Here is a 54,679-nt window from a genome sequence, read left to right on the forward strand (position 1 = left end):
ATATATAATATATATATATATATATATGTGAGAATGCACACTTATATGTACAATGGATTTTTCATATGGATAGAATATTATATATTTGGCCAAGTGCATGCAGGAGCACAATGCACCATATGTGTATGACGATGCCCACTTATCGGTGGCTACGTTCCCACAACTCTGCAGCAGCATCCATCTACGCTTGTCTGTAGCGCATGCATTGCAAATACCTGTAGCTGGAGCACTGGCTAAACGAAAATTGGCATGCTCTCTCCTTATCTGTGCTGCAATGTTTTTTCTTACTCAGCAGCTATCTATTGGGTTTTGCTTTTTACTTTGCTAATGTTTGCTTATATTTCCCAAGAACCCAGAAGAACGCACCGGCTGTATCGCGTGTCCATACACCCGAAAATTCATAGTGTTGTGGTGGTGGCAGCCGCTCCACGTACAGCTGCATACAGCCGAAAACTGAGCATTCCCCCAAGCTTTTTGTCTTGCTGCCTCGCTGTGCTTACCTGTCTTTGCTTGACACCGGAAACTGCATTTCGAGATTGTGCAGTAGTAGTTCTATCTGCAGTTATCCATTGTCGATTTAGGGTTTAGGGTTTAGGATGTGATGTTTAGGATATGGTGTTTAGGGTCTAGGGTTACTGGGTGGGAGCTGAATGTGCGGAAGACGAAGTTGTTGGGCCGAAGGCTGCTGCTGTCGGTTGGTGCATTTTGAAAGCAAACCACAAGGAGGAATTTGGTATTCTTGGCTGTTGTGGTGTTTGTCTTTGGTTTTGTGAGGAATCCGAGTCTCAAACAGCTGTCCCTCCAGGGGCCCCTGGGCTCGGGGGCCCCCACCAACACGCCGTGCATACACTTGGCCTCGGAACAACAACCTCCTTTCCACGGCTCCTCGCAAGCGGGCCGATAACCTTCAGAGACGGCCTGGGAAATTCCCAGCAGCTTTGCATCCGCTTGTGACCAAATGCGGCGGCAGTCCTGCGCAAAATCCCAAATCTAAACCCTATAGTGTAAGTATCACGCCGTCCACCACAAACCCATCGTGCCAATCACAAATTCTGAAGGTTACCAATACCCGCGTTCTAAAGACAGCCATGCTGATTGGCGAGACGTCCAGGCTGCAGTCTTGAGTGATAGCAAGGAGAACGTCCACTTGTTGCTGTTGCTGCTTCCGTTCAATGTCCTGCAGGTGTCCCTCCTTCTTCTTATGATGATGCTGTAAGTCATCAGCATCGTCGGCATTATCAGCTGCATCAGCAGCTGCAGCAGGAGAAGAACAAGAGAAGGAAGGAGTTGAAGAAGAACTAGAAGAAGTGGGGGAAGGGGGTACAGACACCAAGAACATCGGCGCGTTCACCCATGCCGTGTCGAACCCTTCGGCTTGGCGTTCGTATCGTACAAAGGCTGAGGAACGGCTAACTGCGGAGTATGTGCAGCTGCGGATAGTGCTCTTCCTCAACTGCTGTACGGATTGTATTGTTGCGGCTGCTGTTGCTGCTCCCCCAGCCCCCGCAGCAGCGGCAGTAACCGGAGCAGCTCGTCCTGCTGTTGTGCAGTCTGTGTTCTTGGTTCCTGTTTGGAAGGCAGCTGATTGAGTTGTCTCCACTTGCTGCAGTGCCCACGTGTTGCAGGGCCCCCCCGAAAATGGCCCCGTTGGTGCGTTGAAGGAGTTTGCGCTGCTGCCTGTGGCATTGGTGCTCCTCGTGCTGCTGCGGGGTGTCTGTTGGGGGGATGCTGCAGCAATGACTGAAGGGCTGCGGCTCCACTCTCGAGGCAACCCACAAAGAGACAGCCCCCTCCAACTGTCTCCCTGCACTGTCACATACACCTCAGCGCCACCAGCGTAACGCCATACTTCACTTTGCCCTGTCCGGGGAAAGGTGGCATCGCTGCAACGCCAGCACGCACTACAGCTAGTATCCCAGGTAGGCCCTACTGCCAAACCCCAAAACTAGAGCTTTGACCTAGCCGCTAAAGCCTATGGCATGCATTTTGAAATCTTAACTCTCAAATATGTACCCATTACTCTTTTTCACTGGCCTGAATGCTCAAAAACTAGGCTGGGCCATTAACGCACCGCTTGGGTTCTTGCGCCGTCCAGTTCGACGCTGGGTTTTCAGTATCTGCATACGCCTGTCTGGTAAGAGCAGCAGTTTCTGCTGGGGATGTTCGGGGCGATTGACGCGCACGGGGCTGCAGGAGGAGGGGAGCCCGCTGCTGCGGAGGTAAGCTGTGGCAGAAGTAGATGTCAGTAAACACCTCGAGAAATGTCTCAAACTTCATCCAAAAGGCTGCCGGAGTGTCTCCAAACTTGTAGTTGAGTTTGTCTTTCAGATCTGCCGCATCGCCCCAAATAATTCGCGGGGTTATATATCCATGCCGACGACTGCACCTTAGGTAGTAGCAGCGATGCGGCTGCAGCAATGCGCTACTGCGGCAGCAGCAGGGCTGCTGGTGGAGTGCTGCTCAGTTCTCAGGTATCGTTTCCAACATCAGCCCACCTGGGTACTGTGTCCAGGAACGATGATAGTCCGAAAATTCCCCTCTCCATGTCGGAACTTTCCACGGGTTGTGAAGGCGCAGCATCCTCAACTCCTCCACCTGCGACAGTCGAACCCCCCAAAGACATGCAATAGCAGATGAAAGGGATTGACCATGGCCTCTTGCTGTTGATGTACACGCCAGGATTGCCATCCCTCTACCGCCTGTGTACGCACTCTGACAACGTCGACAATTGTATAGTGTCTGTCCGGCAAAATGTTGTCTTTCTCGAGGTCTGCCCCCCGAGCAACGCAAGTTAGAAAACAGCCCCCAAGGTTGAAAGCCCTGAGCAGAACACCAACAGGGGAAGGGCCTTCAAGCTCAGTCCTCACAATCAGCAACGAAGACCTCAAATGCAGCTCTGCTAAAGACCGTAGTCCCTAACCCAGAACGTCTCGATCAACACGTGGAGGCGTTAGCACTCCAAAAGCAACAGCGCTTAAATCGTCCTAGCACAACACCTTTATATCAACGCCAGACTACTCTGCCCCTATGGCGCTTCCACAGGGGATGCATAGGGGTTGCGTTACTTTCGTAGTTTGGCCCAAAGGACCGCATCATCGAAACCCTGAATCTCCCTCTCTTCAACTGTACGAACACCCAGCAAGCGCTCCAAGCTGCCTAATATCCAATGCGCTAAATGTGAATCGTAACGTCCTCAGTCCTACACCCTTCAAATCCCCAGAAACGCACCGACGCCTCCAGTCAGGTCGACAGCAATGTCTCTGAAAGCCCTGAGTCCTCACAACGTGTTGATGAAAACTTAGTGCACATATGAGACCTTCGGAGAATATATATATGAGTAACACACCCTGAAACAATGCTCACGAAAGTTGTTGCTCTCTTCTGGGGCAGTTTCGTGGAACCCGACTTGTGAGTCATTTTCTATTGAGGTGTGCATTATCAGCGATTGCAGAACTTGGGTCCTATATTTAGTGCTGGAATGAAGCGGAAACAGTAAGATTCTTCATCCGTACCCTGAGGATTTCCACTATACATTATGTGCGACGTATTGCTGTGTAGATGTGTATTCTTCCATAAAGGCGTGCCCTGCGTATCTTCTTGTAAGCAGCTTCTGGTGGGCCTCACCTCTGTGCCACTGCCTCGTACGACCCGAGGAACTTTGCATACGCCTTTTCCAGAAGTGGAAGCCACACCTCTTCGAAAGCGTGGCAGTGTGAGAACCTGACAGAATGAAAGCAAGTCAGAAAATAGGGAGGATATGCAGCAACCTCAAGGAGCGCCGACAGCTTGCCATGGGAGTGGATGGCTGCAAAGGAGAGAGCTTTCAAATATTAACAGGCAAGCGCAAGTTGGCGGTGTGTTCCTTTGCTTCCTGTAGGCGTTTGGAGCAATGGCATGTGGCCAGAATAGAAAAAGGGAGAAAACGAAATTTCAACAACTTTGCGATGCTTGACAGAGCAGCAACTGTTCCGCTGCCATCTTGCAAGTTCGCCAGGTGGTGGGGTCAAACAGAAATAGTCCAAAAGAATCTGTGGTGAATTCAACACTGCCACGAAGGTGCGTAGCCTACGCGAAGTCTATGGCAGGTTCAGAGCAACCTGCTTGTGTTTCTGCAGGTTCTCGTTGGTTGCGGATGTTCTTTTGCTTTGCTGCATTTGAATGCACAGTAGGGGACTCTTGACCAGCTGCTGCATCCTGTTTAACGTCCGCACCTGCAGCCGCAGTATTACCAATAGAGCCCTCGTTGGCCGGTTGAGTTGCCCCTGCCCAGATGGTTCCTTTTCTGGTACTGCTTCGAATCTTGCGGTTTTCCGAGCCGCCAGATCTACTGGCACAGCGAGACCTCCGATTATGTTCTTTCGGCTGCTGCGCGAGGCGGCAAGGAAGACGGGTGTCAACGGAAACCACTTCGCGCTCCCCCGATCGAAAGAAAGCAGCGCAAAATATCCCACGCGCACTGCAGCGAGATATCGAAGCAGGAACAAGTGTGTATATACATTTGAACGCCTCTAGCGCCTCAACGTTGGAGCCTTGGAGCACGTCGACATGCGGACCTCTTTACACGAACTATGCCACTGTGCAACTCCGTTGTTGGCGCTCGTCTTTGAGCACGTTGAAGTGAGAGGCGACACCAGCAAACATGCGGCTAAGGCCTAGGGCTTCATTTACCGCCATTCTTGGGGATGTACAAGAGCTTCTCTGATGACGCGAGGGTTCGACGCCGCTAGGCCACTGGCAGCACCAGCGAATGCATGCGAAGGCAGAATGCCCTGTGCCACCGTTGACGCAATTCTGTTGTTGCTGAACAGAATAGCGGTCTTCTCTGCCTGCTCCTGTTGCATCGACTGTTCCTGTGGTTGTTGCTGCTGCTGAGGGCGCGAGGCCCGCTGGGCCTTGGACTGTTGCTTATGAATGCGCTGGACGATTTCGTCAGGCCGCACCCACAGCAGTCCCTTCACAAACTCTGAAGGTTTTTCCCCATTCTCCTAGATAGAGTACAAGTGGACAAGTGCACACACGGGTGTGGCTGATGCACACTAGACTCCGCTATTGCATTATAAGCAATGCTGACACCTCACGGTGGGGAGTTTTTACTTCAAATGCCCGCAGTGTAAACACACGGAAGGCTGCAAGGAATCATCCGACAGAACACGAGGAAACGTAGAATCTTCGTAAAGATCATCTTCTCCCCATGTCCCAGGATCCTGCAGGAGGGCCTTGCAGGCACACGCCGAAGTTGGAGAATCTTGTTCCTGCTCTAGCTGTAGCTGCTGGTCTTGTTGTTGCTTTTGCTGCTGCGGCTCGTGGTTCAGCATCGGCGTTCGGGGGATTGACGTATCCAATACTTTTTGGTTGGCCGGTACAGGCTTGGAGTCCTCCGAAAGCGTAATTTGTGACTCAATGGGAATTCGCCTCCAGAGTTGCTTGGCTATGTGATGCTCCCTGAAAAGTGAAACCTGTCCGACCCTCTATGCACTCCACCGTTTCTGAATACCAGCCGACAATATTCGCATAGTTTTGTGACTTCTGGTGCAGTGAAACATAAACAGGCCAGCGACACAGGCTTGAGTAAAGCAGTTGAAGCTAGACTGGCTTAGACAGTTGATATGGTGGCACTCATAAACAGCGTTCCCAGCAAGCATGGCTCACAGTGAAATATCTTTTGTAACTCGCACATGGGATCCCAACCATCTGGTCAGTTGGGTGTAGTCTATCAAAGTTGCCGGAAGTAATTTATTATGGGAGACGTTGAAGTTGATAGTAGAACGTTTGGCAAAGGAAATATCGCTCTCTGTAGTAACCACCTGGATATTTCTTCAAGGGTAATGAAGGCTTTTTATTATCGGTTCTATTGGGTGCTATTAAAATGCATGCACCTAATGCTAAGCCCCATGATTCAGCACCTGCATCTATGGGGAGCCCCGTGGTTCAGCTTGACAGACAGAGAAGGTTGCCTTCGACAGGAAATATTCGACGTTATAGTTCTGAAATCATCCCACCTTGACACACACACTTGTTTGCGTGCCTTCGTACTAACAGCAGTTATACTATCGCAACTACTAGGTACAAGCACAGCACGATGTCTGATGGTAATCCAGCTGAAGCCCCCTAGGATGCGACGACACGCGTTACAAACAACGCACAGTTTCAGGCCACTCCTTCCACTCAGCATCCGTGTTGTAGCATTATGAGCGATCCAAAAGTGCCGTTAATACGCAACGGCTGTGAAATACTTGCGCTGATATCGTGCTGACTCTTAGCTGTGACCCCCTTGCTAGCGGCAAACCTCGAAGCTCTACCTATTAAAATGGTTATTCCTGGTCTATGATCTACGGCTGTTCGGGGATATGTTGCATTTACAAGGTAACTTCATGCCAGTACAAGTCAATCACCACTCGCTGCTCTCGGGCCTTGCTTGAAAACGGTCTTGCAACGCCGACTAGCTGCAGCACGTATGTTCACACACACTTCTCGGCCTATCTTTGAAGTACGTACAGTGCATCCTGTTGGAGACTGTCAGGAGAGGGACATCTTAGCTTGAATGTATCTAATAAGCATGGAGAGCCGTTCAGATTCACGTTGGTGACGAAACAGCCTTATTAGTTCCTTTCACACACACCAGAAGCCACAAAACAACTCAAGTGCAAGATGACCTCTACGCCAAATAATCAAGCAAGCATTTCCCACATCTTACGGAGATTCTCCACAATATATACGCTTTTCTGGGCAGGCGTCACCGACTACTGCTTGTCTCAAACAAGCAGTCTCTTTGAGTTCAAGCAAAATATGCGTCCCGGATTCCCCCCACAGGAGAGATAATTTGCTTAAGTGACTGCAACAAGCACTGGTGGGGTGGCGTTCCCCTCTACTAGTGGAAATATTTAACTCCAGGAACTGACTGTGTAAGTGTAGTGCACGAGGTCTAAAAAGGATCCCCCGTACGGCCTCTGGAGGCCAGGAATAAACAAGAGCATCAAATTTGATAATATTAACGAGGAAGTAGACCACTTTAGGCTGAAAGTAAGTCCATATGGCCCCGACTCCCGTGCAGCCTATCCGATGTTTGGGGCTGATAGCGGCGCCGGCGGAGTGGGCTTGGCATTATTGGCACGCTAAAGGGGTCATGGCGTTCAGATCTACTTGAATCTCCTTTTCCCGCTATATATTGACAGGAGTTTGTGGTTTTCACTTATAAATATGTTCGGTTATTTTATGAGGCATTAGTTCACAACTATTTAGATGCACACCTCATCTAGATCCTTGTAACTGCGTAGTCTCAACAGAGTACGTGCTGTTGACAGCAAGCGTCGAACGTCATTGGAAGATTTGAGAAAACACACCCCACACTCGAAACAGACAAAGGCCTGAGCCAGGCATAATCAAGTAATAAGTGGAACTTTTGTAAGTAGCTGTTTTAGCCGTTTGTGTGAAGCGCTATACGCTGACAAGCAGGCCTCAAACCCACGCACCGCCCTGAAAATTCTGTCAAATGCGGACACTTTGCTGCACACTTTGCGGCACTCAATATAGTTTGGTACATAGGAGTGCGTATATCCCCACAAGTGTGAAATACAATCATGAAAGGTAGCGGACACACAAAAGGATCACGAGTGCCTGCTGGTGCAGGAGGTCACTAGGTGACCGCCGCCAGTTCCTCTTCGTCCGAGGGAAATCTGCTGTATTAATGTTAATATATCAATCCAGCATCAATACGTACCCATGAAATTAAAGCTAAGCTCCCCAGAAAAGCTCAAATCCGCAAACAAACTGGATTGCAAACCATTGTATAACGCCGTGCAACATCTCGGTTGCAACTCAGGAGCCATACGGTAGCAATACAGCCTAACCATAACCTGGAGGAGCAGAAATCGCATGTTATTTGTGTGGCCAGAACAAGAAACCCTAAAGCGAAAACGCCGATGCATGCCGAGAACCCATGTATGTGAGTCTCCTTGCACAATGGGAAAACGCTTGCGCCTGCGCACGAAACCACCGGATCCTAAAACTCTAATCCAAAACAGGGTATGCCGTGACTTACTCTACACCTGAATCAAGCTCCTCTCCTCTGGACAGTCTACAAAGCGAGCGTCAGTACAGTGACTGACGAGCTCCGAAAGCTTTTCCACAACAACTTCCATTTCGGCTGTGCGAATTTTCTGTGTGCAATGTTCGTTAGCGTTGCGAAAGCCCCTTCACTGATCAAGTAATCCCTCCTTGCAGGACATGTAAACACTGAAACTTCAACGATGGGTCAGCGTGAGCTAGCCTTTGCCCCCTCCTGGTGGTGGATGGCTGAGACCTCTTGCCCAGAAATCTAAATTCGATAGATCAAACGGTGTCATGGCACCCATTGGTCGGCGCGTTCCCTCAGGTGGCCAAGGCCCCGGAGGGGCACCCAAAGGTACCCCATGGAAGGGTCTTCCACCACTTCCCAAGAATGGTACATTAGAATTTTCCATCTTCACTCCTGGGCGGTCCTCAGAACAAGCAGCATGCTGGAAAGGGTTCGGTGGAGAGGCTGAAGACGAATGGGACTTGCTTGTCACCGCTGCAGTCTCAGACGAGGAAAGAGAGCTCGAAGAAACCAAGGCAAAAAATTGTCTAGATAATAAACGTTGCGCGGGTTCTGTCAGTGCTGAACGCGCGGTTGATGGCGGTATGTCTATTATTGTCGTGCGGTGAGGGGGCAGGGAATTGGTTGAAGAGTCTGCTGCAGTCCCAGAAGATTCACTTTGAGCTCTTTCGTCTTCTACTCCTAAACTCTCTTCGCCTAACACTCTTTTCGTAACTAGCTCGTTTACTAACCACTTTATCTCCTTTATCTGGCCTTCAGCCCCTGGTAGAGGGCCACATGCAAGAGCCTTCTTTATGCCTACTTCGCCGAAAATTGGCCGCAGTTTAGTTTCCTCTTGAAGCTCGTTAAGGCAATATAATGCTGCCGGAATCCTCAGCAATTGCATCCGACGTATGCGGAGTGTCCCAGATACTGTGAAAAGCACTAGCATGCTAGTCTGCTCCAAAGGAGGCCCGTCTGGGGTCGGACCCCACCTCTCCAGCTCTAGCATCGCCCGGTAAATTAAAGCCCATGTTTCATGCTGCACCGTTAGGAATTCTTCTAACAACTGCACAGCATCCTCAGCAGTCATCTTTGGCAGCTTCGCCTGTCTGCTTTGACTTGCTGAAAAAAACCTGCACACTCGGATTAGGCGATACACCGACTTCGAAAACGGACCCCTGCGTGGGGTACCACGGACAATGTATAACGACATATTAAGGAGATGGGATGCGGTTTGCCTCCTCTTTTCCTCCAAGTTATCAGGCAGGAATCCAGAAATGACAGTGTGTTCCATTGCTGCATATTCAGTAAGGAGGCACAGCGTCTTTAGCCTAAGAAGAGAAATCATTTTAGGAACTGATCGCCAGGCGGACAAAAACACAGAATGCTGCTTTTTTAATAGACTCCGAATACTCGACTCCAGTTGTGGGCCTATCTGGAGTGCTGCGTCGGCAGCATTATTCGGAGAAGGCTGGATACGCCTACCGCAAGCTTCGAGGTAGTCGTCCCCCTCACCCAGCACCCTTCGCGAGGTCTTTCCAGAAGTATTAACCTGGTTAAAGGCACACCTCATAATTAAAAGAACAACTGCTGTCATGGCCAATGTGAGGACGAGATGAATAGAGAGCTTACTGGGAGGCGCCCTCTGCCTGCGATAAAACGAAGCAGCCGCCACCCCTCTCCTCATCCACACCCAGCTTGAATCTCCATGGAAATCACTATCAACAGAATCACCATACGTGGGGCTTCTCACCAATGTTAACCCGACTTCACCCTGCTGTGCACCTGCAGGAAGAACGTGCACGGGACCACCTCCAGCAGCGCAACTCACTCGTGCACACAACAGCATCCACAGTCCAACCACCCACCGTACACAAATGCCCCTCCCCAGCAGAGTGCATCTACAGACTCCTCCCAAAGAGAGTGGAGGGAGCTCCATGGTAAGGAAGGGCATACCTAGGACAGCCATGTGGATTAGTGTAGGCACTGGGATGGACTCCGGTCTAGCCAGTGTCTGTGCAAAGACCTTACGAAAAAGGCTACCTTTGACAAATATCTCTGAAGCCTTCTATGTCACGGATGAATGACACAGTTCACTGAGTGTGCACATACGCTACGAGCAGCTGACGAGGAACAACCCCCGTTGAGTCGATGCTCGACTACCGAGAAGCAGGAGGCGAAGGCACTGACTCTGGAAGCACATGCCACTAATATTATTCAGTAATTTTCTATTTTTTTCATCTCTCTGTTTTCAGCTGAGGATACACATGGGGTTCCAATTATATCTGGTGTCCTCGCTGCATGCCGCGCAGACAAGACCTGGCGGGCATGCCAGCTTGTCCGGGCTAATGTAAGTGAGCAGGGGCGACATTCAGGACATCTTGCAATGATTTTAGTCATTTCTAAGGAAGGGAAAATGGTCTAAGTCTGGTTTCTGTAGCAAGCATGAGCGTCGTCTGGCGGAGCCGTTGACGCGACTGTCAGAGATACACTTAGGTGTCGTAGATTTGAGCAATCAAAATATTGGAAAAAGAAAGGCTAAATTGTAGGTCAATTGTGAATCCCATTTTTTTCCTTTTGAGCATAGGATCATTGAAGAAAATGCGGGCTCGAACTGCCGAGCCTTGCAACTATACTCCCTTGTCGCGTCGCTCAATATATGGGCAAAACGCAACAATGAGAATGCGCGAGACATGGTTGCCCGTCCCATGACTTCCTTTTTAAGGAAATTCATGAACGCCGTTTTCACATGGAGTCGCTTTCAATTGGCACAGCGGTTTTGGTGTGTGTGCGTGTGTGCACGTGTGCAAGTAAGGAACGGCCTGTCTGGTCACGTGTATGGTCTCTGTGGATGCGCTACGTTTATTTTTTCGAGGGTACACGTTGGATTCTAAAGACCATGTACATGCTTAGCTATTGACTACATTGCTAATGCATGCATCGAGAACGGGCATGGCCACTACTTCGTGCAGACAGTATCGCAGGAGTAGCAGCGGGGGGAGCTTCAAGTCACCAGCAGTAGCAGGCCGTTTCCTTTCCGCGTAAGACCAACCCTTTTCGCCGCTGGGAGCAAGTCCCCTGGGCATTGGAAGGACTTCACATGCTTTCGTACTCCTTATCCTAACACTTGGTAGTATCGCCTGGCTTCTCGGATCAGCGAAGGGCAGCAAAGTTTAATACCACAGCAGGGATTCATTCTGCACAGGGATCGGTGGCGTACTTTCTCATTAAAGAGAGAGAAAAAGGCAGTTCTATTTCGCTGGCTGAGGTAAACGAAGAAGGGTCAAGTCCGACCCACATGTGGGGCCTGTATATCTTGGGATTGGGAATTGCTTCTCCTAGAGAACGATATAGAAAGAGAGCGAGCAGCGATAGGCGCATGCTGGTCTCAGAAGGCCTGGTGGACGTACCAACCTGATATTTTGCTTTTTCTGCAACAAGGAAGCATTCTTCAAGAAATGGTTTGGCTGCCAAAACACTTTCCTCAGGGCGGGATAGCGAAATTGAACTTCTTGCAACTCCCAAATGTCCCCATCCGTTGGTTTCATCCCCACGAAAACGGGAAATCCTAGTCAACTTCCTCTATTCAAGAGAAGTGGGAGGCTGAGATTCGACAAAGCCTTTTGGTGAAATATCCCGTGTGCATACAGTTTTGTAGGGTGCCATTCGATGCTGTTCGCCTATGGCTGCAAACAGAGTCCTCTCTTTCTGCTAAGGATCCCCGTGTGCTGCAATGGAAACGAAATACTTGAGGGTTCTTGAAAAACAGCTGAACATGTCTCCAGGCTTGCTGGCCCCAGCGACCCAATAGCCTACAGCTGCATAAGAGGAGGCAGCCTGGCACAAAGTCCAACGAACATAGTTGCTAGTCACGCTGCAAGACAGCCTCACATGCAAGCAGAACCTTGCCTCCTCTACCGAATGCACTATAACTGTAGCCAAGGGTGAAGCATTCTACTAGTGTGCAGGCCCTCTATATAGCCAGTAACGGTGGGTGCGCCAACATAACACAGGCCCCTGCTGACCCCAGACGTAACGTGCGTTTTCAATCATACCCTCTGCGAGCTAGAATGGAACCACAGTATTACAGATGAGAAATCCTTAAAAAGCGCCGGACCTCCCCCTCCAGTGTTTAGGAGCCTAGAGCGAACCGTGACCAGCATGTGGATCTGGGAGAAAGGAGACGGCCTAGCAAGAGTTGCAATGCAGCGTGCTGCAACCAAATTGCAACACAGCCCTACACAAGCCCAAAAAACCCTTTTCCACTTAAGGCAATGGGTGAAGACTTCTGCTTGCAGACCGCTTGCCTACTAGGGCAGTGTGACGGTTTATGCGCCAACTTGAGGCAGAGATTAAATAATCGGACAGCGACTACAATCGAAGTTTGGTTCCGTCGACTGACGGCGCTCATCACACAACCTAGCAATTTTCGCAGGACTGTGAAGTAAAACAGTGATTTAGTTCTAAAACTGCTTCATAAACATGAGACCAGGAATGGAATATAGTGCAGACAGCCGGACCAGAGGCGAAGACGGTATGTGCAGTGGAGCAGCTAGGACACGCAACAGGAAGAAGCGTGCGGAGGCGGCCTCGTTGGCCCCTTCCACTTAAATGTAGTATTAAGTTGAATTTTAAAAATACTGCAGTTGAAGGAAGCATCGGCGCATCGTATCCGGTGCCCCATTGCTTCTGTGGTCGATGCCAGCTGTGTTGGTAGGGCCCCGAGAGGGAAACAAGGCTGAACGAGTGCCATGGTGGTTGCGTTTATCGGTTCGTGTTGATAAAAGCAGGCACGAACTGAAGGTTTTGGCTGAATATATCCACTTCCCAAGCCGTTATGGTGCGCTTTCACGTTTTGTCGAATAGACATAGAGTCAGGCGAGTAGCCTTCCAGTGTCTCGCGGGCGCTGCAGTTGCCGCTGCTGTTGGAGGTAAGCAGACTGAACCTAGATATATATCTATATATATATGTATATATCTTTTTTTTGTTGTGGGGGGGAGGGGGGGTGACAACTGGATACTGCTGTTGGGTCCTGTGCCTACCTACTGGTTCGCCAGCCGCCAGCAGATGCTTCGGCAAAATACCGTGCGTATAAGAAGTGCCTCGTTTGTTGATACCGCTTGCAGGGCCGGGAGCTTTTTGTTGTGGATGGTGTGCCCAGGTGGAGGGTTGCTGCTACTGAGACAACACAAGCGGACCCGCCCCCCATCAGTGAAGGGACAAGGAAATGTCCCCGAAGTGTATGGAACGCCTTACCAACCCATCACCGCAGCAGCGCTTGCGAAGGACGTTGAATTATGTAGACAGCGGCAGCTACAGAGGCTTATCGGCCTAGGAGTATCCGTTCCAGTGGCACAGGCAGCAGCAGATGCCGCAGCGGCCGTAGTAGCCTGCGAAATCCTCGACACCTCTTGGGCGGAGAAAGTTGCAGCTGCATGCCCAAATCTAGGGCCTTCCTCTGCACTGTTTGCTGCAGCGAAGTCAGGTGCTCCACTTGAGCTGCATATGCACCTAAAGGACATCTTCTGCGCCTCTCTGAGAGCGGCACTATTGAGTGGTGTTGCAGCTCTCCAGCATCAGCAGGTGAAACAGCCCCAAGGGCAGCTGCTGCAGCCAGAGACAGATATTCACTGGTTGCTTCTGGAGACGGAAACTGTTTTTAAGGATGTCTTTTACGACCCTACCATTCGTGCTGCAGCTTCGGCCTGCGACTTCGCGCAGCCGGCGCACGAGCTGTTGCTGACACTACAGAAAATCCGCGCTCCTCAACCAGCGGGTAGCAGCGTTCCAACAGGATCGCTACTACCGCTTTTGCTGACGGGAAATGGTAGAGAAGCGTTGGAGGCATTTATTGCTGCAGTTGATAAGCAGGTTCTTGGAAGTCTCTGCAGTAGCTGGGAACGCAGCGGCGTGTTGCACAAGGAGGCACACCAGCAGCAGCGAGAACATGAAGGGCCCCCACGACGTGTGCGACAGCTGTCCGCGCGCAATACAGGCAAAGACGCTGGCACTCCCATGGCCCTTTCATCTTATGCAGATGCAGCAGAGCGGTAACCCCCGAATAACATAACACCACGGCTGCTGCTGCTGCCGTTATTGCAACCCCAACTGCAGCAGAAGTGACAGGAGAACTGCGATGCTGCACTGCCGCAGCTCGCAAACGAACCCTGTGGCTGGAATCCCGTAGTAGCTATGACATGCAGTTGTCTTATTTTGTGGTACTGCAGCTGCAGGGCAGACTTACACTCGAAGGCCCCGCTGAGTGCCCCATTGTTTCTGAGGGCTTCAGATATCAAGGCTGCCAGTGAAAGCATTTCCAAGCATGGCTTCTGCGTAATAAAGAACGCCCTCACCCCCGAGCAGCTGCAGGAGGTACAGCAAGCCACCTTTGCCTCAAGCGAAACAGTAAGTACATTGCGGGGACTCACACGGTGAAGAGTGGCACTTGTTAAATATTGGGCCTGAAGTGTTAGCGACTGCACTGAAGGAGGCAGACGAGCCCAATGTAGCGAGTGTCTGGACAGGCATCAGAAGGAGGGTTGAAGATGAAAGGAGTGGACCCCAACATTTACTGTACAAGGCCTACCTATGGTGGGTGACGCGGCTCTAGTCTTGTTATTGCTGCTCTCAGCTGCTTGGTTTGCTGTTGTCATTCCTGCTGCCGGAAGAACGAGCGTTGTCGTCCCCAACTGAGCGTGCGCTATTTTGTGCCTATTAGGGCGCTTACACTGTCTCCTCCGCGGGTCTTTGATAGAACAGTCTCTAATCAACGCGCAGCGGTTATTTATGCCACTAGTGCATTCATACCTTTCGTCTGGAGCTCCGCCGGAGGCAGGCGGTCATCAAGGAAAGACACTGTGGGGAACCCCGGATTCGTAGCGTGGCCACGGCTTACAAGTTGCTTCAGTTCTTTGGAAGCTGTCTTGGGAGCAGCCTATGGGTGCGGCAGTCTCGTTTGTTTCCCTCAAGTGTGTACAGAAACACCGGTTGTGTTGCCCTGTGTTTGTGCTGTATTTGCTGTAGGGTATTTGTGTCCGAGATGCAGACAGTAAATGCAGGTGCGGCGGTCTAGAGTCTTTGTTTCATACCGTTACTGCACCGTCAGCGCGTGCAAGTTGGCGGGGCGACCATAGCTGTGGTGTCTATCATTTGGTGCCTGCTCAGATGCACTGGCGCTTGCACAGCCGTGGCATCGCGACAATTCACACAGGGGACTGACTGTGGTGTTGCCCTTGGTGCATATTGACCCCAGAAATGGACCTACAGAACTGCTTCCTGGGTCGCACGTCCTCAGTGGCGAGGTAACCACGAAACGCTGCGTAGCCGTGTTTTCTTTTGGTGTATGGAAAGTGGTAAGATTCTGGCAGTTGGACAGCCTCTTTCAACGATTCTATATGCCATACTTCTGCAGGGCTTGTCTTTCCTTGCAGGAAGGAGAGAATTGGCTTAAGTGGCTGTGTTTAATTCCAGTGTTTTTAAAGACAGTTGTTGCAGGAGGATCCACAGTAAAGGCCGAAATACAACCAGGAGATGCACTCGTGTATGACTCCAGGCTTCTACATCGGGGCCAAGGTGAGCAAGTATCCTGCAAATTGACTGCTGAATGCTGATGGATGCCTGCCTAGTTATTTGCTAAGGAAGGCCGACGATAGGAAGCATAAACCATGGTCTTCGTCGTTTATGTGGACTGTCGTCCGTCTTAAAACAGCAAACGAAACTTGGCACCCTCGCCCAACCCTGATCCTCCGTTACGACTACAAGGAAACACCGCCTCCTGGACAGTACACGAGTAGGGACGTCGTTTGGCTCATTTCCCTCCATATGCTTTAGCTTTCAGGACCAGTTGCGTGCCCGCATGCGTTGTGTTTGGGTTTTTCGTAAAGTGCCAGTGAGCATGAGTTACCTCGAATTTGTCTGTATGCATGCTATTTCTTGCAGATATCCTTCGCTCCCTTGGGGCTTCGGCGTTTGGTCGAGTAGTGGGTGGATTTCTGAATATGTACGAAAAGCTGTAGTCATTCACTGTCGAGTGGGCAGTGTGGAAATTTGGGAATTCGGTTTCACCACGGCGTGTCATTTGTGCAGCGTGCATATCCGTTTTTGTAGAACAGCTATCCCATTAGGTGAGGAGCGCAGATGAGGAGGCTTTGCTCCGATGCTACGGTTGGATTACAAGCTTCTCGCTTGTTGCTCACCCTTAGAGACATCCACAGTCTTTTGCCCGCTGGTACTGCACGCTCAAGACTGTCCATGTCCATCCCATTTGTTCGGTCATGTACTGTCGAGCACTTCCTGTAGGCGAACAAAAGGCATTATTGGGCTGGCGCCGTCAGCACAAACTGTTGTTCCTTTAGACAAGCCTTCTTGAGGCTTGCATGCCATAGGATTGGTAGCATGCAAAACAGCAGCTTTTACCGTGCACTTCAAAGACGAAATACGTAAATGTTGGTCAGAGTAGCAGCCGCGAGGCGGTTATTTGATGGAGAACTTAGGCCTGCAGGCGTCAAATCGATAGCATATTCCACCCGAGAGGGAACAATACCAGAGTTGCTGTTTAATAGTATCAGGACACCAAACGCTTATATACTAACTTTCACTGTGCAAACAGAGGCTGTTGGCCGGCCACGTTATAAACAGACATTGATGACAGCCAACCCCGCATCTGGAAGATATGTCCCCAAAATTGCATCTCAAAGATAGTCTAGCAGAACGGAGGCGTTGTGACTTTGGAAGCTTCAACGCTTTTTGCAAGGGTGGCACGGGCCACCCAGGCTGCAACAAACGGCCTCCCTCAGGCATCTACGTCCGTTTCAGCATCTGCCCTTGTTCTGAGCCAGACTGACTGTGCTGCTTGTTGTGTACAGCTCTTCTATTTGATATGTCTTGCACGTTGTTTTGACGCTGCATGTTCCCTTCACTATGCTGCAACGTCCTCTAACGGCATTCCCAAATTGAAAAATCGTGTGCATCTGCCACTAAAGGAAAACCAGCACAACATTTGGCATGAGGGCTGTACAGCATCTTTACCCCGTTAGACGTGCTGGGCTATGCTGCAGAGGCTTGTGCTCAGCTTACGTGTTGGCGGTGTTCGACCGCTTCAACTGTGGAAGTATTACAAAGCAGGAAGGACAGTTCCGTCGTCGGGAGGCGTACGACATGCAATTCGGTGAGAATCTACTATCATCACAGGGCTGCCTACGTCTGCATTCTCAGTGGGGAGAGCTTTACACACTGCCAGAATTGTGTTCAAGTCTACTCGTGAACGTGAAACCGATCGTCGCCAACCCCGAGTCGTCAGTGGCCCTACACTGTATGCGAGCAGTTCTGTATCTCTATGCAGGCTGACTCTGCAGTATCTTAGTAGTACAACTGACAGGTGTGACCTACGGTGTACGCCATAAACTTTTATACAAATGTGCAACGGTCGTACGTAGGGTTCTTAAACAGGATCATCTGTCGAACAGAGAGAAATGCATTGTTCTTCATTGGATTCAACTACCAACAAAACTCAAAGGGTGGAACACTTGAGTCACACAAAAGACTAAACGCCCTCATGGAAACTGCTCTAAATGCATCTTTCGTCCATTTAGGCTGCGCAGAAAAACTGCCATCCACGGTAGATTGCTCTCCACAGCTGGATTACGAGGATAGATAACCACCCTGGGAAAGCAACTGAGTTGTATCAACTGTTCGGTACAGCCCAGATTCCCTGTATACCACGCATAAAGCAACACACTCCTTGCTAACTGGTGGGGCCCCACAGTTCAAAAGTAGACCCTGAAGCAGTAAAGCAGGATAGTCAATTGACTAGTCCGTGTGTGTAGGCCTAAATAATACGCACCGAAGGCAGCAAATCAACCAGATATTGCCAACGTGTCCACCCTGGGGATTTAGTCCCAGCAGCGGAGTATGCACGTGGTCGGAGGCAACAAGCTTAGCTCTTAATCGGAGTCAGTTCAGCATTATCAAATATGGAATGACTGCCACTACACAATTCTGTTTTGAATACGTGGTTATGAAACACGGACAAACACAAAGACAATTCATGCCAAACGAAGGCCAGGGCCGTGGAGCCCCCATGTCTGAATGCCACCCTCCCTGGTTGCGGAAAAAGAACTGCAAAGCCCTCCACCAGATCCGGTTTGATATGAACTGCAACCCCCACTCGGTCTCAACCTTTCAGCTCCGAAACGCCTTGTTCCACCCGACCGCGTTGGATATGCCCTCTTGCGGCTTAAAGCTCTGCAGTCCTCGGACAGTGCGCTCTGTTCTTCACTTGTATCATCATACCTCCTAGTTTCACCTGTTAAACGGAATCACGTATCCGTCGTCGTCCAAACACAGAAAAGCCAGACTGAAGATTGCTGTCGTAGTCCTTGCAGCAAGAAGCACCAGTGCGGCCGGCTTGAGCCTTTGCTGTTCTGCGGCCTTGTTGCCCATAACAAGGCCTCCGCCTAAGGAGCGGCCCACTACCTCTGGGGGTTGGCGCATGATATCTTAAGGAAGCTCACGGGGCCCTGCGGCTGTTTGAGCTATTGAGAACCACCAGAAGCAGGGACCCAGCTGGCTGCAAGAGGCGCTCGTACATAGGGGCCATCAGCGATTCCAAAGGGCCCAAACGTGCCAGACCAACCTGGAGAGCTATGGTGAGGTTTGGTTTGCGCTAATGGTGGGGCTGGCATATGGCCATTGCCAATACCCCTGTCAAAATGCGCTGCAGTTCCGCTGCCTGCTGGGATATGTTGTAGTGGGAGTTGAATCTGCTGGCCGCTTGTGGACGCTGCGGTCTGTGCAATTGATCCAAGAGGCTGACTGAAGCCAGGCGAAGCTGATATTAACGGATGAGTGACTCCAGATCCGCCGCTAACTCCCAGTTGATTCAAATAATGTGGCAGTGCGTTACCACCTCCAGGCCGCACGGGCTCACCCGCAGGCACTCCAAAAAACAAACCAAACGGCCCGGAAGAAGTGCCTTCCTGCGTACTCAGAGCAAGTGATGGCAGGCCAGAACCTCCCTGCTGCAAGGGTTCACCGGCAAATACTCCAAAAAATGAACCAAGCGGCCCAGTAGAAGTGCGTGGCATGGGTAACATCAGAGGCCCTCCGTTTGGCGGGTACGTGAACTGAGGTCGCTGCCCCTCCGGTCTTTCTTCGTTGTGGCTCCAAGCTCGTTCAGCTGAAGCAGAAGTAACTCCGCTCGGATATCCAAAAGGCGCTTTTGGAGGCCCCCCAATGCTGGTACTGAACATTCCCCCTACCCAAACAGCTGGAAAAGTCCCCGTAGGAGCCTGATATATCCCAGGAGCGGTCACTCCACAGTATCCGGCTAAGTGCATAGGGCGGTTCTCTGCTAGCGACCTAGCCCTACTTCCAGATAGTCTCATGGAGGCGAATGCACGGGCACAGTTCGCAAGAAGAAACACTATCGCTAGACTGGCGGCAATGCAGCCGACCTTAAGGAGGAATGGGTGGCGGAATGAATCGGATCTTCCACGCCTTCGAAACCTCACACTGGTGGCCGTGACACTGCTTGGATGATTATCCAACGAACCCGGTTCGGCTCTATTAGATGATATGGTAATAGAAGGAAGGAATCCCTCTCCTCCTTGCATCTTGACAGCGTCTTCTCGTAATTACAGCTCCGCAGTTCGAAGAACACCGTCAGTTTGTCTCAACGGCCTAACATGTCGTTCAATTACATGCTTCATGGGAATTACAGACACTGAACTAAAGGTGATATATATAGATATATAGACCATGTGATCTGGACCTACCAGCTTGCGAATCTACGTGTTCCTTTGGGGTCATCTCCCCACGGGCACGACTGCTTCCACGCATCTTGCCCGGGTGCCAGGTAGCGGCGGTGGACTCCTTGCGGTACAATACCACAGATGCTGATAAATGAAGTGTTTAAATTTATATGGCGATAAAACAAACAGGTTTAAGGTTTCTTGGGCTCTCCGTCCCCATCGGTGTCTACAGGGTTGCTCCACAAGGCAGTCAGATTAATGGTCCAAGAAGACAGGCTTTCTCAAATTGACACGTAGCTGTAGCTGTAGCAAATGTTAAGGGATAATCACCAACGAAATGTTTAAAAGTTGTCTTCAGTGTCAACTGTCAGCTAGCTCTCTTGCAGGCTTCCCGGTTCTGGTGAATAAAATGTGCGGGAGGCGGGCGGGTGTTGTTTGACTTCACACGCCCCAAAAAACTACGATGAACCACGTTTCCAATGAACCTGGTTGACAAATTACTAAACAGCTAGCAGTCTAGTTATTATTTACCTTCCGGTGCACCTACGCACTCCACTGCACCAAATGCAGAAGCCTGAATTCCACTTTATCACTCTCATATAAGGATAGGTTTTTCCATCGAGGGGAATCCTGTACCTTCCAAACACCGGTGATAGGTTAAGCAACCTTCCGTTGGACCGACAAAGACGGGTAAACTGCTCTGCACCTGCCGACGTTCTTGCGTTAAGCAGGAATACGGAGTACTTGCAGTACCGGGGGTGTGCGCTGGGACTTCGATGAAAGGAGGCGTCCGTAGAAACACGAGAACCGGTCTTACACACAAGAAATTACCTGTTTAGAGTCTAGAAGTCTGAGCCAGATCTAGCAAAAGATACAACAGTGCACACTTGTTCCTTGCTTTCCAGCATCCCTTTTTAACATCGAAACACTGTTGTCGGCCAGAAGCTAGACCTCGATGTGGGAAGTGCACATCCATAGCCCCCGTGCCACACACTGAAGCTCCATGGGACCGCCCTAGAAGAAACACAAGAATGGAGGGCAGTAAACTATAGTCTACGATGTTCGGCAGTTGTGTTGAGCCTTGATGGCGTGGTTCTCGAGGATTCGCCCCCTCTGAAAACGCACAAGGGGTGGAGCAGCAGAAGCTATCTTTGTGTTGGGTAGGTCGCTTTGCTGCTTGTTCGCGGGTCGGAATTCTGGATTGCACTGCATATTTGTGGCCAGCATGGGCTTGCTATCAATACATCAATATAGGTTTCATTTCTTTACTGTTCAGTACATGGTAAATCCAACCCAAGGGACAGCAATATTATTGCCACAAGACACAGCAGGACTAAACTGAGGGTCGGGACAAGCCCTTCACAACTCGAAGGTGCCATAGAAAACGCGAATATTACTCTGATTGGCTGCTAGGAGGACAATTCAACTGTTTTTTTCGTTGACAATTGGGGGGATCATTTAATTAGGAGCATCTGCTTCCCCCCCTCCACACACCAGATCAGCGACCAAAAGGGCATCACACAACCATCGGAGAAGCGCAAAGGGCATTGCACAAACAGTGGAAAGGACACTTAGCCGGCTTGGAGCGAAGTGCTCCTGCACAGCAGAGGCAAGTAGTCGTGTCCCGGCTTGTACCCATGCCTCTTTCCTGTTTTATGTTTGGGGTTCTGCACTCTATCGAGCTCTTCTTCGCCCCTGTTGGCGCACTTATCGTTTGTCTGAATGCGAGGCACAACAGTCAGGCACAGCAGCTCCATGGGATTGGGCCGCTGGGACCCGGACGTCTGGATACTGGGAAAGGGGAAGGCTCAGCAGTTTCTACAAGCAGTGCGTCTTCTACTATTAGTATTTTGACTTCATTGCTGCACCAGGTGGTCACCGTTGCAACTAATGGTACAAGGCAGTCCTACGTGCAAGCGCAAAAACAAGTCGTCCTGTTTGGCGTAGTCCTAGGAAGGCACGGACGACCCATTATAGCCTTGTTTTGCAGCAACAGTCCCTTGTGCCACTGCACAAACAACTCATAAGTACTGGAGCGGCGGTCATGCGTTCCGGATAGAACACCTGGGCGACCATCGACAGCCCTAGCAACACAGCCTCAAGGGCACGGCAACGTACAATACACAGCAAATCAAGAGTTTTCCAAGTCTGCAACACTCTTAACAAAGCAAATGCCACTTTGAAAGCAACTGCATTAGGCTGGGTGGTGCAGCATTGAAGCAGTTGTCGAACTGGATGAGTCTAAGGACAAACCACGTTCGCCCGTAGTGAACGGGTCGGCCGGGATTCTGCAAAATTCCTAAATAATGGGACAGACTCGTTTCTTTCAGGGTTGGGAAGTTAAACCCGTAAATACATCCAAAGTTTCAGTGCTTTCGTGCACTTTGAGAAGGCAACACCCCGAACTCTAGCCCTGTAAAGTTGGCCTACGGGGCATGCGAAGCGGTGGGCTGCAGTGGACGCTTTCGGACTTCAGCCCAATGATCAGGCGGCCAGATAATTCACTGCGTCCCATCAGCGTTCAGATGGCCGATCTTTTGGTTACTCGGGGGCCCCCTGAACTCGGGCACTGACCCACTTGGGTCAATCTTGCTTTCGACAGAACGGGGACCCACCAACAGAATGGGCCAGGGGAGAGGGGATCCCCCCCCCTCCGCCAAAATCTTCTTTTTTGATTTAATTGGAGGCCCTTCAGTGCACTGCAGTTGATCTTTTGACTTCTCACAAGGTATGAAGGGACAGGACCCCTCTTCTGTGTCCGCGAGTCTCCTGGGGGCCCCAGGCTCCTCACGTTCAGGAGGAGCCAAAGGGGTGTTGACATCCCATGGGGCCTTTCTTGGCATGGCAGTGACTGCAGCAGTCATAGAAGTCGGTCTGGACCCTCCAATAAAGGGGCTTGACCCTTTGGTGTCTGAGGTTTGCGGGAGACCGCTTGCTCGAGTGCCAATTGTTCGCATTTATGGGCCTTGGGGACCCGGAGGCCCCCACTGCTGTCTGCACTTGCATGGATTGTTCCCGTATTTCTATGTCCCTGCCCCTCCAGAGGCCTACGGAGATGGGGCCTCCGCCTTTTTGCGTTGTTTCTCCCGCCGTTTGGTGCTGGAGGCGGACCGCCTTATGGCCGCTAAGGCTCGTGGATCTCAAAAGGGTTCTCGGCCAGCGGGAACCCGAGCTAGCAGAGATGGGTTTAATGACATTTCTCTGCAGCGGGAGGCGAGGGCCGTGAGAGGAGATGAACGGCCCAAAGGGGGCCCTCTGGTGCAGAAAATAGAGGTTGTGAGGCGTTTGCCCTTCTACGGATACCACAGAGACTTCCACTTCTTCTTAAAGATATCCTTAACGGTACCCGACATGGTGGGCCCCATGGCTGCTCTTTTGTTGAAGGGTGCTGTAACAGGCTCTCCCCTGCAACCCTTTGAGGTACACCTCAGTTTTCAGGTGAGCAGTTTCTCTGCTTGTCTTGCCATCCTTTTTTGCAGCTTTTATGTTCTATATCTTGCCTACTGTTCATTTTGTTGTTTTTGTTGTTCTCAACTGCGCTGCTCGATGCGCTGCCTACTGGCGCGTTTGTCGCCGCTATCATGTTATTTTTTGTTGTGTGAGTCACGCGAGGGGATACAGAAGCCCTCAGGGCCACCCTTGTGTGCCCTGCTCCCAGCCATGTGTTCAGACCAGACGGTGTGCATTTTTGTGGCAAAAAGACCTTTTCTGGTGTTTGACGGCCTCGCGTCTTCTGCCTATGCGTTCGCTTCACCTTGTAGTGTTGGGTGCGTGCGGCTTTGTTGGCACATTGTGGGCTCTGCAGACCCAAGTGTTTGCGGACCTCCACTTGAAAGGGATGGCTCCCGTGTTTGTTGACAAGCCCTTTTTCAGGCTTCCTGTCGTTCTTCACCCTCTGGCTGCAGCAGGAGTTCAGGAAGGTGTCCAAGGAAGCCGTCTCTCCACAGTAAGTACTGGGGAAGATTGCCACCACCGAGGATCTGAATGACTTAATGTATTTCCACGAGCAAACGGATAGGTTCCGGAGGGGGCCTTGGGGACCTCCCCTCTCAGCACAGGAGTTGAAAGTGCCTCTGGGGCCTACTGAGGAGAAGAAATAAAAGGAAACCCGAGTGCGTTACTGGCATGCCGCAGGACGGGACACCAGGATTCTTGAAGGACGAGAACCGGATGGCCTTGAGCCCAGAGTTTGAAATGCTTGGTGTAGGGGCTCCCAGGGCCTTCGCTGCGCTTGGGTGGGGAAGGCTCTTGCAGCAGATGTGCCGACTGCAGAAATCGTGTTTGGCTCCAGAAATAAGTGCGGTGCCTGGTGCTGCAACAGCGAAAGAAAGAGATGAATCTACTAAAAGGACCAGTAACAGCAGCAGTACTGTGGTACGGCTATGTGACCTTATAATGAAGGCCACTCCACCAAGGGGCCCGCAGGGTCTTCGGGTGCTGAGTGTCCCCCGCCGCAGCAAGTGCGTATTAGAGGTAGACGCAAGGGTGGAACAGGTCCTGAACCCGATAGCAGCCGCGGAGGTGGCAGAAATGGAAACAGCTGCAGTACCAATAGCGCAAAACCATCTGGGGCAGCACACACACCAAAGGACTTCACCCGTGCAGAACGAGCAGAGGCAGCAAGCTTGCTCACTGAACCCACCCACCTGCAGCAGCAACATGCATAGCAGCGGTCTGGGCAGCAACAACAATGGCGAAGCTTTTGCTGCCCGGCTTGTGGGCAGTGTCGCGGAATATTGGAGAGAAGAGGCGGCTAGAGCAGCTGCCCTTGGTTTTCCACCTCCTTCAGCTTCGGGCTTGGGGTCCCAGGGGGGCCTCCGAGACTCCTGCGTGGACGGTACTCCTGAATTGTGGAGGAATGCCCTTCACAACACTCTGAAGCGCATTGATGCGTGGAGGCAGCAACAGAAGCAGGAGCTAGGGCAGAAGTCAGTGCATCAGCGGCTCCCCATGAAGCAGACCACCAGCAGTACTATACTGTCGCAACCGAAGCAGCAGCAACAGCAACAACAACAGCAGGTTGGCGTAGAGGTTATTCCCTCTTCTTTATCTTCGAATTGGGAGGCTTCGCAACCGTCCGTTGCCTCTGATCCCGAGGCAGAAGGGGAGTCCTACACCCCGGGGTCTGCAGATGCAGCCCAGTGTACTTTCTTGGATGCGCCCCTTCAGCCACTAGAGCCCAAGGAGCATGATGCCTTCATGATGCCACAGCGTCGCCAGGGGCGCTCTCTGGGGCTCTGCAGCAGCCAGGCACATGAAGGGGCCCCATGCCTTCTCAGCCAGGGGCGGCCGCCGTCGCAGAAGGCCTCTGTCGGGCTACAGCCAGACGTGAAAGTCCCACTTCCTTCACCGGACGACTTACATGATCTTGCAGTAAGTAGCAGCAACAGCAACGGCAGCACCACCAGCAGCTGCAGCGGCACGGTATTAGTTGTGTCTATCTTCTGTTTGTTGTCAGGATCTCGGGGACGAGGCATTTGCGGCGTTGTTGACTTCCCAGAGGGCGGAGGGTCCTTTCTCAGAAACAGGGCAGCCGGAACGCTTAAGGGGACCCCAAAGAATTATCCCTGTCACTGGAGAGTTGGAGGCTCTGTCTGAAGGCAGCAATGCGGACTGCAGCAGCCTTAGCGATAGCAGCTCGCCAAGACGGCCCTCCCGTCCCCGAAAATCCCAGCAGATTCAACGAAGAGCTTCAGAACAAGGTCCCAGAATATCGGTACAGTGTAACAGCGGAAGGCTTGAACAGGCAACAGCCAACAGCAGCCACACCAAGCGAGGCAACAACGGCTGCAGTTGCTGCTGCAGCTCTGCCCACACTAGCGAACGAAAGCGCTGCTCATCGGATATGGAAGACCTATTGCTAGCATGCGAGGCAAGATCGGCAGCTCAAGATACTTGGTGTTCGCAATACTCCCAATGGAGGAGGTCATCGACCAGCAACTACGTGCGCGCTCATGCTTTTGAGGCAACCCCAAGAGATGTGCCAAACGCCGGTGAAATCGAGGCTTCCTGCCCTCGAGGTGCCTTCGGTGGATTTCAACGGGCTCACATGACAGCGGCGACAGCACCAGCAACACTAGAAACAACCACAGGAGCTTTTCGCAGGGTGTCGGCAGCAGAAGCGACAATAGCGGCCGTTTCAGCACCGAATAAATCCGACGAAGCATGCAGCAGCTCGTCATACACCCCAACTGTGAAGCTTGACCCCCGCTCCTCTTGCGACGACCTGTCTCCGACTCAGCCGATCAATGCATCTAAGTTGAGGTCCCTCTGGGCTTCCGGGCTCTGTAGTGATTCCCCAAAAGCAACAGCAGCAGCAGCAACAGCAACAGCATCACTTCCAGGAGCGGAAGACGCTTCCGCGGATACCGACCCAATGGGCAACATACGCAGCAGAACCAGAGCGGTGCCTCCAGGGTCGTTTGGAAGAAACAGAGAGTTGAGGCCTTCAGCTCCATCTGAATCCGGTGTATCCGTCATATCTGTACCACCTACGCCAGCTGCCATGGGAACACATACAGATGAGCCAGGCGCTGCTACCGTTGGTGCTGCAACATCTGGTACACCACAGCTGGAGGAGGAGATCACTCCATTCTACAGCAATCCACGCGATGTCCCAGCTGCAGTTAATCCTTTTGCGGCCACACCAGGGGGCCGCATGCTCCAGCAGCAGCGAGGGTTGACTCCGCCGCCGTGCGCATGTAATAAGGCAACAGCAGAAACGGTAGCAGGAGGTAGCCCGAAAACTTCCGAACGAGTGGAATTTCAGTCAGAGCTGTTGCGATTCCTCCACAGGCAGCAGCAGCTGCGGCAGCTAGCTGGGAAGCCGCATCCGCAGCAGCACCTGCGGGGCCAGCAGGAGGGTGGCAGCAAACGCTGCTTCGTATATTTTCGCCCCCCACCAGACGACGCTCAAGTGTTCGGGAGCTGCCCTATAAAGGTCAGACGAGCGTGGCAGCAAAGGATCACGCAGTGCGAACTTCAGCAACAACAGCTAGAGCCAAAGCAAACGTGCCAGCAGCACCTACCAAAGGACCACGGGCGGGGGCCCCACTTGGAGCATTCATATAGTCTGCCTCCATCCGACAAGGAGAGACCACCGCAACGGCAGCAGGAAATGCAAGACCAAAAGCTACATCAGGCGCAACATCTGGGGGCGACAACGTGCGGGGAAATGTTGCATCAGCTGTTGAAGGAGGGGGTAGGCCAGAAGCCACAAGAGACCGAAGCAAGTGAAGCAAAGACCCCTTTCCCACGAGCAGCTTTTGACATTAGCAACAGCAATAGCAGCAGCAGTCGAAGTAGAAGAAAAGTGCGCATGGCAACCCGTCTCGACAACAGCGGCAGGATTGTCAGCTACGTGGATCCGCGACCGATCCAACAGCAGCAGGAAGTGGCGTTTGCTGCTGCCACATCTCAAAGCAGCAGCAGCGGAAGTTCTAGCCAGGAAGAGCAGAGTTCTCAAGTAAGCATTGCTTCAGATGTACTGAAAGCTAAAAGGTGCCTATGCAACCACAGCGACGAGGGAACGAAGGTCACAGGTCACCAAGGGGCCCTTTCAGGGGCCCAGACAGCAACCTATGGTTCGCTGCTTGCGCTGGAGATCATCACAGAATGTCCAACTACGGCGGCGACGGAAGCAGCAGCAGCAGCAGCTACACCAAACCCGTGGACCTGCGCTGTATTGGCTATTTGCTTTGTTCTTAGAGATGAAAGGCTGCAACGCTGCGCGTCGCGACTGCAGCAGCAGCAACAGCACCAACAGGAACTGTTGTACTCTGATGTTAGTGGCGTAATCATATGCGACCCCGTGGCAGCTTCCAGGAGTTGTTGTTGGCGTCCTCCATTCGCTCTTGGGGTCCGGCAGAAGGTCTCTGGGAGCAGCGATTTCGCGAGTATCGACAGCTGTTTTGACAGGGACTGGTGGCGATGCGTGGTTAGTACCGAAAAGGAGTTATTGCTGCAGTTTTGCAGTGTCGTCGCAGCAGCAGACCCTTCCCTGTTGCTGCAGTGGGAAGAAGGGGGTCGAGGCTTCAAGTTTTTATGCAGACGTGCGGTTGCTCTGGGTATCGGACACCTGTTCAATCTGAGGTGCAGCCGTAGGTAAGGCAGGTCTGGCCATGCAGAAGACACAATAAGCGGGAACAACCAGACGAAATAGAACTTAGAGTGCTTGCAGAGTGGTAGAGAAAGAAACAGGTAGACTGAAAGGCACCAAGAAGAACGCACATGGGTGGCACCGGGTAGAAAGCAGAAGCAAGCACGCCCAACTGCCAGAGTGTTACCCCCAACACAGCCGAGCCTGAATTGCAGGCACAATCCACGAAGGTCACACCGGCCTAGAAGTATAGTATTGTCTTGTGTATGGTAGAAGGAAGAGCTAGGCAAGGCAAGCAACGGCAAGATTCCTCAGCAGAACCTAGCATCGGATGTAGGCGACTCACTCCGTGCGGCTTTTGTGCGTAGGGCAGATGACATCTCTTCTATCCCAGTCAGCTCGGCGGCTCCCAGATCGGTAGTTTCTGGGCCTGTAAGGGCTTCATGGGTTCTGGGAACGGCTGGACGCCCCGGGGCCGCTGGGGCAACGAAGCCAGTTGGCGGGAGGCCTGAGGTCCGGCGGAGGAGACGGTGGGTGCGAGGGAGCACTGCAGTGTCTGGCCGCCTTGTGCTTGAGGGCTGGCGTCTGCTGCAGAAGGAAATGAAGCTTCAGCACTCCGACCTAAACGGCGTTGCAGCGGATGTCTTGGGGATTATTACCCCATCAATTCCCTTGGCCATCACTGCAGCCATATGGCAACAGGCGCAGCAGACGCGAAGAAGAAAACTGCTGCAACAGCATCAGCGGCAATCACAACAGGAGGAAGATTTGGGGGCTCTGCAGTCAGTGGCTAATCTTGTGTCACACGTCATGAATAGGTGAGTCACACCCATGGTTCGCACCAGCTGCTCCTCGGTTGTAGCAGCGTGCGCCAGAAAGCATGGTGTCTGTGGACAATATGCTTGCCCATCTAGGCTGTTCCCTGCCCCATCAGAGTCCGGCTATGTCTCCGTCTCGTGGACACCAGCGAAGTGCTGCCCCGTACATGCGAACTCGCGAGGCTTTACGGGTGCTCTCTGCACTCTGCGCTGACACGCGGCAGTCAATTCAAGGTAGAAAATATTCTTCTCAGAGCTACGAAAAGGTTGAACTGCGTCCTCGTCTCTCCGTCCAAACAACAGGCATGCCGCAGCTACTTCATAGGTGCAGGAAGGAAGGTTGTAATGGCATACATCCTATTTATCGCGTTTAGAAGGAAATTTCGGGTTGGGCTATGAGGGGGCTGTCATTTATGGGACTTTGAAATGGTGGTTTAAAGCAGGGTTGAGGCTTTGTTGAAGAGCTTGCCACATAGAAGTCGCTTCGATAACAGGGTTAAAACAAGGGTTCAGAATTTCGCTCCAAAAGCGGCACGTCTATATAGGAGGGTTCGCACGGGGGCAAGTGTAAAGAGTTGTTCTGTGCTGCAGGTCACGGAACAGCCAGCCACTGTGGGAGTGCCTTTGGTTCTTGAGCCTCTCTCTGGGTTTTACTTCTCACCTGTTTTGGTGCTGGACTTTCTGTCGCTTTACCCCTCCATCGTAATTGCCAACAACATTTGTTATTCAACCTGTCTAGGGTCTGTCGAGGTCAGCACCTGGCAATTAATGGACGTTGATAGTACTCCAAGATTTTGCAGAATTACGTGAAGCGAATCAGTCAGGCTCCATTCTGTAGAATGTGTAGGTCTTTCTCCGGCTCACATGAGGTTTGAGTTTAGGATAGGTTTTTAAGGTTCATTTCTTATGTTTCGCGTTCAGGTGGACCCTTTAGAGTCCGAGATGAAGACGTTGGGTGTCTTGACGGTCCACGCACCTCCTGAGATCTTTGCACATGTTATGCAAGCGCATGCAGACGCCACTGCTGCAGGACGTGAGTCAGACGCTGTGGATATGGAACATTTAGACACCAGGGCAGCTTTCAGATTCCCTTGTTTGTGGTGTTCCCGTGGAAAAGAGAATGGTTGCTGCTGCCTATGCGATGGCACTGCTGGCCCATGCTCGAGGAATCCGCAGACATCGACAGGGCTGTTTGTTGGGTTTCCCTTGCTTATTCCACTCGGGATCAGCACAAAAATAATCCTCCTCCTTATCTGTTGCCTTTTCCCTGTCTTCTTTCGCTTCTCCGACCGCTTGTTCCGTGCACATATGTACACACTGCAGCAAGGAAGTTATTCCCCCTTTTATCGTACATTTTACCCGGGTTTTGTGATTAGAATTGCCAACGTCGTGTTAGGGTGAGTGCGCAGCGTCCTCCTGGCCCAGTCCGGGGGTTCCTGGAGACGATCCTATGAGGGTACTGCCAGGAGGCTGCATCTTCGTTTCGCGCCGCGTTCGTCAGGTCAGACAACGTCGCTGTATATTGTTTGCGCGGCATACTGCAGTGAATTCAAAATACCTAGTTTAGGGCAGGGGGCTGATCGCTAAAGAATTACGGTAGCCTACAAACACGAGACAGGCGTTCTGGAGGATGCCTCCATAACGCCCTGTGAGGGACCTTCCCAGGACAATCTGGAGTGTACATACACTCTGGTGGTTGCTGACCACAGGCTGCATGGTAGGTTGTGTATTTTTGGGCATGTGGAGCAGGGTATATTGCCGACACTCCTAAACGACATCTTGCAGACGCGTATCATGGTGAAACAGGCACTAAAGCGATACCAAGGTGACGGTTCAGCTTCAAGCTTGGTGTAGATGCAGTAACACATTGGTGCCTGCATTTAGATAAAACACCCCTCTCTCTTGGTTATGTGCCTAGGTAGTAATCGTTCTGCATATGTTGCCCTTACCTCTTTGAAAAAGTCGTGACAGCGTTGGACTGCGCCTCCTAGCAAACTCATATATGGACTGTGAACGCTGGGGACAAGCGCACAACTTCACTAGCCCTTTTGTCCTTGGTTGTCCCTTAGTTCGTCACTGCATTAACAAATATACACATTTTTCTGGAAAATATATCAGTGCCTCATTTGTTTTGAAAACGGTTGATTTCTCAGTGTACCAGGCAACTTGAGGAAATAAATGTGTTGGAGGCTTGACCGCTGGTATGCCTGTTCAGGTGGTGGGATCGCGGACCAGACACTCTTGAGGAAATTGGAATATCGCCAGTTTGGTCTGAAAATGATTGCTAACGTCACATACGGGTATTCCAACAGGGACACACCTGCACGCACATATGCACTTGCAACTGGATAGGCAAACATATCCACTTACATGCAAGGTTACCATGAGTGCACATATATGCATGCGTTTTTATGTGTTCATGCTTTGACACTATAGCTGACGTTGCTCAGTGGATGCACTGGCGGAATTTGATTGTGCATGCCTTGGGCCTCGTAGTAAATTTAGAGGCTTCCTGATTGGGGAAAGGGTTAAGTTTTCGGATGATAAGCTCTGGCCACGGGATTGCATGAACTGTGTTGACCGCTGCAGATACACAAATGCAAACGTGAGCGGTCGAATGCCCTGCGCAGATGTGGCGGATGCGATCGTTGAAACAGCACGGGCAACTTTGATCCGAGCCATGCAACTTATCGAACAAACCCAAAAGTAGGAAACAAGAAGCCGAAGATAATAGTGTTCATGCATAGGGGGAACGCCGTGCAGAAAATGTATATTAACAAGCATTAGATCTTGCACTTCAGAATGTTCGTTTGTCAAATTTCGTAATCGTACAGCGAAGAGCAATTTAGTTTCACTTAGTAATATATTACTCATCTGCAGCTGAGAAATATCTCAGATCATGCACTACGTTGCTTGTACGGTTTCGAAAATTGGGTCCATTCACTTATGCGAGGGCGGATGTGTGAAATAGCTGCAGTTACAGTACAGCAGGTGTTGTATATCTATGTATCTGCCCTGGCATGAGACCAGCGGATGGATCTAATGGACGGTTTTCCTATCTAATCGATCCTGCAGAGCAGCCGCACCCAGTGGGAATGTTGGCAATCGGACAAGCGGACTGTGGGCCCTAGAGGGCGTATAGAGGCCTCAGCAGAAGAGATTTGTGCGTCTTGCTGGAATTGTGCACCACTTTGCAGATGGGGCGCTCGCGTGTTGTACGGGGACACTGACTCGATTTTCGTGCTATTAAAGGGTCGGTCGCTGGAAGCTGCATTTACCATTGGCCAGGAGATCGCAGAAGCCGTGACGAGGAGCAACCCCGCCCCTATTACTCTGCAACTCGAAAAGGTAACAACAGCTCATATTTGTCATACAGGCTTCAGCTGCTGTACTCAATAGCAGCAACTGGAGCGCCATCATATGCACTTGGTGCACACGGAGTGTAGAATATGCTGGTAGTCATGCATAGCCGCTCTTGATTAGTGTCTGTGTGTATGTGTATGTGTGCGTGGTGGCTTAGTTCCTTATGGTGTTATGTAGCCTTTTACCTTAGTTCTGCGATCAGCAAAACAAAGCAAGCCTGAGGATGTTCACTGTTAACGTGCATGTGGTGGCAGTATGCAGTTGGTAGCATGTGCAGTTATCCACAGCCTTGCATTTAGATGGCACAGAGTTGGCGTGCACGCGGGGCTCAGGTGTACCTGCCTTGTTGTCTGATCACGAAGAAAAGATATGTTGGCAACGCTTACTTCTCTCCCACTGGGCCGCCGACGTTTGACGCGAAGGTACGTTTCTGATTCAAAGTCGTGTCTGTGCTCCCTATTGTACCTGATACACAATCTTCCCTTTTACCTAACTATGCATACCTGTTGTTTCTCGTGTACGTCCGCAAATGACAGGGCATAGAGACCATCCGCAGAGACCAGTGCCCCCTGACATCGGCCCTCTTAGAGAAAAGTTTGCGTATCTTCTTCCAAACGAGGGACCTTTCCAAGGTCAAGGAGCTGGTGTGTCCTGCTGCTGCCACCTCAAGGGGTTTCTTGCGTTTAGAGCTGAAGCCATCCCTTACTCTAGTTCAATCTGCAAGTTTGATGTTGATATAGTAATCGCTTATAATGACTGTGCGCGCGAGACGAAGGACCCCAGATCTACCTGTCAATGCATTTGTGAAGATGTTGCGGTCCGTGTGTCCTGCCACAGTCGTTGTGCGCTGCCACATGCACATTTACTTCTTCTTTCAGCTGGGGACATTCTCATATATTTCATTGTGTTGTATCTTTTCAGCTATACAGAGAGTGGAGCAAAATGTTACGAGGCCAGATACCGATCCGACATTACATTTTTCATAGGAGGGCCAAACTTGGTAAGGTAGAGACCCAAAATATTTGAATGTGCGCATGTCAGTGCATAGCACCGTTAGCATATTTGGGAATGTATCAGCAACCACTTTTTTATATCTACTCCGTGCACCAAACGTTGTAATTCAGACGTCCACAATTGCAGTTTTGGCATGGATATTACAACAAACGCCGCAGCTGCGTGACAGAGTATTGCATACAGATGAACACAGAAGCCCGCTTTAACGCGTTTGCTGCAAACCTGAGCGTGGACGTTTCACGATGCACGCCTGCAGGCCCCATGCAGAGTATTTGCGTGCCCTGAATACTTAGACTGGTACATGTGCCGCGGAACATGCCTCAGGCACATATCGTGCGGAGGCGGGGGAGGCCCCTGCTGGGACCCTTCCTCCACAAGCCAAAGTGTTGTATGAGCGGCTGCATCACCAAGGGCAGGAAGGAGGAGCAGCTGCAGCTGCTGATTGTTACGGCATGCGCGTTCCCTTCGTTTTTTCCCAAGTAGCGGGGGACACTGACGTGCCGCTAGGGGCAGCAAGCACTGGGCCCAAGGGTGGCACAGCAAGGCTTATCGATTGTGCCACGTCCCCTGAAAATGTCTGGGGGGGGCGGCGGGATCCCACGGAGATGCAAGCGCTGCTGAATGGGCGGGTGCATGCCTCCGTACGGCACTTTGCTCTGTTACAGCGTTCAGAAGAGGGCTTGCTGCAGCAAGAGCAGCAACAGCAACTCCAAGAACAGCATCCTGTGGTGCAGCTTCATTACCGCTACTATATCACCAAGCAAATTATTCCAGCAATTGACAGGCTCTTTTCCCTGTTGCCTCCTCCAGGGTGTGCAGATCTGCTGCAATGGTTCAGAGATATGCCCAAGCCTGCGCAGCCGCTCGCGGCAGCGATGGCTTGTCGTTCACCGCTGAATCGTCAGCAGCAGCAGAAGCTGCTGCTGAGACAACAGCAGCAGTCGTTGCTGCACCAGCTTGGCATAAGGTCACTGACGGCGAGCGGCTCGGCAAGGGAACGGCTGGTGCTGCAGAGCTTTTTCGCAGGTGCTTCGTGTCTGTTCTGTGGGAGCAGGTGTAGAGAGTTGGGACCCCTTCATTTGTCCTCCTCTCCTCAGAAAGTTCTCAGGCTCACACAAGCAAACAAACGAAAGAAAGCAATACGCGCCAGCGCAGAAGAAGCGGAGGAGGCAGCTGTCCGCAGGAATCTGGTGCAGCAGCTGCTGCATAGCGAGTTCAGCAGTCCAAGCAGCAGCAGCTGCAGCTGCAGCAATGCAGAAAAGCGACCTATCTCGGAAGGGCTACTTCAGAGGAGGAAGCGAAAGGGAGCGAGTACAGATATGAAGAAGAGAGTTGTCTTAGTGCCGCCTCCTGTCTGCAAGGAGTGTAGCAGCAATCCGGCGCTCGTTTGCCTCCGTCTCAGCCAGCGGCTCAACAAAATCGAACGCAGGCTGGCGGCAGCAGCAGACCTATGCAGGCACTGTGCAAGTGAGCTGCGCACTACAGATGGGAGAGGCCCGCCCCTGCACATCCTACCCTTCGGCAGCTAATATATGTATACCTGCATATTTGTTAAGTCCATAACACGTCTAGATACCTGCATTATTCTCAGCATGTACACACAGGTATCTGTGTGCATACTCGTATAAACATGCATGTACCTAGGTTTTCGCATGACGAGTAGGAAAGGATGGCCTACAAATGGCAGTTCTGGTGTTAGCTCTGTGTATCAAAAGATAAATTTTTTGGGAAGTACGGCGGAACAGCTTTGTGGCAGTGGATCCCCACTCGTGTCTAGGCACCAAGGGTGCTTGCTCCCCAGTGGAAGAAATCACTCTTCTGAGTCTTATACGTGGGCAGCTTTAGTGTATACGGCGAAGCCTATTTCATGGTTTCATGCCTTGTGGAGTGTAAAATAATAGAAAATAGTCAGCATGTCGTGATGAGTAATTTGGGCCACATGTTTTTGTGGTTTACTGCCCGCAGGCTCCCGCATATGCGCAGAAAGCTGTTTACAGGCCTGGCACTGCGACGTGTACTACAGAAGGAACTCAGAGGCTGAGAGGCTGAAAGTTGTACAGCACCAAATGCAAAATTTAGGGATATATGTTGAGAATGGTGCTTTACTGGCTCGGCAGTGAGCTCCAGAGATCTGCAGGAACAGTACACTTCCTCTGCTGGGTTTCCGTTCATATTTATGTGGGAAAAGTATCTTAGAAGCTGGTGCAGGAGCTGGTTCCGCGGTGTATGCAAGAGAGGTCACTGTGGCTAAAACTGTGTGCCTTTGTTTGAAGGAAATAAAGTTGGGGTGGCGTTTGCGGAATCGCTCTGTTACGCCAAATGGGGTTGAATATTTAGAGATAATTGACAGTTGAATTTGTTTTTTCTATGAGTTGGAATTGTGCAGCCCACGACCTTGCCTGCTCGGGAGGCTGGTCGGGAATATACCGCTGACTGGATCATCGACGATCTGCGCACTAAAATGGAGGTCAGCTTAAATAATTTGACCATCATAATTAATGTGGAGAGTTTTTAGAAAAAATATGTAACTAGCCACTTTTGAAGTTTTACGGCCTACCTGTAGTTGCAGTGAGCATCGCCGGGGCCAGCGGGTAACCGAGGGGGTGCAGTCGAGCGGTGGGGCCCTCCGTCCTTCGTCGGTGCTGATTCCTCTTTCCGTTGAAATCCTGTAGCTTAGATTCGGAGAGAAGGATAAAATTAGGGGAAGTCGACTGAAAGACTCACGACGTTAAGCTTCCACGTTGCCAGAAGCAGCCCGGGGAACCCGCCAGCGAACGAGCGGCGCTGGGGACGTTCGCCCCACCGGCCTATGTAGCAGTAGTACCGTGGACTGCATATTAGCGCTTATGCTGAGAGGACGTCCTTGCCCATGTCGCGCGAGGGCTTAAACTGTTCATGAGCCTTCCTTCGGGAACTTCCCGGCGACGCCTGCACAGCCCTATATCCCTTTGGCGCTGCAAACCAATAGCTAGCCACTAGCAGCAGGCTTTAGTAAATTACAGTTCCAAGCGGCCACATACTGCACATGTGAGCCACTGGCTACACGCTTTAAGGAGCACAGCCCCACCGCGCTGCTGCGCGCTGGGAGGTCCGTAATGTTCCACTCACATGGGGGGCCCTATAGGGCCCCTTCCTTGGATTATCTTGACTTCGGCTCGAGAAACATCGAACTACCTGCTCACGAAACAGGCCAGAGGGTGGCTCAGGTGACAGTCAGAAGGGGACAGGCATCAGCTGGCCGCGGGGCACCGCCCTCAAGAGGCCCAGGAGCGCACGCCCAGCCTGACAGCAACAATACTGTGCATAATCTTTTGGAGGATCTACTAGTTCGCGGCCTTCCGGTAACACTAGGGGTGCATCCAGGGTCTCCCGAAGGACCGTCGCTTGGCCTTAAGCAGGAAGGCGTTGTGCTGTATTTGCCCCTGGTGAGAGAGTGCCAGGGGCCCCCAAAGCTGCACGTACACGTAAACCGGAGTGATGCCCCAGGAATCCAGCCTCTTCAGGTCTGTCTATCGAGCTCGACAGTCTCCTTCTGTACAGAGTGGGGAGCATCCAGCGGCGGGGCTGCACCTGATGAGACCGCACGACGCCGCAAGCTTGGCGAAGCACTGCCTGCAGGATACTCCTCGTCGGCAGTGGCGAGCACTGCAAGCCACATAACAGAGCCCGCAGCAGCCGGCTCTTGTATTGTCCAGTTAATATCTTCTTGCGGGTCTCTCCTTTGCTTTAAAGCTGACCCGATGGCCCCACTGGAGAATCAACTTGCCCATGACGTCCTCTGCATCTTCAGGGCATTTGACTTCGATACCAGTCAGTCAAAAACCATAGTTTTGGCCGTAGGGTTGACTGCAACCTCCACAAGCCCTAAATGAGCAAACCAAAACTGTAAACACTACTGAGGGATTAAATGACTCACATATTTGTGGAGAGGCTGTGGTCCCAAGTGAAATCATAGGCGTAGCCCCACATCACCTGCGGAGGAAGTGAAGCTGCGGACACATACACTCACTGTTCGTTTGATGAAGCCGGCAGGCTATGATAGTTCTGCTTGCTGTATTCAGTAAGGCTGTATAGCTGCCTCTGTGCTGCTGTAAAGGAGGCACCAGCCCACAGTCAGTTTGAGGAAATCCTCGATTCTTTGCCTCTCTTCGCCTTGAAAAAGGGGTGGGTCGGCTAAGCCATGACACCGAGAGAGATCTGTAGACAACCACCTCTACAGGTGTAGAGAGCACGTTGCACGGTCGAAAATCAACCCCTCATCATTTCAATCTCGGTGTATCACGTGAGGCCCTTGTTTCTGTCTTGCTGAAGTACCGTTTACACTTGTCACTCCATTGTCCTACACAGCAGGCCTTCAGCTGTATCGAATGTGGCCTTCAAAGCGGCAAAAGTAGCAGCGAGCACAACGGCAAATACAAGAACAGCAGCAAGTGAAAGCCCCGCAGTGGGGGGCTCTGTTAGCCCGGAAAGGGCTCATGAAGACACCTGTCTGCAGTGGCCTTCATGGGGAATGGTTGACCCCGCCCTCCCCTGGGCCACAGCGCTAGCCTGCAGCTGGATTGTGCATATAGCCAACCACGTAAACGCCACTTTGACAGCAACAAGCATAAATGAATATAATTCCCAACTCCCTAATTCGTGACTCCCTTTTCTGTGTCCAAGAGGGCTATCGGCTTTCCTTGTGTTTGCGCTCTAACCAAAACCTCTGTGTGTGGTCGTCACACTCTGAATGTCTCAGGAGGATGGTGTCAGAGAGCGGCATGCACTTATCTCCGCCTTCCGCCGGTTTGTGTTTTCGACAAAAGAGAAAGGCCCTGGGATCGTCTCTGGGATCGTTTCTGCAGTCGAGTGTCCCAGTGAAGGTTCTTCGCTGGGCCTTGACACCACTGTCCCTTCCGAAGCAACCGTTGCCGTAAGCACTTGAAAGGCCCTCCACACCTAACCACAAAGCCCTCAAGTAATGAGTGGACAGATGCCGTTGACCGTATGTAAGGCTGGCTGAGAACTAATCCATACGATAATGCTGTGTGTTCTGTGGCAGGGTGCTTCTGCGTGCGGGGAAGCAGCGGAGCGCTGCGCAAAGACGAGGCAAGACAAGCTCAACATTATTCACCACTTACTGTGTGGAACCTAATGGCACAGCATAGGAGCTAACTCCAGGATGCATACACAAATCGTTGCGGATATTTGGTGCACCTTGTGCTTATCTGCAGCGAAGGGGAGAAGGCCTTGGCAGGAGGCCCGGCACACCACTGTGCCTCACGGAGCCCTCAAAAGTAAGTTGCTTCTTTCAAGATTGGCTGCACGAGCTTACTCTACAGTGCGCTCCTAGTCCGTTTTTTCCCTGCAGGTGTTCTTACTTAGTCTTGCTGCCTGTTATCCCTGCAGAACAAAAGCCCTTAACCCACACGCGGCCCCGTTTGTTCCAAGAGCTCCCTTTTCAGCATCAGCGAATCCCTGGGGATCGGCGGCCCACAAACCTACCCTAGGTGCGGAGTGTCCCGTTGAGGGTTCCTCGGCAGCAGCAGCAGTAGCAGCAGCGGACACCCCACGAATGCCAGCAGAACCAAACAAAGCAGCTGCAATAACCGCAGCTAATGACCCTAGTCTTATACAGCACTTCGATGCATTCAAGGATTCTCGACTGGCTCGCCAAGGGTGCCCTAAACAACCATCTGCAGGCCTTCTGGGTGCTGGAAAGCAGCACCGATGCAAGAAGTCGTCATCCGCCACAGCACAGAGGGCTCCGAGGGTCGACGTTCCAGAACATTCGCGCAGTGCGTTTTCTCCTGTGCAAGAGGAGGGAAATAGACCACAGCCACCGCTCCAGCAGGGGGTGAAGGAGTCTCAACAGCAGCAGCACGTACTCCAGAGCACACCATGGAAGCGCCGGCCGCATTCAGCCCCTTCAAGGAGTGCTGGGTCGGCGGCATCAGCTGCAAAAGCCTTTCCCAGGAAGTGTCAATACACTTTATCTGCTATGCTAGGTATGAGGAGACAGTCTCTGCTGCTACAGCCTCCAAACAAGGCCTTTAACTTCGTGCTGCAGCAGCAACAACTACAACGCAGCCCCGACGATTCGCCGATGCCCTTCTACTTTCCTAGTGCTTTGCCTGGTGCAGCAGGAGCGGATATATGCCCTGCTTCCCCATCCCATGCCTTGGGAAGGGCAGTTGCCCCTTGTGTCCCGAGGCCTGCTAACTACGACATTTTCTGCGCGCCTCCCCCACCACCTCATCCTCGTCGAGAAGGGGATTCTCTACACCATCGACGATTTTCTCAGCAGCAGCCAAAGAGGGGGCAGCCACCCGGCTGTTCAGGAGGCTCCTGGGATGGGTTCCCGAATGCTGGACCCCTTCTGCCTCTCCCCAGGACAGCACCGTCTGGGCCCCCTCTCCTACCCACCCCAAGAGGCCCCCCAATCGCCGCGGTGCCCTTTCAGAAACTCGACCAGCGTGGATTGCTCACTGGCTACTGGGGCCCTAGTGGACCAGGGCCCACAGGAGCAACAATCCATACTGGAGTCCCTTGGATCCCAGGGTCCCCTAGGACTTTAGGGCAACCAGCGGGCCCGCTGCTGTTCTCCCCTATGCAGCAAGACGGAAGCCGAGTTCCTCTGCAAGCAGTGCCGTTGCAGCAGCGTGATCTATTGCAACAGCAAATGCAGAACCAACTTCAACAAAGACTGCTCCTACAAGGGGTCCCCTCTGCTGCCTTTCCAGAGAGACCCGGCCCCCCAAACCCCCAATATATTCGCAGGCCCACCCGATCGTGTAAGCCTAACCGAAAAGGCATAGGATGCCCGCAGCAGCGTAGGCAGAAGCAAAGCCAACAACAGCAGCAGCAACCACTGCACAACCAGAGTGCAAGCAACAAGACAACCCCAGACCAGGGAGACAAACCCTTCTCTGGGGTCGTCCCCTTGCATAACGAAGCTACACTTCAGAAGCTGCTGGGGATGGTCACCACACTGTTGATGTCCCGTTCAGGATGTAAGGAACTGAAGTAGCAATAGTGGAAGCAGTAGTAATAGTAGTAGTGGTAGTAATAGTAATATTTGTTGGTGTTGTAGTACAGCTGCTCTTCGTACATTTCCTTTTGCAACACGAGTAGGCTTCAGGTGAATCGGCTGCAAGCAATGCTCTAAGCAAAGCAGGCGCAGCTTGCAGCGATGTTCGTGCGTTGACTAGATACTTTCCAGAATGAAGTGTTTCTGCAATGCACAGATAAGAATCCTAACGGCCCACAGAAAAACAAAAATTAACTAGGGATATCATTCGTTTTACCACTAGCCGCTATCGTGCAGGTAGATAAAACGCTGCTAGATAGCCGGCCACCTGTGCCCGTGGCATGCTTCTGCCACGTTGGCCACCGAAGCTGAAACTTGGATTCTGAATTCTTTTGATTTCTATTTGGGTACACTGTGCATCGTGATCTTCATTCGCTGCACGCTGGCACTGGTATGTAGCCGCCTACGTTGGGATGCCGCAATTGTATTCTTACATTTTCAACTTAAATTAGTCAAGATCCCAGTCAGATGTGTGCTAAATCACAGAGAACCCCAAATGCTAACAAAACAGATTTCTCTGCCAGGGTGTGGAGGATTGAATAAAGCCCCCAACTTAAGGCCATTGAATAAAAGAGAGCAGCGCCAAATACAGCTGTCCCCTGGGGCCTTGCTGGAGTTACTGGTATGGTTAGCTGAGCTACCTACTGAGCCAGTTGCTAGCTCAGTGAATCTCTTCGTTTTGGATAGATTTCCTTAGTGGGTGGGGGACGACGTCGTGGGAGTAGCCGTCAAGCCTTTCGGGCCCCACTAAGTCTGGATGAGCGTTGGTTTCGACGAATGTGATGGGGTCCCTGAGTATTTCCTTGTGATCATACCGCGGGTGCAAAGTGTCAAATGTGTGGTATACATTTGTCCTCAAGTGGGTGATAAACTGTTGGAAGCTGCGCGCCCCAATGGGTAGGGCAATAGGCTCGCCGTGTTCATCCAACGGCAGCTCCTCCTCTTCGTCTTCGTCCTCTTCGTGCTCCTCTTCAAACAACTCAAAGTCATCCATTTCCCCCTCACCGTCAAGAGAGCCGTCTTCAGGGGCGTGGTAGACCTTCTGCAATAATAACGGTTGCAGGTCTGCGTCTCCACTCCGCCGTGGGTCGGCTGCGGCAAGAAGAAAAAGCAACATAAGGGTTGTCCCCTCAAATTCCAGCTACACTGCACCAACCCACTAATTATTGCCTCTTCCAATCCAAGCAAAATTTAATTATATGGACTGCGAACCCTTCTAAGCAGATATTAAGGCCAAAACCAAGATACAAGTGAAGCACCAGACTGGAGGATAGGCCAGTTCATCGCCTCTGGCTGACACATAAGAGTTGTTCGCGGAACACTCCAGAAAACTCCATTTTAGTCCGTCACCCCTACCCTTATTATTAGTAATTGACTCCTCTGCACATATCCCGGTGTTAGCCAAATGCTGGGATAAGCTTAGCAGGTGTGCCCCTTGGGTTGTGTGCAGTTGGGTGATCTTACCTTCAACTTTGATGGTGCCGTCTGGCCGAGAGTCTCCACTGACTATGTCTCTCACTATCCAGTGTACGCTTTTCGGGGCCCCGTATTTTCGAAATGTTCTGTCGCTTCTTTTGCTGATGGGCAAAATAGCTCCATGGGCGAGGAAAGCCAAAGGCTGAGGCTTGCGCAGCTCCAACTCGTTGTTGAACACCCACGTGTGATGCATATGATCGTAGTACAGAAACATAGACGAGTTCTGTCCCTCCTAAACACAAGCATGCGACAAAAGCACAGTCCCCTGTAGTCTGTAATGCATGAAGTATATGCTAAAAGAAGCAGTGGGAAACACATCGGGCACTGGAAATATCGCCAGAAGCGCTGCTCGCTTATCTCCGGGGTCATTTACCATGTTCTGAGTTCATCCGTCAGAAAAGTCCGGAAATTCGAAACATGTGTATTTGCCTACCTTTTGCCAAATGAGTCTGCCGTGGTTGAGGTGTGGCTTGGGTCTCCCGTCCTTGATCATGTACATCCTGTATGTGCCCGTGATATCTGGGAGTCTCTTGCCACCGCTGACGCTTAGAAAGCGGGGCAAATATACCTTTTTTGTATGCACGCCGATGATGTGAGTGTCGTTGTGCTGTCCGTCAACAAACGGGAGGCGGTAGAGAGGTGTCTTCAACCCAGGAACACCCTCCGATATATGCAGATCTTCGTGAGATACCCCGTCCTGTGCGGACGCAGCAAAACACAATCAGATAAAACTGTGAACGAGAACACTGTTTTAAATTCGTTCATGATGCATGTTTGAATATGCTTGGCATAGAGAAGAAGGTTGGATCTAACCCCAGTGCCCTGTTACATGAAAGGGCTTTCGAAATTGTCGATGCTGCACCTGAGGCCCGAGATGTAGGTAGTTTGCTGTTGAAGCGTACCCATATGTCAATGTACTCTGGTTCATCTGGATGTTGTTTGCCTTCGTCAAGCTCTTCATTGCGGAGGTATTCGGAATGCGCTTCTGCCAGATATTCTCTGTCTAAGTGAGACTCTTCTTCGTCCTCTTCTGCATAGTCGTTGTCATCTTCATCTGTTTCCTCTTCATCCAAGTGTTGCTGTGCTTTCTGCTGCCCTTCGATTGTCATGCCTTCGCTGTCGTGAGTTTGTGCTGCTGCATGCGCTACGTGGTGGTGGGGAAGATGCCGGCGGTGCGGTTGGGCTTCTAGTGTCGACTGCACGCGATCCAGAGAGGCTATGCGGTGGCCAACAAGCAAAGGATCCTCCCCCGAAGTAGTAGAACCCGTTTGATGTAGGTTGTAGTTTTGGGAGCCGCTAGGCGACTGATTGAAGACGGATGACGAAAGGCAAAAGAACAGGATGAGGAGAAACGCAGCGAGTGCAAGCCAAAGGCGGCTGGCCTGGCGCACAGGGGAGAGAAAACTCAGACAAACATATTATGTAAGTTCATCGTTGTGGATAAGATTCTCGAGAAGTTACCTGCGATGCCGCTAGCGGCCATGCTCTATGCCTGCCACCTCGATGGTGCCTATTGGCGGGCAAGGCAGGGCCCAGGAAGGCTACATGAGGGGTCGTCAACTTACTTTTTTAAGATAATCGAATGGAGTTCTCTCTTTGGGCTCCTCATGGGAGTACGATTTCCCTGCTGCAGTTTCTAGGTCGAAGTCTGCGGAGGCCGAAGACACGCGGGTCCTCATTACGGGCACCTCCATGACGACTATAAGGAAAGGTGGCGAAGAAGAAGATAAGATAGCAAAGAGAAGTTTAAAGTTCAAGCTCAACGGTGTATGGCCAGATCAAGCAATAGAAGGCCACAGAAGACGACGCTCTGAAGGGTGGCTCGGCCAGCGCAAGTTGTTTACGTTCAACCAACCGGAGGTCCTAGAGCCACAGGCAGATCGAAATATGAATTACTCAACAAGAAAACAAACAAAAAACAATCAGACAATATTCGTGAGGGCAGATGAAACAAGCAAACCCAAGGTGCCAGCTAGATTCTTGCAGCGCCTTGTGACAGCAGCAGTCGCGGTGAGGAATTCGCAAGCACAGGCGGGCTGGCGGGAGGGTGGTTCCGGTTGGCGCGCATTGCCGGCTTGTTTTCTAGCTGTACACCATATATTTTCTATGCATCAATTGAACTCGATGCTTTCCATTATACAAATTAGCTGTAGAGGCTTCACGGGGAGAGAAATTCACATACTTCCACCATCATCGTCGGAGACAGTGCCCGGCCATGTCCACTGCCGACAGGCGGCCGCAAGGCACCCTAATCCAGTTTTCTGTTTTGTGCCCTCCCCAATCACAATATCATCCATTTATTTCTGCTCTAGTGTATTATTTTGTCTGTTTGGAGAGCTGCGAGAATCTCAAGAGCGGTGGAGAGCAGCAGTCCTCTAGCGCACAGACCGCAGGTGCCTCCTCGACAATCCATCCACGCAAAACCGCAAAATCCCAGCCCCTACCAACAACTTCCGTACAAAAATCTAGTGTCCAACCTGTACTGTGAGAGTACGCGCCAACCTGCCGCACTACTCATAAATCCCATTGCATCTCATCCCAGCAATTAGCTTGTGTCATCTGTCCCCCTAGCCAATAAAGGGACAAGCTTCACCATCGTTCGCCATGGACGCCCCACTAGCGACACTAGCTGTCCTAAAAATTGCAACAACTTGCTCCTACCTGTGACCCCCTCCACCCGCAATTCCTGAGGCTTAGTACAATCGCCCCAACAGTTGGCTTGGAGTTGCTTTCGGAATGATATACTTCAGCCCCTTAGGAGTGTAAAATACGCCACTTAGTGCGAATACTCTATAGATAGGGAACTTTAATTCACCAGCTGCTGACAGTTCCATGGACAGTGCACGCGCAACCGGTACGAAGAAAACCAGTGTGAAATAAGATTGTACTAAACGGGTTCCTGAAAGCATCCGAATATTGCATTCCTCCGAAGAATATATGGTACCTATCTTCGGAGGTAGGCACTCAAGATTTTGCCCGACAATGCATATGGAAGAACGGGCTGGTCTCCCTGTTGCCCATTCGTCACCAGTGCAGTGCCCATTGAGATGGCCTGCTGTGACACTCAATGATCTGAGCGACGTCCGACGATATGAGCTGGTTTGAATAATTTACCCTCCCTTAAACGTACATAATGTGTCGGCCTCACAAGAGTTGTACCTGGAACCCTGCCAATGTGCAGCGCATACCTGAAAAGATCAGGACTAGGCTGTTGGTGCGTTGTTCGTTGTGCATCTCCCCTAAGCAACCGGTTCGGGGCAATGTCTCAAGCTCAAAGATCATTCGTATCCTGTTTTCGACAGGAGGAAATAATGGTGTCGTTGCTAGCACAACGGTATTCGCCCCATGCTATGTATAATGCACTGCTTCGGTTGGCAGTGCTGGCCAAATGAAGAGGGACATCAACTTACATAATGTTACATTCTGTAACCCATACACATACTTCGATTAACGAATACCGCGGACGGGCATGGAGCATCCGGGAAAACATATCTCCGACGAACAAACTTCAATGACCAGCAAAAATTCACTGCTGCGTCTTATCACAAGAGTATCAGCAGCAGCGATGTTGCTTGCTCTTAGACCCAGAATAGGGGACCTACATACAAAGTGTGATGCATGCACATTTTTCGCCATCTACCCCGGGCTGACCGGCTCTTCTGCAGGATAAGTAGTTTCCAAGAATAATTGGGCCAGAAGAGCAGAAGCCTGACCAAGTTGAACCTCCCTCGCATAAAGCCCGCCGCAGCGGTATTTAGCTGACAGCAAATCCAAGAAAACTATTCGCCGTCAGGTGCATCAAAACCACTGAATGCACAAAGTGTTCTCCGAGCATCAAAACACATGTATTATCCATTACTTCCTCACCCAATAATATTGTTGTATCGATGACGCCTTGCCCTGCAAGAGGCAAGGATGTGCCGTTTATTCTGAGTATAACTCATGGTTCTCATTCCCCCCTCGCAATTGATCAATGGTTACCTTCTACTGGAACATGTGCCTAAGCAAGCGCCTCTCCGCTGCCTTGCATTACAGCATCGCTTCCCCCTTTGAGCGAAAAAGCATATTCACCATTTCAACTGCTGGCAAAAGGTTACGTTTGCGGCCAGCGACGATGAAGAACTTCAGCACCCTGATCAAACACACGCTCACCACCCACTGCGTCCTTAGCGTTGCAACTGGTCGGCTCCGCCGTTAGCGAGACCAACGGGTTCCCACCCCATGTACTCACCGCAGCACCCAGGACTGAATCCCCATAGGTTTGAATGGGATTCATGGCAGTATGTGGAGAGCACCCACATGCACCTTGTCTGTATCCAACAGGTTTGGGTGACTAACGGCATCCATGGGCACAAGGCGGGATTGCATAGACGGCGGAAGTTGAGCATTCAGTGCAGCTTATCTTTGTTCTTCTGGCAGAGTTTGTCACCTGCGCTGAGGCTCCTTTGAACCAGATGGTCTCGGCTCGCCCAGTGCAACCCCGTAAAAGGGTGTAGCCCTAGCCCGCTCTCTTGACTGGCGCCGGGGGATCTCACGGCGTGTGTTTGACGGCTGCACATGCGGCACACCTGCGGGTCCTACGGCTTGCAAAGCCGCAGGCACCTGATTTCCACCCAAGAAGCCTACAGGTGGTAGCCCTGGTAACCCTGCTGGAACCTCCCCCACTTTTGAATTGTGGTGAGTGGATACCCCAAATATTGGAACTTTGGCAGAAGGCGTTCCGCTTCTGTGCCAAGAAGTATTCTGCACTGAGTCGTCTGTAAGCCTGAAGGGAGGCTCTTCTGGGACTGGGTGAAGGGGCGGTTGACGAAGCAGCGGGTGACCGCGATCAAGCGTAACACTCAAACCCAAAGCTTGTCCACGGCTGAAACCACTATCTTGAACGACAGAGGGTGAACTTCCTGGCGTATATGTTCCGTTTGAACGGGGAGTTGGGATCGGTATCATCTGGTCTCCGGAGGCGGTACGGGGCCAAGTCCGTTGCGCGGATTCTGCACTGGCTGGGTGTCCAGACGTACGTGCAGTAGCAAGTTGCCCTGTTGCCCTTCTTAGTGCGTCCATTACGCGCTCAGCTTCCTCTCTCAGCTGCGTGACAAGCACACCCACTGGCGTCAAATCGTTATTTAGGAGGATTTGTCGTTGCCTCTCTCTCTGCACAACAGACTGGGGGGTCCCCATCGCCAGGTAGTGTGCTACCCACGGTCCGAGGCTGTGGTCGCTGAAAATCTGGCTTCGGCGTTGATGCCGGAGACTGGTCATTGCTGTGAGCATATCGGCCACTGCTTTGTCGGATGGCCTCCTTCGGTGTTCTGGGGAACCCAGAAGCCCTTTCAGCAGGGTAACTGTGCTAGTCAAGAACACCATCTGAACAATCCCTAGATGCTGCAGCCTTGCCATGCATTGCTTAATCCCTAACGTACACGTATTTGGGAGGCTTCGTAGCAGCTCGTTCAGGCCGATAAGCCGACGAATCCGTCGGCATGCGTTGCCGCCATATTCGCAACGAGGAAACTGGTTGAGGATGGCATTGGCCATAGCGGAGCCTGAATTCGTGAGCTGTAGTCTGCGCATCTCCAGGGTGTTTGGTAGCATCCCAGAAACAGCCGCAAGCTCTTGGGAACTGACGATTAAGTAGAAGCTGGCAATGCGGGTTTGCAGTAGAATCCCCCGTCCGTCAATAAGCTCTCCGCAGATGCGTTGCAGTTGATCCAAAAGGTTAAATACACTGTTAATTCTTCCGTACGTTGCACATTGGGTCTCATCTTCAGATATACCGACTCCACTTTCTACTCGTAACGCAGGTCGTTCACTGCCGCCGCAAGCTACCTCAACTGTGTAGCCTCCTTGCGCTGCTAGAGACCTACGAAACCAACCAGGGGCTCTCCCACCACCCAAATGAGAAGCGCATTTCAGGATAATGAAGGCCGCTGCCAATGCGGCAACGACGACTAACCTCTGCAACACTAATGTACCCCCAAGGCGTTCCCGTTGTCCATAACGACTCAGCCAAGCCGAGGAGCGCAGCCTTCCTCCTCGGTGAAGGGTAGGTCCTTCGCCTTCCGCGTCGAAGACGGCAGTGGAGGAGTCCCGATGCGCTGCGGTGGCAGCGCTGGCTGCAAAATACGCCGCACCTCCATGCATATTTTGCTATACTCCAACCCTCACAAAAGAACGACTGAAGTCTTCACTGTGTCTGACTTGATTTTGGGTTATCCCATCGTAATTGCTGCTGAATGACTTATTTTGGATAGCACCTCTCCAATCAAAGGCAGTCAATCCAAGAACGCGGAAAGTCTTAGTCCCAAACGTCCACCCTCTGCGAACTGTAACACACGACTACAAAAGCGGCTTGGCTCCCCCCGAGCGGCGCATGCATTAGTTTACTGCAGAAGAGTGGGCAGTGATAATTGTACCAACCATCGTTCCAACTGGCCGTTTCAGGCATGGATGCTCTACGGCACAGAGCTAGGCAACAAGGAAACTGAAGCTTTCAACAACCTTCCTGGAGAGCTGCAGGAGATGTTGGACCCAGCGCTCCTCCTCAAATCTGAAAAGTGTGGGGTTTGCAGAACAAGCGTTTAATACAGAATGGCTCAGCGGATGGAACCCGTCGTTTTAGATATTTCCTGTGCTGAACATTGGACCCAGAAAGGACCCCTCTCCTGTGTCCTGCATGTCACACCCCGGATGTCAGGTGGCAATCCTGTAGCGCCTGCCAGCACACTGTACGGGGCTTAAAACCGAGGTCATGTAGTGCAAGGCATACGGGATTTGAGAAGCGAATGAACCAAATAGGTATATCAGTAGGGAATTGGCTAACGGAATGAACATCAAGAAGAGACGGGACACTTTGGGGCTGGGCAAAACTGATGAGGAAAAGCACTCCGGCCATTACTGTTAATCTGGCTTCCTCTCAATCTGGTGAGAAGTGTTATTCCTAAATTTACTAGTGCTGTACTTCAATACTTTGTAGAACAGTGCGAATCCGGTTGCAGCAATGGTGCTCGAGTCCGGCGTGCTTCGATTCATTGGGTATGTAGGCCCAGGAAGCAGCGTCGCTCTACGAGCCCGCCCCATGCAATCTTGCGGAATTCACATTCCTAAATACACTTTGGCACTTAATAATTAAAAGGGAATTGTTTTGGTGCCACAATTGAATGCTCCTGGAGCCGAACAGAGAGCACTGTCAGGAAACCTGAATTGCCGGTGTTCCTGATAGGCGGCTGCAACCATGTGTTTATTGCTCGTCAACAGCCAGAGGCTGAAGCCCTTCACCTCGAATAGTCACTCTACAAGCCATACGAAGTGCTATTACTGAGTTTTAGTGTTACTGTTTTACTGTATTCAGCAGAAACAAGGAGAAACGGGCACTGTCTGGAGCAACGCTTGGGGCTACCCAGTTGCGCTGAGCGACTTCGGCAGCAGCTAGCACACGTAGCAAGTTTGCGGATGGCAGGCATCTACAACCGTAGACTAGCATCAGTAAATACTCTAGCTTACAGTCTGTACCAAAAGTTTTGTTTCTTGAGCGGCAAATTGCGACAAATAGGAAGGCAGATACTACAGGCGCAGGGGGTGTGCTGCACCAGCTCTCGATTGCGAACGGAGCCATCGATCTCATCCATAAACTATAGCCAACTGCAATGGAGACGAAGTACCTCATGTAAATTGGGTTGATCTAGTTGGCATCACCCCATGTCCCTAGGCGTCCTTGTCTCAGTGACCCCAGCAAGTAGAGCTACCACAAGACAGGTGGCGAATTGGGAGCACTGCTGCAACTCACACCTGCAAGAAGGCCCACAAGCAAAGCCAACACTACTTGTCTGAATGCTCTATCAGTGTAGACAATTACTGAATAGTTTAGGTAGTGTCTGTTGCATACTAAGGCCGAGTTAAGGTTTTGTGAATGAATTGCCGCATCGCATTCATTGCTCCAGTGGTCCCGAAGGGGGACTATAGGTAGGTTTCCTGGGATGAACAGGCTCAATTACATAGGGTTTGCGAGCATGCGGAGGAAATAATTATTCGCATAGGCCAATCAACCTTTCCTTGTACATCATGCGTCAGCGTGTATTTCACGTAGCTCCTGTAATTTCCTTAGTCCGGTGGGCGTAGACGACCAGCAGGGTGAGCTTCACTGGGGCCTACAGTTCGCGGAGTCTGTGCAACCAAACATTGGAAACTGTAGGATATGACTACACATCAGTTGTACGAATTAAGAGCGGCGTTGAGAAACGGAGTGGTTGTTCTAACTACGGCCGCGGTGATAATTTCTGTCAACTCAGTACCAAAAGATAGGCATTAGAAGTGTGTTCAATTTCCTCCAGCCTTTACTACGTAGACTACTTTCAAATACCCTAAATCCGAAGTTTAATATTAAATTTTAATTTAAAAGGTATAGGACAGTTGTGAAGTACACTCAAGTCAAACGACTGTCTTTAGCTGTCACTTGCTGGGGAGGCCCTCCGCCACAAACTGTCGTTCTGAGCCCCACGAAATGGCATGCAGCAGCGCCAGCGGCAATAGCCTCACGGCACGGGATAATGCTATCAACAGAAATGCTCTCCCTGCCACAGGCATTCATGAGGAATTCTGATTAATCGAGCAAGAGTGAAGGGGACTTAACCTCACTTAATATAAACCTGTACCCTGGTCTTTCCTTAGCTTCCTACGGCAAAATGCTGCCATTTACAATTCAGCGCAATGCCATCCCTTCCTTGTTACCAATGGAAAAAGAGCATAAGTTCACACAGCAGTAGTTTTACGTGATACACAACCAACGACTGACGCATGCCCGGGAGAGGCTGAAGCAGGATAAGGTGTTTGCTTATGAGCTGCGTCTTGCCTCCCACGGAAGAGATTGTAGACAATTGGCAGCACCCAGGAGGAAGAAGCGAACGGTAAAGCAGCCAGTACACTGTACTGCTATTCTAGCACGTGCAATCGCTAGGAATCAATCGTTGTGCTTTTTACTTGTTGGCCTGTTGGTTACTCAAACACTAAGTGGCGCATATGCTTGTGGCACTGCTTGCAGTGCGGCTGTTGCTACCGCGGTGTTATACCAATCAGCCTAGTCTCGGTGAAGGCGTGGCAGCGCTCCTAGTGCTGCTTGTGCTTTTCCGGGTGCTTCACCCAACAGCGTGATCCATGCACCCTCTAACAATTCAATTCTTGGGCACTTTCCCTCAAGGGCTTCGCGAGGAAAAGCGCCGAAAGTATGTGTTGCAGCTAATTGAATACAGTTTCCCCTCCGTTCATTCCATTTTCACTTCACCAGACGCTAACAAGTTGTTCTATTGATTTTCCTTCGGTGTTTAGGACTCGTTGTACAATCCCCAACGTCTTGGTACTTTCTTCTAGCTCTCTCTTTAGCGAGGTAATGTTGGTGGCCTTGGCAGCATGGCCCTTCCTCACCTTCGTCTTGGTTTTCTTTTCAACCATTTTGCCACTGACTTCAAATACTAGGGCACCACTAAGGCTTTCAGCTGTTGAGTCGTCGACTACAACAGTGAAGCTCTGAGCACAAACAAAAGTGGAGGTGCCATATTGCAAATTCCATCTTCCCTCATGGTTTGTTTAGCTCGACTGGCAAAAGCAGGTAACCGTGAAAATGTTTTGCCTGCTGCTGTGAATGCACAGACGTGTATGGCATGGGAATGTGAACTTAGGCTGACACACCCTTGAATTGTTGAAAGTCGGGCTGCAAGAAGCTTCTTCCAGGGACATCATAGAAACATCCGTCTCACCATCTAGCCATCGGTAGATAATCTGTAACGTAAGAGACGGCAAGATACTCACCTTCCTTGGGCTCCAAATGTCCATTTCTCAAATTCCGAGGTGCTGTTTCGGAATCCTTCCTTATTATTAACTCTAAGCAAGGGCTCTCCACTTGCCTGGGGGTGTTTGCAAAGCTTTTCTGGCAAATCATGTGCCGAGTGAACAGTTATTGTAAGGATCATCTCGCGACCTTTAATGTCCACTACTGAATGAAGAGCGTCTATGTTGACTTCTTGCTCAATCCGACCCTGGCTGGTGACTCAAAAAAGTTGCACTCGACAATGTCTGCTCATAGCATGCGCTGATTCGATCTTACAAACGGCTTGTGCGTAGAACAGTAGCTGATGGGAAGTGATTAGAGGATGTTGCAACCTGATTTAATCAGTCCTGCTAATAATGGGGAATATACGCGTTGTCGTACCAATCCGGATCATCAGTGTTCGAAGCAACTTCAATGCTAACGGAAAGGGTGAGCTTGCCGCACACTTTTCCGTTGGCATCAATGATTGGGAATACCTCTGACTCAATAGGCAAGAGGAAACGAATTGTGTCAAGGTATAGATAACTTTCTCCAATGACCTAAACCGCACGTAGCTCAAGCTCGGTCCCGCGTGGATATTCAAGCCTCTAAAGTCCGGTTACTTGGACAACGGAAGGGTTGACGATTTGCAACATCCACACACTTCATAGAAGTGAGAGGATGGTGCATATAGTCCATATTTGGCATGCGTATTTATATGTATGTCTCTACTAGGCTGTACCCACCTGGTAGCTGTCCAAATCCAGAGCGAAAGGATCTGTTACGCCTTCTTTTAGATATGACTCTGCCCTTGAACCCGCCGCCCATTGCGTATACAATTCTCTCATTTCAAAAACCTTTCTTTCGAACAAGTCCAAGTTCCACAGCTGTACAACGTCTGAGTCCACTCTCTGCACTCGGATTACGATCTCTGTTTGTTGTAAGGATGTTCCGATAAGAGTGCTCCTTAGGCCTCCCGTACTCCGTGTCTTTGTGTTTAGCTTGAGAGAAAAGTAAACGCCCACTCCAAGCTCTTGCGCATACCCATTCGCCTCTTCCACAAGCAACGCTGTTCTACTCATGACCTCGTGTAGAAAAACTTGAGCTGCCCGCTCAGCATCTTGCCGTCTTGCCTCTTCATTCTTTTCCCTTTCCAAAAGCAAGCGCCTAGCCTTCAACTCGTCTTCCTTTCTGTCTAGTTCCTGCAGCACTGCTCGTTTTTCAGCCGCAACCAACTTCAATTTTCTCTCTGCTTCTGCTTGATCCTCTTCACTAGCAAGCACAAGTGCTTCTTTGTCCTTAATCCTTCTCAGCAGCTCCTTCTTTTCAGATTCGAAAATTTGCATATCCGTTTGCAACTTTTCAACCTTTTCCTGGTATTTGAGTTCAGCAAGATTGGCCTGAGGTGTCTGTTGGGTCGCGCACTCATCAATAACATCTTTCGTCACCTCCCTCATTCCCTCTTCCCAGGAGGGTAGCGTCTTGTCCTCGTCTGTTGGATCAACGAAGACGAACATATTATTATGCCCGAATATTATTCTGTCCTTGTGTCCCAAGACTTTAGACTCGTTATTCCCGAGGACTAAACCGTTTATGCACGTCTTCCCGTGCGCTGTTAGCATCACTTCATAGACAGTTGCACCGCTCCCGTCTCCGTCCTGTTGGGCGTGTCTTACATCAACAACAGCGTGCAGAGGAGACACTCCAAGGCCACCAATGTGGAACTTAGGCTCTGTATTCCCCCCCGGTTTACCGATAGTGCTACTCCCTTCCGTCAGCGGGAAAACAATCTTCCCGGAAAGAAGCGGGTCTTCATTGAGATTGCTAAGGTAAGGTATAGTTAGTTGATCTGTATCCCTGACTTCTACACTTGTAGGTCGCCTTTTTTTTGCAGCTTCTAGCTTATCTTGCCATGACATTGTCATTTCTTGTAGGGCCTTTCTGTTTGCCTCCAGTTCCTCTTCGTACTGTCTGCGAAGTTCCTCCATCTGGGGGTCAGCGCCTCCACCCGGCACAGCATCTGGCAAGGCGCCACCCATTGCCTACAGATACTCGCATCCCCAATGTGAGGCAAAAATAACTATACCATCGTAGGCAAGCCTGTCAAGGGAATAGAAGCGTGTACATGGCTACGGTGGAGCTAGGGATGTCCTTTGCCATGCGAAAACCGTAGCCCATGGAGAGAGTAACTGTCGGCATCCATTCTGCAGCTCTACATATTTATTTGATGCAGACAGCAAAATCAAGAAGAAAAGTTCTAAGGGCACGACAGAGTTCCGGCAGGACAAGCAGAATTTCTTTCCCCCATAAAGTGTGGAGGAATGAACGCACTGTCTTCAACCTTTCGTTCTCCTCCCGAAGTTCCCGAATAAGCTTCTCTAAGGGGTTCTCATTGACAGTAGCTTCATTTTTTATTTGTTTGACCCGATCTGATGCAGCATGAAGTTGCAAGTTTCAACAGGAGAAGTTGCCTGTTGTGCGATTTTACAGAACGTTAAGTACAGTGGCCTTATTGCACAGCTGTATTACACCATGATTCCCACCAAATTAAGGGCTGCAAAAAGTCTTATCACCTGCGTAGCGGAGCGTGCTGAGAGTTTCTTCGTAATTTACAGTGGCGGGAGACAATGCTGCGATCATGCATGTCTTGCTGTTGCCCCCTAGAGCCGTCTGGAGTATGCGTGTGAGCGCAGAGTCCCTATACGGCACAACCTGCACCCAAAAGATACGTATCGGATACCATCATGGACCCTGCGAGAAGTAGGTGAGTAATCTTGCTCCCGGATTCTCAAGCTGGATGCAGAACAAATATGATTTCACGCATCCCAGTTAGGGAGGAGAGGATGCTTTAGTGCCATGAGTGCCCAAGATGTGCGTATGCGCATTGTGCCACTGGTTGACAGGTTTCAAAGGCATCGGCAGGCAAAATGAACTGCTGGGGTCACTGGCGAGAGATAGTCCAATCTTCAACTGGAACCACAACGAGGGTTTTGTCTAGTACAAGCAAGAGAATACAAGGGCTTGCCAACGAGAAAGAAGTTAACTCAAGACCGCAGAAGTGAATCCCTTACACAAGTTGTGCTCAGCGTTAACGTGGAACACGTATTCCCTAGTAGGGTTGTTTACACACAGTGCCGTGCTTAGCGCTGGTCAAAACAGGAGAGCGTGAGACTCTTCCTGTTGCAACTGTATGTAGTAGTTTGCGCTTAGGTTGAACATTCAGGTGTGCCTCTCACCT

At 51.1% G+C, this 54,679-nt stretch overlaps 7 protein-coding genes across 7 annotated transcripts in view; 3 read left to right on the forward strand and 4 right to left on the reverse strand.

The window, feature by feature from the left end:
• Positions 1-366: 366 nt before the first annotated feature.
• On the reverse strand, positions 367-5,315 carry EMWEY_00001720 (Calpain family cysteine protease, related; the record flags this gene model as incomplete). Its single annotated transcript, XM_013483000.1, has 10 exons — positions 367-436; positions 832-972; positions 1,070-1,883; positions 2,072-2,330; positions 2,496-2,595; positions 2,712-2,820; positions 3,625-3,720; positions 4,070-4,456; positions 4,669-4,985; positions 5,121-5,315. Coding segments are annotated over 10 exons (2,488 nt in total), but the record flags the coding sequence as incomplete, so codon positions are not given.
• A 2,946-nt stretch (positions 5,316-8,261) lies between these two features.
• On the reverse strand, positions 8,262-10,025 carry EMWEY_00001730 (hypothetical protein, conserved; the record flags this gene model as incomplete). Its single annotated transcript, XM_013483001.1, has 2 exons — positions 8,262-9,886; positions 10,013-10,025. The coding sequence occupies 2 exons, from the start codon at positions 10,023-10,025 to the stop codon at positions 8,262-8,264; spliced, it is 1,638 nt and encodes a 545-aa protein (XP_013338455.1).
• Positions 10,026-12,893: 2,868 nt separating this feature from the next.
• On the forward strand, positions 12,894-16,072 carry EMWEY_00001740 (hypothetical protein, conserved; the record flags this gene model as incomplete). The annotated part of the gene is made up of 7 exons (XM_013483002.1): positions 12,894-12,987; positions 13,219-14,107; positions 14,291-14,462; positions 15,081-15,105; positions 15,222-15,358; positions 15,488-15,629; positions 15,996-16,072. The coding sequence occupies 7 exons, from the start codon at positions 12,894-12,896 to the stop codon at positions 16,070-16,072; spliced, it is 1,536 nt and encodes a 511-aa protein (XP_013338456.1).
• A 6,465-nt stretch (positions 16,073-22,537) lies between these two features.
• On the forward strand, positions 22,538-34,629 carry EMWEY_00001750 (DNA polymerase zeta catalytic subunit, putative; the record flags this gene model as incomplete). Its single annotated transcript, XM_013483003.1, has 16 exons — positions 22,538-23,245; positions 23,613-23,753; positions 23,942-25,180; positions 25,266-27,743; positions 28,179-28,723; positions 28,840-28,957; positions 29,315-29,473; positions 29,645-29,756; positions 30,133-30,224; positions 30,473-30,548; positions 30,939-31,023; positions 31,313-31,429; positions 31,921-32,071; positions 32,623-32,825; positions 33,008-33,086; positions 33,394-34,629. The coding sequence occupies 16 exons, from the start codon at positions 22,538-22,540 to the stop codon at positions 34,627-34,629; spliced, it is 7,539 nt and encodes a 2,512-aa protein (XP_013338457.1).
• Positions 34,630-36,195: 1,566 nt separating this feature from the next.
• Positions 36,196-39,657, forward strand: EMWEY_00001760 (hypothetical protein, conserved; the record flags this gene model as incomplete). The annotated part of the gene is made up of 8 exons (XM_013483004.1): positions 36,196-36,910; positions 37,162-37,268; positions 37,839-38,012; positions 38,142-38,221; positions 38,314-38,376; positions 38,489-38,758; positions 38,879-39,087; positions 39,269-39,657. 8 exons carry the CDS (start codon positions 36,196-36,198, stop codon positions 39,655-39,657), a joined length of 2,007 nt encoding a protein of 668 aa, XP_013338458.1.
• Positions 39,658-40,830: 1,173 nt separating this feature from the next.
• EMWEY_00001770 (hypothetical protein, conserved) lies at positions 40,831-43,339 on the reverse strand (the record flags this gene model as incomplete). The annotated part of the gene is made up of 5 exons (XM_013483005.1): positions 40,831-41,261; positions 41,634-41,877; positions 42,079-42,342; positions 42,548-43,027; positions 43,211-43,339. The coding sequence occupies 5 exons, from the start codon at positions 43,337-43,339 to the stop codon at positions 40,831-40,833; spliced, it is 1,548 nt and encodes a 515-aa protein (XP_013338459.1).
• Positions 43,340-51,439: 8,100 nt separating this feature from the next.
• Positions 51,440-54,679, reverse strand: part of EMWEY_00001780 (Protein CBR-KLP-6, related) — a gene marked incomplete at both ends in the record, with an annotated part of 4,736 nt that continues 1,496 nt past the window's right edge. The window contains 6 exons of the mRNA XM_013483006.1: positions 51,440-51,674; positions 51,844-52,001; positions 52,188-53,483; positions 53,773-53,870; positions 54,015-54,153; positions 54,678-54,679. The exon at positions 54,678-54,679 is cut by the window's right edge and continues 198 nt beyond it. Coding sequence (XP_013338460.1) covers positions 51,440-51,674; positions 51,844-52,001; positions 52,188-53,483; positions 53,773-53,870; positions 54,015-54,153; positions 54,678-54,679 — 1,928 coding nt within the window. The remainder of the gene's footprint in view (positions 51,675-51,843; positions 52,002-52,187; positions 53,484-53,772; positions 53,871-54,014; positions 54,154-54,677) is intronic.

This window comes from Eimeria maxima, genomic scaffold (genome assembly GCF_000499605.1).
Source record: "Eimeria maxima Weybridge genomic scaffold, Emw_scaff9, whole genome shotgun sequence".
Classification (NCBI taxonomy): domain Eukaryota; phylum Apicomplexa; class Conoidasida; order Eucoccidiorida; family Eimeriidae; genus Eimeria; species Eimeria maxima.